The sequence below is a fragment of the Nannobrachium achirus genome, assembly GCF_963921795.1.
Source record: "Nannobrachium achirus genome assembly, chromosome: 15".
In the NCBI taxonomy this organism is placed as follows: Eukaryota; Metazoa; Chordata; class Actinopteri; order Myctophiformes; family Myctophidae; genus Nannobrachium; species Nannobrachium achirus.
In genome coordinates, this window is record NC_137822.1 from 2631673 (window position 1) to 2703761 (window position 72089).

The window sequence follows — 72089 nt, forward strand, 5'->3', positions numbered from 1 at the left end:
ACAAGCGTGGCACTCGGTGGCCCGCTGTGAGCTTGTATATCTGCTATTTTTCAATGGCTAAAGTATAAAATAATTACAGGTCTTAATGGGTCAAAACAGGGGTCTTCAACGTTTTCAGGTCAAGGACCCCTTAGTTGAGAGGAGACGAGAGATGAAGCAGGGACCCCCCACAACCTCTTCATAGATTCAATATAGTTTCATTGTTTGAAAGCACAATCATCAGTGTATTTTGGATTCATGTCAATTTGAGTTTTCAGTTATTTAACCACTTGAACCGTCAAAACTTCACCTTTCACTCTGTGATTAGTCTGCACTTCTTCCCCTATACACCAAACCTCTTTGCCAAAAATAGCCGATCCACAAGCTCACAACGCTAGAAGAGGGTCAAGTGAGAATTGAGGACTGACGGACTGATGGACAGACGGACTGACGGACAGCTGGTCGAGGTTTTGATAGTAACTGCGACCTGACAGTCGCAAATAAAAAAGGAAGGAAATAAAGTTTCTATCACTCAAAGATTCGGAGGACGCCCTGTAGTAACTCTGGGGACCCCCTAGGGGTCCCGGACCCCCTGTTGAAGACCCCTGGGTTAAAAGAAAAATACGGGCCTTTTGCAATAAGAGCTCCACAGTGGTGGAACACCTCACACCTCGTATCAATACCACAACATAGAGGGAAACAGACTGTCATTGAACTGTCATTGAACACAAACACCTATGCTTTAACCAGTGAAAAATAGCAGATCTGCTATTTAGCAGATCTGCAGATCTGCTATTTTTGACAAAGTCATGAAAATGTGTGCAAATCTTTGAATATTATGTATTTTCAAAGCGAACGTTTGTAACTCAAATTTTGCTTCTGGGTGGTCCCTGGAAATAAATATTTTGAGATGGGGGGTCCGTGGCCAAATAAATATCATTTAGGGGGTCCTTAACAAGAAAAGGTTTGAGAACCACTGACATATAGTCTCTCAAGAACAGACTAACTGAGCTCCATTTAAGTGAAAAGGACCTTTTCTTTGACGATGGCTGGCCAGATTGCTGACATAGAAACGCAGCTGTGAGCTTGTATATCTGCTATTTTTCAATAGTTAAAGCATAAAATAATGATACACAATAATGTGTACCCGTTCTAAATGGGTTAAAAGCCTCACATTGCAACTCAAGTTTCTTCTTTTGTTTTTAATATGTTGAATTTAGTTTTGCAACACATACCATCAGGCATGTGCACACATAGACACCAAAGGGGGCTTGAGCCCCTGCCCTTTTATCTTTCTGTAAAAAAGTACCCTCTCCACATCATGAATGCAGTTTTTAGTATGGTGAAATAAATGCAAATGCCCCTCTTTCCATGCCATACCTGAAGGCAGCATTCAAGTGAATTGCCTTGTCCAAACAATCTTTAAATAATTGCCCTGTCTTTGTAGAAATCCATGCTCTATGCCAGTATGGACTCTAGTATTGACTCCTGTATATATGCTTAGTTCAGTGTGGTATCAATCACCCAAAATAGCCCACCTCCAAGCCTGGAGGTCTGCTATTTTCGATATTTCCACCAAAAGGCCCTTTTAGAAATGGCAGCCCCTGCCTCTATAACATTCTCTGCACGTCCCTGCTCTACCATTGACAGACCTGTAGCGCTGCCTGTGCTGGCCCTTTAAGGGTAGTCCATACAAGAGGCGGCCATTTTGTCAGCCATACTGTTTGGCCAGAAGTTTTGAATGTTTGTTGTGGACCTGGAAGCATGAGGTGTTTGATTCCAGTGGCAGCCTTGAATACATTGACTGGGTATGTTTTGGTATTTTGTTGTATTTGAGTCATGTTGCTATATTTTGTGTAATGTAATGAATCTGTATTGAGGGGTAACCAGATGTAAGCTAGTATGTGATCTAATGTAGGAGGACAACTAACCAACCTAACCTAACCTACAGCCTTTCACTGTTTCTCCCACCTTGCCATAGTATGTTTGAGACTGGCTTTTGTCAGATTGTGTTTGTTGTGCTGAGGGCATGGATGTATGGAGGCCATCCATTCATATTGCATGGTTTGGATGTTGTTTGCTGTGGTTACTTTAATGACTTGAATTACTTTCTTTGCTTTTGGTTTTGCATTATATTTGAATTTGATTTGTTTATTTGCTGTTTATGTTTAGTTTAGAGCAGATGTGCAGCATTGTTTTCTCACTCAACAGTAAACAAACCAACACAAAGTTTAAGTGTATGGAGGGTATCTGCACATTTCTACAGTGACAGTTTAAGGACCCCGGTTAAATATGATTATTTTGGGGGTCACAGCCTGAAAAGGTTGAGAACCACTGGTTTAGAGAGGACCCAGTAGGCCCTGAAGCCTTCACTCCCACTTTTAGCATCACGAGTTCCCACAGCTATAATAAACCCTCTTCCCTTCTGTATTTTAACATTCTTTTTCTACATAAACTTGACATGTTTGTTACATCAGCCTCTGGTTCTGTTCATTCTGAACCCATACCTAATAGACCAGGGGCCGGCAACCTTTTTGACATGAAGTGCCATGTTTGTATCTTCTTGATAGTCAGTGTATCATATTATCAACATTTAGTTTAATTATGATAGTCAGTGTGTCATATTATCAACATTTAGTTCAATTATGATAGTCATTGTGTCATATTATCAACATTTAGTTTAATTATGATAGTCAGTGTGTCATATTATCAACATTTAGTTTAATTATGATAGTCAGTGTGTCATATTATCAACATTTAGTTCAATTATGATAGTCATTGTGTCATAGTATCAACATTTAGTTTAATTATGATAGTCATTGTGTCATATTATCAACATTTAGTTTAATTATGATAGTCATTGTGTCATATTATCAACATTTAGTGTAATTATTATAGTCAGTGTGTCATATTATCAACATTTAGTTTAATTATGATAGTCATTGTGTCATGTCAACACTTAGTTTAATTATTTATGACACCAAAATGTCACATTTACAATTGATTTTGACAGGCTATAAATAACAACCTTTATTGTTGTTGTTCTTTAGAAATATATTCTTTTACATTAGGATGTAGGCCTAATGATCATTAGAAACAATAAGCAATAGCCCACTTCTCTCCCAGACTTTCTCCCCAGTCAAAGTTATCAGTTTGAATGAATGCAGAATTCTATGCAGGTTGTAAATTGCATATAGATAGGAGTGTACTCTCTCATACTTCTGCCAGTGTGCCAGTGATCACCTTCCCCTGTGCCAATGTTGGCACTGTACCTAAGGTTGCCTACCCCTGTAATAGACTACAGTATATGCACAGCAGCCATTTTGGAGAGAAGTTGGCAGGGCTGGATTAACACCTCAGAGGGCCCCTGGGCACTGAAGCACTAAGGGGCCCCGGTCCGCACGCAAAATGTTTTGTAGGCATACGTAGGCATGTAGGTCCAATATAACATCTGCAGCAGTAGTTGGCACTGCATGGCCCGGCGGAGTTTTAATCAGTTGATTTGACTTTCATGAAATATTGTACATTGTACTTAAATCAGCACTTTTCAGCAGCATTCTTACAGCATTTGTGTCAGGGGTGGCGGATATCATGTATTTCATTCTGATTAAACATTTTTTTAACCATCTTGGAGGGCCCTTGATGTCCAGGGGCCCCTGGGCACGTGCCCAAAGAGCCCATATGGTAGATCCGGGCCTGGAAGTTGGGTATCTTCTCACTTCCTTCACATGTGTTACCAATGATACTAAAGCAGGCTCCAAACAGAATCAGTATTACCAATGATACTAATGAAGGCTCCAAACAGAGTCAGGGTGCTGATGTTGTTGCATGTTTGCTCACTGGAAACACTCTGCTACACCAGTGGGTCTCAAAGTGTGGTCCAGGGACCCTCATGGTTCCTTGGGGGCTCCGAATGACCCCTTAAAAAGGTGTGTAACCCTGAGAGTGTACAAATGGAACCAATTGGACCCGCAATGGTCCATTTGGTTCCATTTGTACATTTAGTTATTATGGGGGTCCTTGAAATAAAAGGTTTGAGAACCACTGTGCTACATGAAATGGAACAGAGCCTTCATGGAGATCATTGGTAACACCTTTGAAGGAAGTGAGAAGAGACCCAGCTTTTCTCCTATATGTCTGCTGGGCATAGAGCCTATTGGGGAACTCTACCTCAGTGGCATCAGTTCAGAAAAAGCTAAGGTATGGCAACATGACCGGTGTCTTGCACGCGCGTTAAGGCACGCGTGCAAGACACCAGTCATGATGCCATACCTTAGCAACAGGCATGATACATTTATTTTAAGGAGTACATTATATGTTTCCCCCGTTTCTGCTCTTGGGCTGAATATGGAAGCCTGGAATGGTTTTTCAAATGCAGTTAAACTTGGCATGTTAGTAAACGTGCCACAATTAACAATAATGAATTGCGCCTGGGAATATACCATTCTGTCAAGATGGGGAGAATATAATTATAATACCTTGTTAAAGTGACCATTTTGTTAAACGTTGCATTTGTAGTTATTTTATTGTAATTTAACAACATAATAACCAGCGCAGATAGACAAAGAGACATTCATGGATTTATATTTAAAACTGACTTTTATTTTACCCCCTGGACCCAGGGTATGGCAACTGCATACCCCTGCCATACCCAATTGACGCCCCTGCTCTACCTTGTTCAGTTACATTGTCCAGCATAAACAGTGTATGGTTAAAGTTGCACTCCACACGACCAAAGTGCGGTTTAATTCTCAGAAAAACGAATCTCTGATCAATAAAACTACATGGTGATCATTTTCCCCACCACCTCTAAAAATGTTCCTAAATGAACTTTATGGGATCTCAAACTTTGCCATATCTGTACCCTCATTTACAAAGCCAGGATCTATTAACCCATTTAGAACGGGTACACATTATTGTGTATCATTATTTTATGCTTTAACTATTGAAAAATAGCAGATATACAAGCTCACAGCGCGGCACCGAGTGCCGCAAGCTTGTAGATCTGCTATTTTTTTTTAAATCATGAAAATTAAAATTTGTACCCGATTCTATAAGTGTCTTTTGAATCCTTCTAAGGTTTTTTGGAAAAACCCTATGTTTCTATGTCAGCAATCTGGCCAGCCATCGTCAAAGAAAATGTCCTTTTCACTTAACTGGAGCTCAGTTAGCCTGTTCTTGAGAGACGACTATGTCAGTGGTTCTCAAACCTTATCATGTGAAGGATCCCCCAAAATGATATTTATTTGGCCACGGACCCCCATCTCAAAATATCTAGTTCCAGGGACCACCCAGAAGCAAAACGTGAACGTTGCAAACGTTCACTTTAAAAATACAAATATTCAAAGATTTGCACACATTTTCGCAACGTTTTCAAAAATAGCAGATCTACACGCAGATCTTGTATATATGCTATTTTTCAATAGCTAAAGCATTCAATAATTCTTCTAGGCCTAATATACCACTATGCCACGCCTCCAGGAACAACCCCTCGTGAATTATGGAATCACATTTCTTTTTTGAATAAGGAATGAATTACAATGTAAATACTGTTACCTAGTTTTGATATAATTTGACGAAGTAGGCAGTGGTAGAATAAATGTAATTGTGTTCTGTGCAAACTTTTTGAAAAATGACTGCACGTGTTGAAAATCTGCCACATTATGTTTTTACATTGATCTACAAGCTCACACCTCTTTCGAGTTCTGCAGCCATGACGAACAGACGTGTCTCTCTCCGCTCTGCACGCAAACGACTCCTCAGGCGACTTCACCTAACGCCGGCTTCACGATCGGTAACAAAGGACAGGATATTTTTTTCTTTTCTGATGTTACTGCTGGTGCTGCTTACGTGGATCACGGATTCGTCCCAAAGTCTATCACGGGACGTACATACAATGGACAAGGAGCTGTATGTACGTAATCAACGGGAGTCACACAGCGATTTCTATATGCATGATGGCTTAGAGAATAAACATCTCAGCCTCGGAGATGCAACCGTCTATGGCTTGATCTCTACAAGAAACAAACCCCCGAATTTCAGTGAAAACAGGCGCTCCTTGTTTGTTTTTCTTCTGTTACTTTGTGGTGATGTGGAACGTAACCCAGGCCCGGTGCTGACGAGGCAAGCAGCTGCTCGCCTTGCACGAGAACAAGAGTTGGACGCCGCCGTGTACAACTCGCCGCCGCGAGCCACGGACCTACGGATCTTCGAGGGTCACTCGGCCGCCGCACACGACATCTCCGCGGAAACAGCTCGGCGTGAGGACAGCCGTGTCGCCGAGCCCGAGACACTGGCCATCGACCGTGACGCCCTTGACTCACGGACCCCCGGCGAACACTCGGCGATCACACCCGCGACCGAGTCTCTGGACCCAGGCTGCAACATTACCGCGGAAACAGGTCGACGCGAGGTAAACAGCAGCAACACGACACCAGACCTGGGCGTGCAGACCACCCAGCAGCCCACCACGGCGGCACCCTGCACCGAGGCTTCGGATCAGAGGGTCTACAGGGATCGTAACCATTCATGGCTGGCTACATTTTTAGGATGGAAACCATTCTGTGCCACTTTCCCCATCCCCCGCACCGAGGAATTATCCTGGATATCTCACTGTCTAGGGTCTCAGACAACAAAGGAACTTGACCTCCCCCCCACCCCCAGCGCCCCCCGGCCCCCCCCACCCCCACTACAGACGGACACTCCAGCTGTGGACGTGAACAAAGGGGAACCCTCCTCCCCCAGCCCTGACAATGGTTATTTGGACACCTCCAACATGAAAAGTACTTTTGTGAAAAGAGGACTGAAAATGATTCATCTCAACGTCAACAGTTTGAAACCCAAACTGGAACAAATCCAAGCTATGTTTCTTGATGGTAAGGTCCAAATTTTAACCTTCTCAGAAACTAAACTCGATGACTCATTCTCAGATGCTAGCATTGAAATAGCCAATTACACTGTCATTCGGAATGATAGGAACAGGAAGGGAGGTGGTGTTTGCATGTATATTCACAATGATTTAAATTTTATCCCTCGCCCAGACCTACACCACAGCTCTCTTGAAACTGTATGGGTCGAGATAATTTTTGAACATGCTAAAAATATACTAATATGCGCTGTCTATAGACCCCCTGACCAGAATGACTTCTTTGAGCTGTTTGAAGAGAGCTTAGCAAAGGTGGACGGTATTGAGTACTACAGTTTGGGCGACTGGAATGTCGATGTTTTGCGTAAAGAAACACCCCTGTTCAAGTCCTTTAATGGGTTATGTAATCAATATGGCCTCACTCAGCTTGTTACCGTACCCACTAGGGTGACGGAGCACTCCCAAACCCTCATAGATCTCATTGTAACCACAGACAAATCCAAAGTCACCGCTAGCGGGGCTATTGTATGCGGTCTTAGTGATCATTACATGATCTACTGTACGCGTAAAATACACAAACCCAAGGCTAGTGGCCACAAAACAGTTGTAGCTAGAAGCCTCAAAAACTACTCCAGTGAGGCTTTAAATCACACTCTAGCGAATACAGACTTTTCCACTGAACTGCAGTGTACAAATGTCGAAGGAGCATGGTGTGGTTTTAAAACCAAATTGACCGATGCTCTAGACAACGTGGCCCCCTTGCAAACCACCAGGGTTAAAGCCCGCCAAGAGCCATGGTATAACTCAGATATTACCGAATCAGCTAAACTCAGAGACAAAAAGTACGATGAAAAACGTAAGTGCTGCAAAAAGCTTAGAAAAAAATTCAACCATGACCTCCAAATCCAAATCAAATATCTCACTGCTCAGTGCAAGAAGCTCAGAAACCAGACAATCGCCCTAATTAGATCCGCCAAAAAAGACTACATTGACGTCAAAATTGACGAATACAAAAACAAACCACGAGACCTATGGAAGTTGCTTAACAACCAATTAGGCTTAAAACCTAAAACCATATGCCACAGCATAAACATCAAAACGGACGCCGCTCTCATTTCTGACAAATGTGAAGTGGCTACCCATCTTAACAAAACCTTTACCACCATGGCCCATTCACTGGTTGAAAGACTGGTCGCCCCATCTGGGAGGTATGGTGTAAAATTTGTTAAGAAATTCTACAATAAACTGGGCGTCAGAAAAGACAGTTTTAAACTTGCCACAGTGACAACTGATGAAGTGTTTAAAAAACTGAGCGCCCTACCTCAACACAAGGCCACTGGCCTTGATAAAATTCCAGCTAGATTTCTCAGAGATTCAGCCGCCACCATTGCACCGATCATTACCCACATAATTAACCTTTCCATCGAACAGGGTCATGTCCCACAGGACTTCAAACTAGCAAAAGTAACCCCCCTGCATAAAAAAGGTAGCAAACTAGACCCTGGAAACTACCGTCCCGTTTCCATTCTTAGCTCCATATCCAAAGTCATGGAGAAAATAGTCTACGAACAGATAGCAAGATATCTCGATGAGAATAATCTGATTTACGAGTTCCAATCTGGATTCAGAAAATCTCATTCCACTGACACATGCCTTCTGTATTTGACTGACCAAATCAAACGCGAAGCGGATGACGGCAAATATAGCGGCATGGTCATGATGGACCTCCAGAAGGCATTTGACACCGTAAATCATTCTATTCTGATTGAGAAACTAAAAGCCATCGGTCTTGACAGCGCAGCAGTGAGTTGGATGCAATCTTACCTGGTGGGGAGGGAACAGGTGGTGGAGATTAACGGTACCCTGTCCCCCCCCTCCCAGTAAGCTGTGGTGTTCCTCAAGGTAGCATACTGGGACCTCTGTTGTTCCTAATATATGTGAACGACATGGCATCTGCTTGTGACTGCAACCTGTTCCTGTTCGCGGATGACTCGGCTCTCCTAGTCTCGGGCAAGGACCACTTGCAGGTTGAAAAGACACTTAACTCTGAACTAAGTAAGATCTGCACATGGCTTAATGACAACAAATTATCAATTCATCTGGGAAAAACTGAGTCCATCCTCTTTGGATCAAATCATAACCTCAAAAAAGTCGATAACTTCACAATCAAAGTGGGTGACAAGGTCATAACACGAAAAAACGAAATCTCTTACTTAGGATGTATCCTTGAAGCTAATCTTTCCAGTGAAAAGATGACTTCTAAAGTAATAAATAAAATCAACCAACGGACTCGTTTCCTACAGAGGATCGCCCCAATGGTCAATTTCAACACACTGAAGACCATAGCTGGTGCAATAATCCAGCCCCTCTTTGACTACGGAGTCCACGTATGGTATCGTGACGCCCCACAAGCCCTAAAAACTAAACTCCAAACAGCCCAAAATAAACTAATTAGGGTCCTACTTCACCTTCCCTATCAGACTCACCTCACCGCTACTCACCAGTTAAGAGTGGGGTGGCTCAGAGTAGATGACAGAGTACAGCAACTTGCAATGGGCCTGGTGTACAAGATACACTACACCACTATGATACCCAAGTACCTGTCAAAATACTTTATAAACATTAAGGATGTCCATAATTACAACACCAGAGGCAGCGCCACAGATCACTTTCAACCCAGAGTCAAAACCAACAAAGGGTCAAACTCCTTTTTCTGCTATACCACCAAAATGTGGAAAGCCTTACCGAAGGTCATAAAGGAGTGTGGATCACTAGCATCCTTTAAAATTGCCCTGAAGAATCACTTACAGGCAGCAGCCATTCGCAACTGGTAAAAAACTTTGCGATTCGCTAATCGCGGGATTTCACATCGCGATTTCGGTTTGAAAACGATTAACCATGGAGCACTAATTCTTTTCTGCTTTTAAAGCGTGCGGTGTGCATCTGCCTGGTGGAAGGAGGAAGTTCAGTGATCACTGACTGTAACTAGGTAACGGTGATTGACAGCGACATGCAGCGCATTATGCAGACAGGGGCCGGGCAGCCCGGGCAGAGAGGAGAGGAGAGGACGAGGCAGAGCGCAGAGACTGCGAGCCTCTCTCTCCTTTTGCTGTCTTTTCCTGTGTTTTATTTCATTCATTATTGTTAAATGCTGTGTTGAGGTTTGTGTGACAGACCTTTATGGGGCATTTGGTTAAATACGGAACAAACCGCGTTCCGTATTGGTTCAATACGGAACGCATCTTTTAATTGTCCAATACGGAACGATTCCGTATTATACGGTACGGGTGGCAACCCTAGTCGGGTCCGCGGTGGAAGGCTGTCCACCGCGGTGTAGTCTTTTTGAGCGTTAACGTTGTAGTTTTATGACTCAAAAAGACTACACCGCACTACACCGCGGTGGAAGGCTGGACCCGACTCTGATACGGGCTTGAGTCAACTTGTCGACTTTTTTGTTAATGCCCTAAAACACACACAGACATGCATAGATTTGTATGACCTGCTTATGCTCCAGCAGAGCGGGCCTTGTAATTTATATCAGGCCGCACTTGTTGATGGTGACGTCACCAAGAACCGCAATGCTGGTCCCATTGAATGACGTCACTCTGCGTTCAGGGGTTTAACCCATTGGATGGGTGTAAGCGCAGACAGACAGACAGACAGACAGACACACAGACGGACATAGATTTGGCTAATTGTGGGCTAGCCTGAAAGGCGAGACCAGTATGTTATCTTCATTATTTATTTATTTGTGTATCTATCAAGTTCTCCCCGACAGTACAAAGGCAGGGCCCTTAGCCAATGAGGTAGGGCTGTCCTCGACGCAGGATTTATCAAGTCGATTCGAGTCGCGGGGGTTAATCCGACGCGTCGACGAATCGTTTATGTAAAAAAAAAAGAAAAAAAAAGTGGTGCTTTAAGCTTTTAAACCACGTCAACGTAATACAATAAAACAGCAATATGTTTTAAGCCTTTAAAGTGAATTAGTTCCATGAACTACCGTGCATATTGAGACATGATAGCGGTGGACACTGGACATTAATGACGATAAGATTGCGTCCAGCCGTGCGTAATTTACCGTGCGTAATTGTGGAGCAGAGTAGAACAACGGAGGAGAGAATAATGCATCTCTTTGACAGCATGTCGTGTATTATTTCCACAAGTTGTATTTTCTCAGAGCACCGCTGCTGTATCAAAAGAGCTATGTTGCCAACCACCACACACCCACGGCAGTGAAAGTGAAAGCGCATCGCGCTGGCTCTGCTGCTTCTTTGGCCAGCTCTCAAGTAGAATAACAACTCGTCGACGCATTTCCTTTCCAAGCGGTTAACTTCAAAATAAGAGCTCCCTGTTATATGATCAAGGCAACTTTCAAGTCACGTGAACTGATTTTATTTTTAAGTCTAGTAGTAGGAAGTATGGACTCAATAAGAATTACATGACAGTCACAGTCCAGCGCTCTCATACCGCACCACAGTATACTGGTGTGATAAAAAAAATTATATATTTTTGACGGCTCGACTCAAACAATTGGCGTCGATTCCGGGGGCTTAAAACGACGCGTCGATTCGTCGATTTTTAGAGGACAGGCCTACAATGAGGTGCAATTGGAAATTGGTGGGAAAACATCTGGGAGTGGTGGTAGCTGGAGTATTGGTTGAGCTTCACATGACAGCACGCTGCAGAATATAGTCACGTCAGCAACCACACTTGCAAAGGGCAGATCTTTGTGCCCATACATGGTGTTACATGCGTGCCCACACTGTTTCATAGGAACAGTATTTTTGAGCGGTGCAAACCGCTCCTATAAGTGGCTGTGCGTGTGTCCGTAGCCTTTTTCCTCAGCGTTTTGCCATAGTAAAATGTGTGTGCGTAGCATCATGTTTGTCTAGTGATGTCATATGTCGTAGGCTATGTCTTAAGCCTTTTTCCTCAGCGTTTTGCCATAGCAAAATGTGTGTGTGTCCGTAGCTGTGCGTGTGTCCGTAGCCTTTTTCCTCAGCGTTTTGCCATAGCAAAATGTGTGTGCGTAGCATCATGTTTGTCTAGTGATGTCATATGATATGTCGTATGTCTGTAGCCTTTTTCCTCAGCGTTTTGCCATAGCAAAACGTGTGTGTGTAGCATAGCCTGTACATCCTAGACTCAAATCCTAGTCTGAAGATGTTATGCAAGCACGACCACCGCTCACTTCACATTGGGTGTGATTTTTTTAGTTTATAGTTAGATAGTGTGGTTGCTATGGGCAACACACTATTGCAGGGGTCAGCAACCTTTTTGAAATGAAGTGCCATGTTTTTATTTTGTAGATAGGCAGTGTGCCACGTCATTGTCAACATAGATTTTAATGACACCCCATCAAATATTCAGACATATTTTGATTGTCAGGACATTGTTATAATGATCATTAGACTCAATTAGCAATAACCCACCTATCTCCCCGACTCCCTCCGCATGTCAAAGTTCAGAATTTGAATCAATGTAGAATTATATGCAAGATGTAATTTGTTGCAAATTAGGTGACTTCATTTAATTGACCGTTTAAAACGATATTTGATTTTAGATTCCTCCTGCCAGCAACGTGAAAACTGTTTTTGAGCGGTGGTAAACCGCTCCATAGAGTGGCTGTGCATGTGTATGTAGCCTTTTTCCTCAGCGTTTTGCCATAGCAAAATGTGTGTACGTAGCATCATGTTTGTCTAGTGATGTCATGTGTCGTATGTCTGTAGCCTTTTTCCTCAGCGTTTTGCCATAGCAAAACGTGTGTGTGTAGCATAGCCTGTACATCCTAGACTCAAATCCTAGTCTTAAGACGTTATGCAAGCACGACCACCGCTCACTTCACGTTGGGTGTGATTTGTTTGTAAACATTTTGAGTAATGTTAACCAGGTTGTAAGGCTGTACAGAAAAGTTAAGCTGTTGGTCAGGCAACCACACTTGCAATTTCCCAGAATTGCAACTTTCTAACCAGAAATACTGTTCCTACGAAACAGTGTGGGCTCACATGTAACACCATGTATGGGCACAAAGATCTACCCTTTGGCTGCACCTCATTGGCTAAGGGCCCTGCCTTTGTACTGTCGAGGAGAACTTGACTGATAGATAAATAATGAAGATAACATGTGTTTATTAGTGTGGGCAACACACTATTGTTCCCTGCGTTTTTACTCATCATCCCTTGTAACCCTTCAGCCAATAAGACATCACAATTTTCCCATATATACCTTGTTATCGTGGGCATAGACGGCCCCTCTCATGGCCCTTATATATTGTATGCCTCAATATTATGACATCACCCTTTAATTCAGGGGTGGGCAACTTTGATGATGGCGAGGGCCACTATATTTCCACCTTCACTCCAGAGGGCCACATTGCTACGTTCTACTTTGTCATTTCTACAAGCTCAAAACGCATCGCGCTGCGATGCGTTTTGAGCTTGTAGATCGGCTATTTTTGCTTCTTTTGAATTGGAATCCTGAATATTTTTTTTTATTTTTGAACAGTAATCCTGAAATCTAACCTTTTGTTTTCATTTCAAACGTTTTTAGTTATATACTCATGTTATCTTTATGAACCTAAATACAAATACATTGGACATAAAAAAATATATACATTTTAATACTACATACTAGTCATTAAGCTACTAAGATCTTCTTTCTTTTTTGTCTTTACAGAACATGAAGTTGACAAGAAGAAGTCATCTGTGCGGTGGAGATAACCAGGAAGTGGTGTTAGGATGACGACCGGAGCGTCGTTGTGCTGTTACAGGGTCCACATACACAAGGGTTCAATACAGCACTGCTCAACTGCCACTCAACTGTCACCCGGCAGTGATAGACACTAACCAATGGGACAGACCTAAATGCCGGTATAAGAACTGGCACTTTGTTGAGCCCTCCCATCAGCCGCTCAATAGTCAAAGTTCAAAGGTACGGCAGGAATTGCATCTGTACAAAGCAGAGATCCACTCTTTACAAATCCTACTGAGTGGCCGCAGCCAGAGCAAGGAGGATGTGCCACTACAGAGCGAATAAGATTTATCCACTACACCCGAGGATGCCCTTAGAGATGGAGATCTGGAGATCTCTCTCCAACCGAGGATGCCCTTAGAGATGGAGATCTGGAGATCTCTCTCCAACCGTGGATTGGTCTGCGTGGGAGGAGTGGAGGATTCCTCTGTGCCGTCGGTCTGGTCTTCGGTGGTTTCGTGCCCGTTGACCTTGGTGCCCGCCGGGGGTTTCTTCTGAACACGGCTCTTGGTAGGACCCCCATTTAGGGCTGTCACAATTATGACGTCTGAATTGACGTTTCTCGCAAGGCTCTCGACCAGCCTCTCCCCGCGGCCGCCTCCGTAGTGGACAACGACGGGACCCGGCGTCGCCTCCTCGCGCTTATAGAATATAATTGTGTCCTCTCTATTCTTCTTATAACTCTATGCATAGGATTGCCGCTTGTTGGCCTTTTTGATCTTGCAGAATTGCATGACGCCGTCTGGAAGAATACATTGTACATACATACATACAGTGTACTTAGAAGACCTCAAGAATCATCCGGCCCTATGAATTCAACCCGTCATGCAATTTTAACAAATGGAAGACGGGTCTTTTTTAAAAGTACATTATATTTAACGGTTAGCCCTCAGCTACCAGCCATTGCGCAACTGTGCAAGAGGCAGTTTAGTCATTTTAGGCTTCCATTGCTTTTGCGTTTGCTCAACTGTGCAAATGCATTCTAAATTTGTGTAGCTGAGGGAATTTAAGTGTTAGCCCTCACCTACCAGCCTGTGCAAGAGGCATTTTAGTCATTTTAGGCCTCCATTACATTGGCGTCATATAAAAATATCAATATATCAATATCAAATAATGCTTTACTGGCATAATATTACTCTTTGGTATGGGTGTTACATTGTGCAGTGAAGAAGCTTGTGTGGCTCTTCTGGGACAAACAACAGCCGCTAGAGGCCCATGGGCTCTGTTTCTCTACATTTGATGTTTAGCTGTAACCACAATCCTTGTGTTTGCAGTTGAAGTTCCCTGCATAGATGGCAGGTGCAGGTACGAGTGGGAGTGGCGAGTTCACATTGTCATGTCTTCAACAGATCGGCTTCCACCACCTCCTTCTAACACCTCCTTCTAACACCTCTTTCTAATCCCAACTCCTTCTAACCACACTTTCTAACACCACCTTCTAACACCACCTTCTAACACCACCTCTTTCCATGAGGTCTTAGTGGTGGTGGTGGAAGATGGTCTGTAGAAGACACATGACAATGTGACCTGCCACTCCCACTGGTACCTGCACTTGCCATCTAGGCAGGGGACTTCAACTGCTAACACAAGGATTGGGGTCACAGCTAAACATCAAATGTAGAGAAACAGAGACCATGGGCATCTAGCGGCTGTTGTTTGACCCAAAAGAGCCCCCAAGCTTCTTCACAGCACAATGTAACACCCATAAAAATCCAGACCTGGCCTATGCCGTGTCAGCAAAGGAAATAATTTGTGTAGCTGAGGTAATTTAACTGTTAGCCCTCACCTACCAGCCAAGTGGCATTTTAGTCATTTTAGGCCTCCATTACTTAGTGAACAATGTTTTGCGGTTGTGCAACTGCGCAATTGCGTTCAAAATTTGTCTAGCTGAAGCTGAGGAAAGCAGTGCGTTGTGCAGCTTTTATTTGATATGAAAAGCAGTGCAAATGTGTTGCTTTCTAAATTAGTTGTTTGTTGGTGTTGATTGGGGGTGGGGGGTATCCAGGAGATTTCTCTTTCAGGAATCAATTTGCATGACGGGTTCATTCATAAGTAAGTCTTGTCTGGAGTATGCAGTAAGATCCTGTCATCTTTCAAACCTGTAATCAAATCCAATTTGACTCCTGCAGTGTCATTTGGCACAGCAGACATTGGACTGGCTTTGTTAAACCTCAAATCGCAAATAATATCAAACAATGCTTTACTGGCATATATTCATCTCTGGTCATTGATCCCTACTGCTTTGCATCGTACGCCATAAGATGACTAGAACTCGAAGTCGAAGAAGAACCATCTGTGGAAGCCGTCAGCGAAAACGTTTGACCCCTGAATGACCTACTGGAATGACAATGGCCATAGATATCCGACAGAGACAGTATGGATCAGCTGTTCTCGGCAAACCAAACCTCAAGCTTGAGGAAGTCTGGACTCAAACTATGGAAGTGCACATGGAAACCATCACGGTTGCCCTCCCAAATCTCTCACATCACCCGCAACCCCCTTTCTGTACACAGAACTACCAGAAAGATGCAAGAGGAAATTTCACATCAGCATCTGCGACTTCAATGCCCAGAGAACATCATGGGCTTATGAGAACAACAACCAAGATGGAGGTGAAGTTAGACCCCTACTGCTTTGCCTCTTAAGCCATGAGATGACTAGAACTCAAAGTCGAAGAAGAACCATCTTCATTCCATCTTTCAAACCCGTAATCAAATCCAATTTGACTCCTGCAATGCATTTGGCACAACAGACCTTGGACTGGCTTTATGTTAAGCTTAAATCCCACATGTCAAAAAGGTTGACACTGTAATCAACAACTCTCTCTGAACCATAACTGGCCGCCTGAAGCCTACTCCTGTGTCCTACCTGCCAGTCCTTGCAGGAATTGCCACCTCAGACGAGAGGACAATACAGCACTGCTCAACTGTCACTCAACTGTCACCCGGCAGTGATAGACACTAACCAATGGGACAGACCTAAATGCCGGTATAAGAACTGGCTCTCGACCAGCCTCTCCCCGCGGCCGCCTCCGTAGTGGACAACGACGGGACCCGGCGTCGCCTCCTCGCGCTTATAGAATATAATTGTGTCCTCTCTATTCTTCTTATAACTCTATGCATAGGATTGCCGCTTGTTGGCCTTTTTGATCTTGCAGAATTGCATGACGCCGTCTGGAAGAATACATTGTACATACATACAGTGTACTTAGAAGACCTCAAGAATCATCCGGCCCTATGAATTCAACCCGTCATGCAATTTTAACAAATGGAAGACGGGTCTTTTTTAAAAGTACATTATATTTAACGGTTAGCCCTCAGCTACCAGCCATTGCGCAACTGTGCAAGAGGCAGTTTAGTCATTTTAGGCTTCCATTGCTTTTGCGTTTGCTCAACTGTGCAAATGCATTCTAAATTTGTGTAGCTGAGGGAATTTAAGTGTTAGCCCTCACCTACCAGCCTGTGCAAGAGGCATTTTAGTCATTTTAGGCCTCCATTACATTGGCATCATATAAAAATATCAATATATCAATATCAAATAATGCTTTACTCGCATAATATTACTCTTTGGTATGGGTGTTACATTGTGCAGTGAAGAAGCTTGTGTGGCTCTTCTGGGACAAACAACAGCCGCTAGAGGCCCATGGGCTCTGTTTCTCTACATTTGATGTTTAGCTGTAACCACAATCCTTGTGTTTGCAGTTGAAGTTCCCTGCATAGATGGCAGGTGCAGGTACGAGTGGGAGTGGCGAGTTCACATTGTCATGTCTTCAACAGATCGGCTTCCACCACCTCCTTCTAACACCTCCTTCTAACACCTCTTTCTAATCCCAACTCCTTCTAACCACTCTTTCTAACACCACCTTCTAACACCACCTTCTAACACCACCTCTTTCCATGAGGTCTTAGTGGTGGTGGTGGAAGATGGTCTGTAGAAGACACATGACAATGTGACCTGCCACTCCCACTGGTACCTGCACTTGCCATCTAGGCAGGGACTTCAACTGCTAACACAAGGATTGGGGTCACAGCTAAACATCAAATGTAGAGAAACAGAGACCATGGGCATCTAGCGGCTGTTGTTTGACCCAAAAGAGCCCCCAAGCTTCTTCACAGCACAATGTAACACCCATACCAATCCAGACCTGGCCTATGCCGTGTCAGCAAAGGAAATAATTTGTGTAGCTGAGGTAATTTAACTGTTAGCCCTCACCTACCAGCCATTGCGCAACTGTGTAAGTGGCATTTTAGTCATTTTAGGCCTCCATTACTTAGTGAACAATGTTTTGCGGTTGTGCAACTGCGCAATTGCGTTCAAAATTTGTCTAGCTGAAGCTGAGGAAAGCAGTGCGTTGTGCAGCTTTTATTTGATATGAAAAGCAGTGCAAATGTGTTGCTTTCTAAATTAGTTGTTTGTTGGTGTTGATTGGGGGTGGGGGGTATCCATGAGATTTCTCTTTCAGGAATCAATTTGCATGACGGGTTCATTCATAAGTAAGTCTTGTCTGGAGTAATGCAGTAAGATCCTGTCATCTTTCAAACCTGTAATCAAATCCAATTTGACTCCTGCAGTGTCATTTGGCACAGCAGACATTGGACTGGCTTTGTTAAACCTCAAATCGCAAATAATATCAAACAATGCTTTACTGGCATATATTCATCTCTGGTCATTGATCCCTACTGCTTTGCATCGTACGCCATAAGATGACTAGAACTCGAAGTCGAAGAAGAACCATCTGTGGAAGCCGTCAGCGAAAACGTTTGACCCCTGAATGACCTACTGGAATGACAATGGCCATAGATATCCGACAGAGACAGTATGGATCAGCTGTTCTCGGCAAACCAAACCTCAAGCTTGAGGAAGTCTGGACTCAAACTATGGAAGTGCACATGGAAACCATCACGGTTGCCCTCCCAAATCTCTCACATCACCCGCAACCCCCTTTCTGTACACAGAACTACCAGAAAGATGCAAGAGGAAATTTCACATCAGCATCTGCGACTTCAATGCCCAGAGAACATCATGGGCTTATGAGAACAACAACCAAGATGGAGGTGAAGTTAGACCCCTACTGCTTTGCCTCTTAAGCCATGAGATGACTAGAACTCAAAGTCGAAGAAGAACCATCTTCATTCCATCTTTCAAACCCGTAATCAAATCCAATTTGACTCCTGCAATGCATTTGGCACAACAGACCTTGGACTGGCTTTATGTTAAGCTTAAATCCCACATGTCAAAAAGGTTGACACTGTAATCAACAACTCTCTCTGAACCATAACTGGCCGCCTGAAGCCTACTCCTGTGTCCTACCTGCCAGTCCTTGCAGGAATTGCCACCTCAGACGAGAGGACAATACAGCACTGCTCAACTGTCACTCAACTGTCACCCGGCAGTGATAGACACTAACCAATGGGACAGACCTAAATGCCGGTATAAGAACTGGCTCTCGACCAGCCTCTCCCCGCGGCTGCCTCCGTAGTGGACAACGACGGGACCCGGCGTCGCCTCCTCGCGCTTATAGAATATAATTGTGTCCTCTCTATTCTTCTTATAACTCTATGCATAGGATTGCCGCTTGTTGGCCTTTTTGATCTTGCAGAATTGCATGACGCCGTCTGGAAGAATACATTGTACATACATACAGTGTACTTAGAAGACCTCAAGAATCATCCGGCCCTATGAATTCAACCCGTCATGCAATTTTAACAAATGGAAGACGGGTCTTTTTTAAAAGTACATTATATTTAACGGTTAGCCCTCAGCTACCAGCCATTGCGCAACTGTGCAAGAGGCAGTTTAGTCATTTTAGGCTTCCATTGCTTTTGCGTTTGCTCAACTGTGCAAATGCATTCTAAATTTGTGTAGCTGAGGGAATTTAAGTGTTAGCCCTCACCTACCAGCCTGTGCAAGAGGCATTTTAGTCATTTTAGGCCTCCATTACATTGGCATCATATAAAAATATCAATATATCAATATCAAATAATGCTTTACTGGCATAATATTACTCTTTGGTATGGGTGTTACATTGTGCAGTGAAGAAGCTTGTGTGGCTCTTCTGGGACAAACGACAGCCGCTAGAGGCCCATGGGCTCTGTTTCTCTACATTTGATGTTTAGCTGTAACCACAATCCTTGTGTTTGCAGTTGAAGTTCCCTGCATAGATGGCAGGTGCAGGTACGAGTGGGAGTGGCGAGTTCACATTGTCATGTCTTCAACAGATCGGCTTCCACCACCTCCTTCTAACACCTCCTTCTAACACCTCTTTCTAATCCCAACTCCTTCTAACCACTCTTTCTAACACCACCTTCTAACACCACCTTCTAACACCACCTCTTTCCATGAGGTCTTAGTGGTGGTGGTGGAAGATGGTCTGTAGAAGACACATGACAATGTGACCTGCCACTCCCACTGGTACCTGCACTTGCCATCTAGGCAGGGACTTCAACTGCTAACACAAGGATTGGGGTCACAGCTAAACATCAAATGTAGAGAAACAGAGACCATGGGCATCTAGCGGCTGTTGTTTGACCCAAAAGAGCCCCCAAGCTTCTTCACAGCACAATGTAACACCCATACCAATCCAGACCTGGCCTATGCCGTGTCAGCAAAGGAAATAATTTGTGTAGCTGAGGTAATTTAACTGTTAGCCCTCACCTACCAGCCATTTCGCAACTGTGTAAGTGGCATTTTAGGCATTTTAGGCCTCCATTACTTAGTGAACAATGTTTTGCGGTTGTGCAACTGCGCAATTGCGTTCAAAATTTGTCTAGCTGAAGCTGAGGAAAGCAGTGCGTTGTGCAGCTTTTATTTGATATGAAAAGCAGTGCAAATGTGTTGCTTTCTAAATTAGTTGTTTGTTGGTGTTGATTGGGGGTGGGGGGTATCCATGAGATTTCTCTTTCAGGAATCAATTTGCATGACGGGTTCATTCATAAGTAAGTCTTGTCTGGAGTAATGCAGTAAGATCCTGTCATCTTTCAAACCTGTAATCAAATCCAATTTGACTCCTGCAGTGTCATTTGGCACAGCAGACATTGGACTGGCATTGTTAAACCTCAAATCGCAAATAATATCAAACAATGCTTTACTGGCATATATTCATCTCTGGTCATTGATCCCTACTGCTTTGCATCGTAAGCCATAAGATGACTAGAACTCGAAGTCGAAGAAGAACCATCTGTGGAAGCCGTCAGCGAAAACGTTTGACCCCTGAATGACCTACTGGAATGACAATGGCCATAGATATCCGACAGAGACGGTATGGATCAGCTGTTCTCGGCAAACCAAACCTCAAGCTTGAGGAAGTCTGGACTCAAACTATGGAAGTGCACATGGAAACCATCACGGTTGCCCTCCCAAATCTCTCACATCACCCGCAACCCCCTTTCTGTACACAGAACTACCAGAAAGATGCAAGAGGAAATTTCACATCAGCATCTGCGACTTCAATGCCCAGAGAACATCATGGGCTTATGAGAACAACAACCAAGATGGAGGTGAAGTTAGACCCCTACTGCTTTGCCTCTTAAGCCATGAGATGACTAGAACTCAAAGTCGAAGAAGAACCATCTTCATTCCATCTTTCAAACCCGTAATCAAATCCAATTTGACTCCTGCAATGCATTTGGCACAACAGACCTTGGACTGGCTTTATGTTAAGCTTAAATCCCACATGTCAAAAAGGTTGACACTGTAATCAACAACTCTCTCTGAACCATAACTGGCCACCTGAAGCCTACTCCTGTGTCCTACCTGCCAGTCCTTGCAGGAATTGCCACCTCAGACGAGAGGACAATACAGCACTGCTCAACTGTCACTCAACTGTCACCCGGCAGTGATGGACACTAACCAATGGGACAGACCTAAATGCCAGTATAAGAACTGGCTCTCGACCAGCCTCTCCCCGCGGCCGCCTCCGTAGTGGACAACGACGGGACCCGGCGTCGCCTCCTCGCGCTTATAGAATATAATTGTGTCCTCTCTATTCTTCTTATAACTCTATGCATAGGATTGCCGCTTGTTGGCCTTTTTGATCTTGCAGAATTGCATGACGCCGTCTGGAAGAATACATTGTACATACATACATACAGTGTACTTAGAAGACCTCAAGAATCATCCGGCCCTATGAATTCAACCCGTCATGCAATTTTAACAAATGGAAGACGGGTCTTTTTTAAAAGTACATTATATTTAACGGTTAGCCCTCAGCTACCAGCCATTGCGCAACTGTGCAAGAGGCAGTTTAGTAATTTTAGGCTTCCATTGCTTTTGCGTTTGCTCAACTGTGCAAATGCATTCTAAATTCGTGTAGCTGAGGGAATTTAAGTGTTAGCCCTCACCTACCAGCCTGTGCTAGAGGCATTTTAGTCATTTTAGGCCTCCATTACATTGGCATCATCTAAAAATATCAATATATCAATATCAAATAATGCTTTACTGGCATAATATTACTCTTTGGTATGGGTGTTACATTGTGCAGTGAAGAAGCTTGTGTGGCTCTTCTGGGACAAACAACAGCCGCTAGAGGCCCATGGGCTCTGTTTCTCTACATTTGATGTTTAGCTGTAACCACAATCCTTGTGTTTGCAGTTGAAGTTCCCTGCATAGATGGCAGGTGCAGGTACGAGTGGGAGTGGCGAGTTCACATTGTCATGTCTTCAACAGATCGGCTTCCACCACCTCCTTCTAACACCTCCTTCTAACACCTCTTTCTAATCCCAACTCCTTCTAACCACTCTTTCTAACACCACCTTCTAACACCACCTCTTTCCATGAGGTCTTAGTGGTGGTGGTGGAAGATGGTCTGTAGAAGACACATGACAATGTGACCTGCCACTCCCACTGGTACCTGCACTTGCCATCTAGGCAGGGACTTCAACTGCTAACACAAGGATTGGGGTCACAGCTAAACATCAAATGTAGAGAAACAGAGACCATGGGCATCTAGCGGCTGTTGTTTGACCCAAAAGAGCCCCCAAGCTTCTTCACAGCACAATGTAACACCCATACCAATCCAGACCTGGCCTATGCCGTGTCAGCAAAGGAAATAATTTGTGTAGCTGAGGTAATTTAACTGTTAGCCCTCACCTACCAGCCATTGCGCAACTGTGTAAGTGGCATTTTAGTCATTTTAGGCCTCCATTACTTAGTGAACAATGTTTTGCGGTTGTGCAACTGCGCAATTGCGTTCAAAATTTGTCTAGCTGAAGCTGAGGAAAGCAGTGCGTTGTGCAGCTTTTATTTGATATGAAAAGCAGTGCAAATGTGTTGCTTTCTAAATTAGTTGTTTGTTGGTGTTGATTGGGGGTGGGGGGTATCCATGAGATTTCTCTTTCAGGAATCAATTTGCATGACGGGTTCATTCATAAGTAAGTCTTGTCTGGAGTAATGCAGTAAGATCCTGTCATCTTTCAAACCTGTAATCAAATCCAATTTGACTCCTGCAGTGTCATTTGGCACAGCAGACATTGGACTGGCTTTGTTAAACCTCAAATCGCAAATAATATCAAACAATGCTTTACTGGCATATATTCATCTCTGGTCATTGATCCCTACTGCTTTGCATCGTACGCCATAAGATGACTAGAACTCGAAGTCGAAGAAGAACCATCTGTGGAAGCCGTCAGCGAAAACGTTTGACCCCTGAATGACCTACTGGAATGACAATGGCCATAGATATCCGACAGAGACGGTATGGATCAGCTGTTCTCGGCAAACCAAACCTCAAGCTTGAGGAAGTCTGGACTCAAACTATGGAAGTGCACATGGAAACCATCACGGTTGCCCTCCCAAATCTCTCACATCACCCGCAACCCCCTTTCTGTACACAGAACTACCAGAAAGATGCAAGAGGAAATTTCACATCAGCATCTGCGACTTCAATGCCCAGAGAACATCATGGGCTTATGAGAACAACAACCAAGATGGAGGTGAAGTTAGACCCCTACTGCTTTGCCTCTTAAGCCATGAGATGACTAGAACTCAAAGTCGAAGAAGAACCATCTTCATTCCATCTTTCAAACCCGTAATCAAATCCAATTTGACTCCTGCAATGCATTTGGCACAACAGACCTTGGACTGGCTTTATGTTAAGCTTAAATCCCACATGTCAAAAAGGTTGACACTGTAATCAACAACTCTCTCTGAACCATAACTGGCCACCTGAAGCCTACTCCTGTGTCCTACCTGCCAGTCCTTGCAGGAATTGCCACCTCAGACGAGAGGACAATACAGCACTGCTCAACTGTCACTCAACTGTCACCCGGCAGTGATGGACACTAACCAATGGGACAGACCTAAATGCCGGTATAAGAACTGGCTCTCGACCAGCCTCTCCCCGCGGCCGCCTCCGTAGTGGACAACGACGGGACCCGGCGTCGCCTCCTCGCGCTTATAGAATATAATTGTGTCCTCTCTATTCTTCTTATAACTCTATGCATAGGATTGCCGCTTGTTGGCCTTTTTGATCTTGCAGAATTGCATGACGCCGTCTTGAAGAATACATTGTACATACATACATACAGTGTACTTAGAAGACCTCAAGAATCATCCGGCCCTATGAATTCAACCCGTCATGCAATTTTAACAAATGGAAGACGGGTCTTTTTTAAAAGTACATTATATTTAACGGTTAGCCCTCAGCTACCAGCTATTGCGCAACTGTGCAAGAGGCAGTTTAGTCATTTTAGGCTTCCATTGCTTTTGCGTTTGCTCAACTGTGCAAATGCATTCTAAATTTGTGTAGCTGAGGGAATTTAAGTGTTAGCCCTCACCTACCAGCCTGTGCTAGAGGCATTTTAGTCATTTTAGGCCTCCATTACATTGGCATCATCTAAAAATATCAATATATCAATATCAAATAATGCTTTACTGGCATAATATTACTCTTTGGTATGGGTGTTACATTGTGCAGTGAAGAAGCTTGTGTGGCTCTTCTGGGACAAACAACAGCCGCTAGAGGCCCATGGGCTCTGTTTCTCTACATTTGATGTTTAGCTGTAACCACAATCCTTGTGTTTGCAGTTGAAGTTCCCTGCATAGATGGCAGGTGCAGGTACGAGTGGGAGTGGCGAGTTCACATTGTCATGTCTTCAACAGATCGGCTTCCACCACCTCCTTCTAACACCTCCTTCTAACACCTCTTTCTAATCCCAACTCCTTCTAACCACTCTTTCTAACACCACCTTCTAACACCACCTCTTTCCATGAGGTCTTAGTGGTGGTGGTGGAAGATGGTCTGTAGAAGACACATGACAATGTGACCTGCCACTCCCACTGGTACCTGCACTTGCCATCTAGGCAGGGACTTCAACTGCTAACACAAGGATTGGGGTCACAGCTAAACATCAAATGTAGAGAAACAGAGACCATGGGCATCTAGCGGCTGTTGTTTGACCCAAAAGAGCCCCCAAGCTTCTTCACAGCACAATGTAACACCCATACCAATCCAGACCTGGCCTATGCCGTGTCAGCAAAGGAAATAATTTGTGTAGCTGAGGTAATTTAACTGTTAGCCCTCACCTACCAGCCATTGCGCAACTGTGTAAGTGGCATTTTAGTCATTTTAGGCCTCCATTACTTAGTGAACAATGTTTTGCGGTTGTGCAACTGCGCAATTGCGTTCAAAATTTGTCTAGCTGAAGCTGAGGAAAGCAGTGCGTTGTGCAGCTTTTATTTGATATGAAAAGCAGTGCAAATGTGTTGCTTTCTAAATTAGTTGTTTGTTGGTGTTGATTGGGGGTGGGGGGTATCCATGAGATTTCTCTTTCAGGAATCAATTTGCATGACGGGTTCATTCATAAGTAAGTCTTGTCTGGAGTAATGCAGTAAGATCCTGTCATCTTTCAAACCTGTAATCAAATCCAATTTGACTCCTGCAGTGTCATTTGGCACAGCAGACATTGGACTGGCTTTGTTAAACCTCAAATCGCAAATAATATCAAACAATGCTTTACTGGCATATATTCATCTCTGGTCATTGATCCCTACTGCTTTGCATCGTAAGCCATAAGATGACTAGAACTCGAAGTCGAAGAAGAACCATCTGTGGAAGCCGTCAGCGAAAACGTTTGACCCCTGAATGACCTACTGGAATGACAATGGCCATAGATATCCGACAGAGACGGTATGGATCAGCTGTTCTCGGCAAACCAAACCTCAAGCTTGAGGAAGTCTGGACTCAAACTATGGAAGTGCACATGGAAACCATCACGGTTGCCCTCCCAAATCTCTCACATCACCCGCAACCCCCTTTCTGTACACAGAACTACCAGAAAGATGCAAGAGGAAATTTCACATCAGCATCTGCGACTTCAATGCCCAGAGAACATCATGGGCTTATGAGAACAACAACCAAGATGGAGGTGAAGTTAGACCCCTACTGCTTTGCCTCTTAAGCCATGAGATGACTAGAACTCAAAGTCGAAGAAGAACCATCTTCATTCCATCTTTCAAACCCGTAATCAAATCCAATTTGACTCCTGCAATGCATTTGGCACAACAGACCTTGGACTGGCTTTATGTTAAGCTTAAATCCCACATGTCAAAAAGGTTGACACTGTAATCAACAACTCTCTCTGAACCATAACTGGCCACCTGAAGCCTACTCCTGTGTCCTACCTGCCAGTCCTTGCAGGAATTGCCACCTCAGACGAGAGGACAATACAGCACTGCTCAACTGTCACTCAACTGTCACCCGGCAGTGATGGACACTAACCAATGGGACAGACCTAAATGCCGGTATAAGAACTGGCTCTCGACCAGCCTCTCCCCGCGGCCGCCTCCGTAGTGGACAACGACGGGACCCGGCGTCGCCTCCTCGCGCTTATAGAATATAATTGTGTCCTCTCTATTCTTCTTATAACTCTATGCATAGGATTGCCGCTTGTTGGCCTTTTTGATCTTGCAGAATTGCATGACGCCGTCTTGAAGAATACATTGTACATACATACATACAGTGTACTTAGAAGACCTCAAGAATCATCCGGCCCTATGAATTCAACCCGTCATGCAATTTTAACAAATGGAAGACGGGTCTTTTTTAAAAGTACATTATATTTAACGGTTAGCCCTCAGCTACCAGCTATTGCGCAACTGTGCAAGAGGCAGTTTAGTCATTTTAGGCTTCCATTGCTTTTGCGTTTGCTCAACTGTGCAAATGCATTCTAAATTTGTGTAGCTGAGGGAATTTAAGTGTTAGCCCTCACCTACCAGCCTGTGCTAGAGGCATTTTAGTCATTTTAGGCCTCCATTACATTGGCATCATCTAAAAATATCAATATATCAATATCAAATAATGCTTTACTGGCATAATATTACTCTTTGGTATGGGTGTTACATTGTGCAGTGAAGAAGCTTGTGTGGCTCTTCTGGGACAAACAACAGCCGCTAGAGGCCCATGGGCTCTGTTTCTCTACATTTGATGTTTAGCTGTAACCACAATCCTTGTGTTTGCAGTTGAAGTTCCCTGCATAGATGGCAGGTGCAGGTACGAGTGGGAGTGGCGAGTTCACATTGTCATGTCTTCAACAGATCGGCTTCCACCACCTCCTTCTAACACCTCCTTCTAACACCTCTTTCTAATCCCAACTCCTTCTAACCACTCTTTCTAACACCACCTTCTAACACCACCTCTTTCCATGAGGTCTTAGTGGTGGTGGTGGAAGATGGTCTGTAGAAGACACATGACAATGTGACCTGCCACTCCCACTGGTACCTGCACTTGCCATCTAGGCAGGGACTTCAACTGCTAACACAAGGATTGGGGTCACAGCTAAACATCAAATGTAGAGAAACAGAGACCATGGGCATCTAGCGGCTGTTGTTTGACCCAAAAGAGCCCCCAAGCTTCTTCACAGCACAATGTAACACCCATACCAATCCAGACCTGGCCTATGCCGTGTCAGCAAAGGAAATAATTTGTGTAGCTGAGGTAATTTAACTGTTAGCCCTCACCTACCAGCCATTGCGCAACTGTGTAAGTGGCATTTTAGTCATTTTAGGCCTCCATTACTTAGTGAACAATGTTTTGCGGTTGTGCAACTGCGCAATTGCGTTCAAAATTTGTCTAGCTGAAGCTGAGGAAAGCAGTGCGTTGTGCAGCTTTTATTTGATATGAAAAGCAGTGCAAATGTGTTGCTTTCTAAATTAGTTGTTTGTTGGTGTTGATTGGGGGTGGGGGGTATCCATGAGATTTCTCTTTCAGGAATCAATTTGCATGACGGGTTCATTCATAAGTAAGTCTTGTCTGGAGTAATGCAGTAAGATCCTGTCATCTTTCAAACCTGTAATCAAATCCAATTTGACTCCTGCAGTGTCATTTGGCACAGCAGACATTGGACTGGCTTTGTTAAACCTCAAATCGCAAATAATATCAAACAATGCTTTACTGGCATATATTCATCTCTGGTCATTGATCCCTACTGCTTTGCATCGTAAGCCATAAGATGACTAGAACTCGAAGTCGAAGAAGAACCATCTGTGGAAGCCGTCAGCGAAAACGTTTGACCCCTGAATGACCTACTGGAATGACAATGGCCATAGATATCCGACAGAGACGGTATGGATCAGCTGTTCTCGGCAAACCAAACCTCAAGCTTGAGGAAGTCTGGACTCAAACTATGGAAGTGCACATGGAAACCATCACGGTTGCCCTCCCAAATCTCTCACATCACCCGCAACCCCCTTTCTGTACACAGAACTACCAGAAAGATGCAAGAGGAAATTTCACATCAGCATCTGCGACTTCAATGCCCAGAGAACATCATGGGCTTATGAGAACAACAACCAAGATGGAGGTGAAGTTAGACCCCTACTGCTTTGCCTCTTAAGCCATGAGATGACTAGAACTCAAAGTCGAAGAAGAACCATCTTCATTCCATCTTTCAAACCCGTAATCAAATCCAATTTGACTCCTGCAATGCATTTGGCACAACAGACCTTGGACTGGCTTTATGTTAAGCTTAAATCCCACATGTCAAAAAGGTTGACACTGTAATCAACAACTCTCTCTGAACCATAACTGGCCACCTGAAGCCTACTCCTGTGTCCTACCTGCCAGTCCTTGCAGGAATTGCCACCTCAGACGAGAGGACAATACAGCACTGCTCAACTGTCACTCAACTGTCACCCGGCAGTGATGGACACTAACCAATGGGACAGACCTAAATGCCGGTATAAGAACTGGCTCTCGACCAGCCTCTCCCCGCGGCCGCCTCCGTAGTGGACAACGACGGGACCCGGCGTCGCCTCCTCGCGCTTATAGAATATAATTGTGTCCTCTCTATTCTTCTTATAACTCTATGCATAGGATTGCCGCTTGTTGGCCTTTTTGATCTTGCAGAATTGCATGACGCCGTCTTGAAGAATACATTGTACATACATACATACAGTGTACTTAGAAGACCTCAAGAATCATCCGGCCCTATGAATTCAACCCGTCATGCAATTTTAACAAATGGAAGACGGGTCTTTTTTAAAAGTACATTATATTTAACGGTTAGCCCTCAGCTACCAGCTATTGCGCAACTGTGCAAGAGGCAGTTTAGTCATTTTAGGCTTCCATTGCTTTTGCGTTTGCTCAACTGTGCAAATGCATTCTAAATTTGTGTAGCTGAGGGAATTTAAGTGTTAGCCCTCACCTACCAGCCTGTGCTAGAGGCATTTTAGTCATTTTAGGCCTCCATTACATTGGCATCATCTAAAAATATCAATATATCAATATCAAATAATGCTTTACTGGCATAATATTACTCTTTGGTATGGGTGTTACATTGTGCAGTGAAGAAGCTTGTGTGGCTCTTCTGGGACAAACAACAGCCGCTAGAGGCCCATGGGCTCTGTTTCTCTACATTTGATGTTTAGCTGTAACCACAATCCTTGTGTTTGCAGTTGAAGTTCCCTGCATAGATGGCAGGTGCAGGTACGAGTGGGAGTGGCGAGTTCACATTGTCATGTCTTCAACAGATCGGCTTCCACCACCTCCTTCTAACACCTCCTTCTAACACCTCTTTCTAATCCCAACTCCTTCTAACCACTCTTTCTAACACCACCTTCTAACACCACCTCTTTCCATGAGGTCTTAGTGGTGGTGGTGGAAGATGGTCTGTAGAAGACACATGACAATGTGACCTGCCACTCCCACTGGTACCTGCACTTGCCATCTAGGCAGGGACTTCAACTGCTAACACAAGGATTGGGGTCACAGCTAAACATCAAATGTAGAGAAACAGAGACCATGGGCATCTAGCGGCTGTTGTTTGACCCAAAAGAGCCCCCAAGCTTCTTCACAGCACAATGTAACACCCATACCAATCCAGACCTGGCCTATGCCGTGTCAGCAAAGGAAATAATTTGTGTAGCTGAGGTAATTTAACTGTTAGCCCTCACCTACCAGCCATTGCGCAACTGTGTAAGTGGCATTTTAGTCATTTTAGGCCTCCATTACTTAGTGAACAATGTTTTGCGGTTGTGCAACTGCGCAATTGCGTTCAAAATTTGTCTAGCTGAAGCTGAGGAAAGCAGTGCGTTGTGCAGCTTTTATTTGATATGAAAAGCAGTGCAAATGTGTTGCTTTCTAAATTAGTTGTTTGTTGGTGTTGATTGGGGGTGGGGGGTATCCATGAGATTTCTCTTTCAGGAATCAATTTGCATGACGGGTTCATTCATAAGTAAGTCTTGTCTGGAGTAATGCAGTAAGATCCTGTCATCTTTCAAACCTGTAATCAAATCCAATTTGACTCCTGCAGTGTCATTTGGCACAGCAGACATTGGACTGGCTTTGTTAAACCTCAAATCGCAAATAATATCAAACAATGCTTTACTGGCATATATTCATCTCTGGTCATTGATCCCTACTGCTTTGCATCGTAAGCCATAAGATGACTAGAACTCGAAGTCGAAGAAGAACCATCTGTGGAAGCCGTCAGCGAAAACGTTTGACCCCTGAATGACCTACTGGAATGACAATGGCCATAGATATCCGACAGAGACGGTATGGATCAGCTGTTCTCGGCAAACCAAACCTCAAGCTTGAGGAAGTCTGGACTCAAACTATGGAAGTGCACATGGAAACCATCACGGTTGCCCTCCCAAATCTCTCACATCACCCGCAACCCCCTTTCTGTACACAGAACTACCAGAAAGATGCAAGAGGAAATTTCACATCAGCATCTGCGACTTCAATGCCCAGAGAACATCATGGGCTTATGAGAACAACAACCAAGATGGAGGTGAAGTTAGACCCCTACTGCTTTGCCTCTTAAGCCATGAGATGACTAGAACTCAAAGTCGAAGAAGAACCATCTTCATTCCATCTTTCAAACCCGTAATCAAATCCAATTTGACTCCTGCAATGCATTTGGCACAAGAGACCTTGGACTGGCTTTATGTTAAGCTTAAATCCCACATGTCAAAAAGGTTGACACTGTAATCAACAACTCTCTCTGAACCATAACTGGCCGCCTGAAGCCTACTCCTGTGTCCTACCTGCCAGTCCTTGCAGGAATTGCCACCTCAGACGAGAGGACAATACAGCACTGCTCAACTGTCACTCAACTGTCACCCGGCAGTGATAGACACTAACCAATGGGACAGACCTAAATGCCGGTATAAGAACTGGCACTTTGTTGAGCCCTCCCATCAGCAGCTCAATAGTCAAAGTTCAAAGGTACGGCAGGAATTGCATCTGTACAAAGCAGAGATCCACTCTTTACAAATCCTACTGAGTGGCCGCAGCCAGAGCAAGGAGGATGTGCCACTACAGAGCGAATAAGATTTATCCACTACACCCGAGGATGCCCTTAGAGATGGAGATCTGGAGATCTCTCTCCAACCGAGGATGCCCTTAGAGATGGAGATCTGGAGATCTCTCTCCAACCGAGGATGCCCTTAGAGATGGAGATCTGGAGATCTCTCTCCAACCGTGGATTGGTCTGCGTGGGAGGAGTGGAGGATTCCTCTGTGCCGCCGGTCTGGTCTTCGGTGGTTTCGTGCCCGTTGACCTTGGTGCCCGCCGGGGGTTTCTTCTGAACACGGCTCTTGGTAGGACCCCCATTTAGGGCTGTCACAATTATGACGTCTGAATTGACGTTTCTCGCAAGGCTCTCGACCAGCCTCTCCCCGCGGCCGCCTCCGTAGTGGACAATGACGGGACCCGGCGTCGCCTCCTCGCGCTTATAGAATATAATTGTGTCCTCTCTATTCTTCTTATAACTCTATGCATAGGATTGCCGCTTGTTGGCCTTTTTGATCTTGCAGAATTACATGACGCCGTCTGGAAGAATACATTGTACATACATACATACATACAGTGTACTTAGAAGACCTCAAGAATCATCCGGCCCTATGAATTCAACCCGTCATGCAATTTTAACAAATGGAAGACGGGTCTTTTTTAAAAGTACATTATATTTAACGGTTAGCCCTCAGCTACCAGCCATTGCGCAACTGTGCAAGAGGCAGTTTAGTCATTTTAGGCTTCCATTGCTTTTGCGTTTGCTCAACTGTGCAAATGCATTCTAAATTTGTGTAGCTGAGGGAATTTAAGTGTTAGCCCTCACCTACCAGCCTGTGCAAGAGGCATTTTAGTCATTTTAGGCCTCCATTACATTGGCATCATATAAAAATATCAATATATCAATATCAAATAATGCTTTACTGGCATAATATTACTCTTTGGTATGGGTGTTACATTGTGCAGTGAAGAAGCTTGTGTGGCTCTTCTGGGACAAACAACAGATGCTAGAGGCCCATGGGCTCTGTTTCTCTACATTTGATGTTTAGCTGTAACCACAATCCTTGTGTTTGCAGTTGAAGTTCCCTGCATAGATGGCAGGTGCAGGTACGAGTGGGAGTGGCGAGTTCACATTGTCATGTCTTCAACAGATCGGCTTCCACCACCTCCTTCTAACACCTCCTTCTAACACCTCTTTCTAATCCCAACTCCTTCTAACCACTCTTTCTAACACCACCTTCTAACACCACCTTCTAACACCACCTCTTTCCATGAGGTCTTAGTGGTGGTGGTGGAAGATGGTCTGTAGAAGACACATGACAATGTGACCTGCCACTCCCACTGGTACCTGCACTTGCCATCTAGGCAGGGGACTTCAACTGCTAACACAAGGATTGGGGTCACAGCTAAACATCAAATGTAGAGAAACAGAGACCATGGGCATCTAGCGGCTGTTGTTTGACCCAAAAGAGCCCCCAAGCTTCTTCACAGCACAATGTAACACCCATACCAATCCAGACCTGGCCTATGCCGTGTCAGCAAAGGAAATAATTTGTGTAGCTGAGGTAATTTAACTGTTAGCCCTCACCTACCAGCCATTGCGCAACTGTGTAAGTGGCATTTTAGTCATTTTAGGCCTCCATTACTTAGTGAACAATGTTTTGCGGTTGTGCAACTGCGCAATTGCGTTCAAAATTTGTCTAGCTGAAGCTGAGGAAAGCAGTGCGTTGTGCAGCTTTTATTTGATATGAAAAGCAGTGCAAATGTGTTGCTTTCTAAATTAGTTGTTTGTTGGTGTTGATTGGGGGTGGGGGGTATCCATGAGATTTCTCTTTCAGGAATCAATTTGCATGACGGGTTCATTCATAAGTAAGTCTTGTCTGGAGTATGCAGTAAGATCCTGTCATCTTTCAAACCTGTAATCAAATCCAATTTGACTCCTGCAGTGTCATTTGGCACAGCAGACATTGGACTGGCTTTGTTAAACCTCAAATCGCAAATAATATCAAACAATGCTTTACTGGCATATATTCATCTCTGGTCATTGATCCCTACTGCTTTGCATCGTAAGCCATAAGATTACTAGAACTCGAATTCGAAGAAGAACCATCTGTGGAAGCCGTCAGCGAAAACGTTTGACCCCTGAATGACCTACTGGAATGACAATGGCCATAGATATCCGACAGAGACGGTATGGATCAGCTGTTCTCGGCAAACCAAACCTCAAGCTTGAGGAAGTCTGGACTCAAACTATGGAAGTGCACATGGAAACCATCACGGTTGCCCTCCCAAATCTCTCACATCACCCGCAACCCCCTTTCTGTACACAGAACTACCAGAAAGATGCAAGAGGAAATTTCACATCAGCATCTGCGACTTCAATGCCCAGAGAACATCATGGGCTTATGAGAACAACAACCAAGATGGAGGGGAAGTTAGACCCCTACTGCTTTGCCTCTTAAGCCATGAGATGACTAGAACTCAAAGTCGAAGAAGAACCATCTTCATTCCATCTTTCAAACCCGTAATCAAATCCAATTTGACTCCTGCAATGCATTTGGCACAACAGACCTTGGACTGGCTTTATGTTAAGCTTATGTTAAGCTTAAATCTTGGTTTTTCTTTGGTTTTCAGAAAGGCTTTTTAACATACAAAAGCTTTTAAATGACTGCCCTGGTTCCGACTGCTCTGGCTTTTTAGTATTTTAAACATTTTAATTACGAGTGAGACGTTGACACAGAGAGAGCCGCTCTGTCGAGTCGCTCGTATAGTGAGTTTATACTGAAAAAGTTCACATCAAACCTCTGGATACTAATCCATCAGCATCAAGGATTATTGACTCACTTTTTCGGACTGTCTGCTAGTCGGCACTGGCTAGCCGTCTTAGCCTATGATGCCTGTGTGCGAGGTGTGTAAACCTACCTTTGCAAAGGTGAGTGAGGACATCTCTCGCTTGAGGAATGAACTGTCCCAGAAAAGTAGGATGGTAATGGATTTCTCTGCACTCGCTACAGTCCAAGCGAAAAGGCTTGCGGTCCTGGGGGCTTCTGAGCTAGAAGCAATGAGCAGGATTCCGTCCGACAACGACACCACCATCTCGTGGTCCTCCTCCATGGAAAATGGATGTCGGGAGGTTGTTCCTGACCAGCCCAGGGATCTGGGAACCAGACCCAAGGCCTACGCCAGTTCCACTCCCCGGCGCGAGCCGGTGAATCACTGGACTGTGGTTGGAGGTAGAAAAGCAGCTACATCATCATCTCTATCGGATCGTCCGCAGCAGCAAGGAATCCCGCTGAAAAACAGTTTCAGCATCCTGGATGTACGGGAGTTTCCTCCTCTGCCATACCGACCGAAAACAGCAGGGAAAATGCTGTCTGCAAAACACCTCCAGCTCCGGGCCGCTGTGGAGCGCAACTCCAAGCCCAGAAGCGGCGAGCCTTCGTCTTCGACCCCGCGGCGCCGTGGTGAGCGGCCGGTGCTGTCTCCCCCGCAGAGCCTGGGGAAGCTGCCGACGGCAGTAGCCGGGCCTGGACCAGGCTCCAACGGGCGCACTCCCCCACATCTCCACGGCGAGCGGCTGTTGGAAGATAATCCCGTGGCCAGCGTTCCTGTCCGGCATGGGGTGAGAACCAGATCAACCCCCCGTTCCACACAGAACAGTAGTATCCCATCAGAAGCGCCCCCCGCGCTACCTGCTCAGAAGGCCCCATCCACAGCATTAATAGGGGACTCGATAGTGAGAAATGTCCACTTTGTTGACGCAATAGTCCACTGTCTTCCCGGAATAACCACGGCTCGTCTCGTCGATAAAATCCCCGACATTTTGGCCTCTCTCCCATCGTCCGTTACGAAAATAATTATTCATTCAGGAGCAAATGATCAACAGTCTGAAACATCAAGAGCGAGTTTTAAACGGCTCTTTGAGCTCCTTAGTAGCTGTGGGAAGACCATCTTCATCTCCGGACCTCTGCCCACCATGCCGCACGGTAATGTCCGTTTTAGCCGATTAATGTCACTGCATTATTGGCTGCAGTCAGCATGCCACAGTTACAACTTTAGTTACATTTCTAATTTCTTTTTGTTCTGGAGCCGTTCCTCTTTTTATCAGCCAGATGGCCTGCACCCACATAAACGTGGATGTGAAATGCTTTCACTCAACTTGAGTCGCACAGTTGCAGCTCATTCGCAATCATTATCTGATTGACTGTATACTACTCGACCTGACCAGTCTGTTCATGTTGACAATGTATTTACTTCCGGTCTCTCTCAAAATATTACCGGTTCACAGCAACCGACCTGTCTCGCTCAAAACAAAGCTCGCGCCCCCTTGTGGCCAGGTTCACTTATTCATTGTACCACTCTCCATACTACAATTTATCCCCACATTTCGGTATTTAATTCATATTTATCACGCCTGCCTCACGCCTGCCTAGGCGATCATGTTTCACACACTGTTGATATTACCAGTAGGCATACCCCATGCTTTAGGAGGTTGCCACGTCATGTCTCAAGACCCCGAGGGGTCACAGTGAAAAACCTTACATATATAAATATTGTTCCTAAAATCATCCCAGTTGCAGTCATCAAAAATGTAAATTTTGATCTGAAAACTGTAAATGAGCTGCAAGCTTGTGATGGCTTAAAATTCATGCATTTAAATATAAATAGTTTGGCTACAAAACTTGATTTTATAAATATTCAGATTAAGGGGGGCTCCCCAGATGTGTTTGTCCTTTCAGAGACATGGCTGACTGATCTCACATTGGACTCAGAGATTGCCATAAATGGCTACAATTTGTTTAGAATTGACAGGATATCAAGAGCTGGTGGGATTGTAATTTTTGTCAGAGAACACTTAGCTGCACATATACTGGAAATGTCGTCTGTCCCAAATCGTTTTGAATACATTGTTTTGGATATTTGTCTGGGTAGTGATATCCACTGCACAGTTATTGGCGCTTATCGCCCCCCCTCAGCACCAGTTCTGGCCTTGGAGGAATTTGGGACGCTACTGTCCAAATATGTATCCACAGAGGTTCTGGTTCTATCTGATATGAATTTGGACTGGTTAACAAGCAGGTCTGCACGGTTAAAGCAGATTTGTTTGGACCTAAACCTATCCCAGATCATACAGCATATCACGAGACCAAATAAAAATAACCCCTCAAATTCTACTTTGATTGATCTCATCCTAACGAACAAGCCTTTCAAATACCCATATAGTGGGGTGTTTGCTCAAGGCGTTAGCGACCACTGCCCTATAGCCTGTGTTAGAGTGGCTAAAGTGATGAAAACAAATGGGCGGGAAATTAAAAAACGTAACTTTAAAGTTTTTAATGAACAGGGGTTCTCACATGATTTACTACATTCTGAGTTGGGCATGGTAAACGCTATTCAAGATTCTGACCGAGCTATTAACACATTTAATTCTATTTTTAATTCCGTTACAGAGAAACATGCCCCTTATAAGAATTTTAGAGTTAAAAATCGCTCAAGTCCATGGTTCTCAGTGGACCTGAAAGAAGCCCTTCGTCTGAGAGATGTGGCATGGGCTACAGCTCGAAGCTCAGGTGAACCGGTAGACTGGTCCTCATTTAGGATCTTACGTAATAAAGGCATTCTTATGGTCAGAAAGGCAAAATCTGATTACTATTTGTCTAGCTTTGCTAAGACACAGGGTAATGCAGCTAGTTTTTGGAAGGTGGTAAAGTCCCTAAAAGCTAGTCCTGCCTCCTCTCTCCCGTCCCAGGTAAATGATGTAAATGGGGTTGTCTTTAATAAATCGGCTATATGTGACATTTTTAATCAGCATTTTATATTGTCTGGTCAGCTATTTGACAGACAGTCTGTAAATATAGCGCCTGCTGAAGCGATTATTAATAGCAACCCAGTCAATGTTACCACACCAGGATTCTCTTTTAAATCAGTTACACAGACAGAGGTTCTAAAGGCACTGTCACAAATCAACACGAAAAAATCAAAGGGTGCAGATGATCTCAACCCGTTTTTATTACATCTCAGTGCAAGTATAATTGCGTCACCACTTGCCCACATTTTTAATTTAACACTTTCCACTGGTAAAATACCTGCAATATGGAAAAATGCGCAGGTAATACCACTGCATAAAGGTGGAAATCAGGCTGAGTTAAATAACTACCGACCAATTTCGAAATTATGCTGTCTAGCCAAGATATTAGAATCCCTAGTCAGTACCCAGATCCGTGCATACCTGAACACAAATAACCTACTACAACCTCAACAATCAGGTTTTAGACCAGGCTATAGTACTGTGACAGCTACAACGTTGGTCACTAACAACATATTAGAAGGCCTAGATAATTATCAACACTGTGCAGCCATCTTTATTGACTTATCTAAAGCTTTTGATACTGTCGACCATTATATTTTATTACAGAAGTTATCCACTGTTGGCTTTGATGACCTCTCTATTAAATGGTTTGATAATTATCTCTCAGGGAGAACACAAGCTGTTGTGGCAGATGGTTTTACATCCAGTTCTCTTTTAATTCATAAAGGTGTCCCTCAGGGGTCAATATTAGGTCCCCTTTTATTCACACTATATTTAAATAATATTGTGCTTCCCTCCCTGCACTGTGACGCCCACTTCTATGCGGACGACACCATTTTATATAGTATTGGCTCCACCCTTGAAGTGGCCACTGCAAATCTGCAGACTGCCTTTAATAGGTTTCAACAGGCTCTAATTGATCTTAAACTGGTTTTAAATTCAGAGAAAACTAAATGTATGACATTCACCAGGTCTCCGATTACAGATACCCCTACTGGGATCTGCACACTTAATGGAGAACAAATCGAGCTGGTTACATCTTATAAATATCTAGGAATCTGGTTAGATGACAAATTCTCATTTAAAGTCCATGTGGAGCACCTAACCAAAAAGCTAAGAGGACAGATTGGGTTTCTCTACAGAAACAGATCTTGTTTTTCTCTCTCTAGTAGAAAGGCGATTGTTCATTCTGTAATAATGTCTGTGTTTGATTATGGAGATGTGCTCTACATGCATGCTTCACGCTCCACGCTGAAGCCACTTGATGCGGTATACCACAGTGCCCTGCGGTTTATCACTGGCGATAGTTATCTGACCCATCACTGTGAGTTGTATGAAAAAGTGGGATGGCCATCTCTTGAAGTTCGCAGAGAGCAACATTGTATGTTATTTATTTATAAGGCCTTGTGTGGTAAACTACCTCTGTATCTATCCTCACTTTTAGATCTAAAAGTCACAGGACATTCAACACGCGCTCAGGCGCACATTAGATATACCTGTCCACGTATGAACAGTGAGCAAGGAAAGACTGCCTTTATGCACTATGCTCCACACAAATGGGAAAAGCTTCAGGAATCGCTCAAACTATCTCAATTGGTTTCACTAGAGGCATTTAAAGTGATGCTTGAGGGCACTTTACATAGGGAGTGTACCTGTTTTATGTAAAAACTGTTTATGTGTATCTCTGATGTTGTATGTTGTTGTATTTTGATTCTATTGTGTGTTGCTCTGTTCATTGCTGTATTGTTTTTATGTTGTAATCAGGGTGTCCTTGAAAAAGAGAGCGTGCTCTCAATGGGCTCCCCTGAATAAATAAAGGAAACAAACAAACAAACAAATCCCACATGTCAAAAAGGTTGACACTGTAATCAACAACTCTCTCTGAACCATAACTGGCCGCCTGAAGCCTACTCCTGTGTCCTACCTGCCAGTCCTTGCAGGAATTGCCACCTCAGACGAGAGGACGCTACCCTCACGCTGGCAAGGAAAGCCCAGATACACAACTGGCATATCCTGCACAACACTAAAGTGGATACAAAGCCTCCAAACAGACAAGTCCTGCCACCTTTACAACAAGGCTGCACAAGAGCTGCTTCGCTCCATCCTGGAGGACTTGTCCACATCATCACCACTACATCTGGGATCCGGGAGCAGGCGTTGAAGGAGAGTACCTACCACACCGGCAATGGACTGCCTGCGCACTGGAGTCGGCTGCTTCAAATCAGCTGTGAAGAAGTGGCGCTTGGCAGACAGTGCAGCATGCAAGTGTGGCGAGCCTGAGCAGTCTGCAAAGCACATAATTAACACCTGCCCCTTGTACAGACCACCTTCTGAGGCCGGCCTCTTCCAAGTGGGACCAGAGACAAGGGCGTGGCTACACAATACTGAGTTGGACATTTGAGGATGATACACGAAAGAAGAAGAGAAGCTTAAATCGCAAATAATATCAAACAACGCTTTACTGGCATATATTACTCTTTGGTATGGGTGTTAGATTGTGCAGTGAAGAAGCTTGGGGGCTCTTTTGGTTCAAACAACAGCCTCTAGAGGCCCATCTGTTTCTCTACATTTGATGTTTAGCTGTAACCCCAATCCTTGTGTTAACGGCTGAAGTTCCCTGCATAGATGGCAGGTGCAGGTACCAGAGGGAGTGGGGAGTTCACATTGGCATGTGTCTTCTCCAGATCAGCTTCCACCACCTCTTTCTAACACCTCTTTCTAACCCCAAATCTTCTAACACCTCCTTCGAACACCTCTTTCTAACACCACCTCCTTCTAACCACTCTTTCTAACACCACCTTCTAACACCACCTCCTAACACCACCTCTTTCCATGAGGTCTTAGTGGTTGTGGTGGAAGCTGATCTGTAGAAAACGCATGACAATGTGAACTCGCCACTCTCACTGGTACCTGCACCTGCCATCTATGCAGGGCACTTCAACTGCTAACACAAGGATTGGGGTTACAGCTAAACATCAAATGTAGAGATACAGAGCCCATGGGCTTCTAGCGGCTGTTGTTTGACACAAAAGAGCCCCCAAGCTTCTTCACTGCACAATGTAACACCCACACCAACCCAGACCTGGCATATGCCGTCAGCAAAGGGAATATGTTGGCATCTCAGATAATTAATCTGACTGTGCATCAAGAAGACTGATGCCTTCTCACTTATTGAATATCCTGAGCTGGCCAAATTGACCTGACAAGTGCAAATTGAATTGAATTGAAGATGACCTGGCTTTATGTTAACCTCAAATCACAAATAATATTAAACAATAATTTACTAGCATGTATTCCTCTTTGGCCATAGATCCCTACTGCTTTGAATCGTAAGCCATGCCATGACTAAAACTCAAAGTCGAAGAAGACCCACCTGTGGAAGCTGTCAGCGAATACGTTTGACCCCCTGACTGACCTACTGGCTTTATGTTAATCTCAAATCGCAAATAATATCAAACAATGCTTTACTGGCATATATTCCTCTTTGGCCATGGATCCCTACTGCTTTGACCCCTGAATGACCTACAGGAATGAACATGTCCATAGATATCCGACAGAGACGGTATGGATCTCAAACCTCAAGGTTGAGGAAGTCTGGAAGAATACATTGCACATACAGTGGACTTAGAAGACCTCAAGAGTCATCCGGCCTTATGAATTCAACCCCCCATGCAATTTGAACAAATTATTCATTTATTTTCTTTCTTTTTTTGCATTTTGCGTGAAGAAGGGCCGGTTGGGAATAGCTGGCATCTCTCCCCCACACATCAGAAGAATGCATATTGCTCAAGATGAAGGAACACAGGAGAGGGGTATTATACACCCCTTGCATTACCAGGTAGCCCCCCCACGCAGGCTCAGTTTTATGCAGACAGTCCTGCCCTCCAGACAATCAAAGAAGAAGCAAGGGCCAACATCTGGGAAGATGACTGGCAAGTCAACGACACACAAGCTCCTGAATGGTTGGACAGGGGAATCACACCAATGGAAAGCCTCGCTATAGTGGCCACAACCTTGGCTGGACAGTCTGGAAGTCACTTAATAGACTGTGTGTGAACAAGGGAGGTGCAACGCATGAAAGTCTGGAACTACACAACATGACACGTGCAGCTGTGGATCAGTGCACACAAGGTCCACCTACTGGGAAATGCAGTCCAGAATACCTGGCAGAACCTACTACAGACTTGAAGAAGAACACAAAAGGAGAGATGGGGTAGAGTCACACCGATGAAACCTGATGCAAAGCAGCTTGTCAGATTTGTACAGGACAAGCCAACGACAGCACACTGGAAGGACTTGTTTATAAGCTATGCCTCATCTGTGTGACAGACACTTAAGTTGATTGTTTTCATGATGAAGGTTGTTTGTGCGTCATTCTGTAAAGATCATTAGACATGAGATGCTCAACTCCACCTCTGGGGACATATCCAGAGATGCATGGTTGGCAGCAGCTTGGAAGCAGGAGTGGGAGCCAGCCGGGCCCTCCCGCATCCATCGCTACATCAGGGACCTAGGAGGTGGCGCCATAGGAGGAGACGACCTACCACGCCGGAAATGAACCACACTGAACTGCCTACGAACTGGGGTTGGTCGCTTTAAAACATCAATGAAGTGGGGGCCTGGCGGAGAGTGCGGCATGCGAGTGCGGTGACCCTGAGCAAACTGCCGACCATATAATCACCACATGCCCCTTATACAGACCACCCTTGGAAGCAAGCCTCATCAACCTAGGACCTGAGATGCGGGCATGGCTATGCAACACAGAGTTGGACCTATGACGTTACGCAAAAGAAGATTGAATAGATAATGCTTATTTTGTTTTCTCTACATTTGCTGATGTTTGGCTGAACTTGTCATTGTCATGTGTCTTCTACAGATCACCTTCCACAACCACCTTCTAACCCCTCTTTCTAAAACCACCTCCTAACACCTCTTTCTAACACCACCTCCTTCTAACACCTCTTTCTAACACCACCCCCTCCTAACACCTCTTTCTAACACCACCTTCTAACACCACCTCCTAACACCTCCTAACTCCTCTTTCCATGAGGTCTTAGAAGGAGGTGGATGAAGATGGTCTGTAGAAGACACATGACAATGTGAACTCGCCACTCCCACTGGTACCTGCACCTGCCATCTATGCAGGAGACTTCAACTGCCAACACAAGGATTTGTGTTTCAGCCAAACATCAGCAAATGTAGAGACACAGAGCCAATGGGCTTCTAGAGGCTGTTTGACCCAAAAGAGCTCCCAAGCTTCTTCACTGCACGATGTAACACCCATACCAACCAAGACGGAAATACGTCATTACCTCCGAAAATCCATCTGACTGTGCACCAAGAGGACTGATCCTGCAGGAACCAGAGAGTTGGTGGCCAAATAGACCTGACAAGTTCAAATTGAAGATGACCACAAGCTGAGACAATAGGCCTACATACATGTCACACATGCAGCTGAAGACGGATGTTATGAGCAAGCTCATCAACCATTACTCCAGTTGATGCCTTTTGAGAGCTGTGGCCTGGATTCTATGTCTTGGGTCTACTTCTACAATGTTGCAGAATCATGGAGATGTTCAGACAGATCCCAGCTTTCAAAAGACAACTCTGATGGAGAAAAGACGTGACCAGTCAGCCCTGAAAAAATGCTCTTACACTTTGTTTGACTCAAGTTCGAAAAGAGGAAGTCATGCGTAGAGTCATCCATTGACGGAGCTTGGTCTAATAATACAAGATGGAGTATTGAGAGTTGGAGACCGTCTCCATGCATATGCCATGCCAACATAGAAAGCATCCAGCTATCATTCCGAAAGACTTGCACATCACAATGCTGATTCTGCAAGACATCCATGAGAAAATCAGACTTTAGGTAAGGAACTAACTATAATGCTCTCACAACTGTGTCAGAGATATATGTCCCCCTCAGCAAACTCTGTAGTGAGGAGGTTCCGGCAACCAGGATGTATTACCTGGAGAATAATCAAAGGCAAGGCACTAGGATTGAATATGGCAAACATACCTCAAGACACATTATTACCTGCATGTCACCGTTCACAAACATGGAGGTGGACTATTTTGGACCGTTAGATGTGAAGCAGCGTCACGGTACTGTGAAAGGGTGCAGAGTTCTTTTGACATGCCTCTCGGCCAGAGCAGGACATCTGGAAGTAGTGCACACATTGCACACTGATTCTTGCCTGAACGCTAGCCGTCACTTTCTGTGCAGACAAGGTAAGTATCCATCATGCTTTCTGATAATCAAACTAATCAATACCGAGTGTGAGCTGTGAGAAACCCTTCATCAGTGGAACCAGCAGAAGATCCGGGACACACTCATGATGCAAAAAGCAATACAGTGGCTGTTCAATCCTCCTGCCAGCTCTTCTGTGTTCAATCCACCTGCCAGGTATCACTTTGGAGGGATCTGGGAGAGACAGATTTGTTCTGAGAGGAAAATAATAGTATGTTCTGAAGGAGCAAAGCATCGACAATGAACGTTTATGAACATTGTTTTGCGTAGTGGAATCAATATTAAATGGCAGACCACTTACCAAGTCATCAGATCATCCAACAGATCTTGAGCCATTGACTTGTAACTATTGCTAATGAAGGAACAGACTGTCATGCCGCTTGGAATGTTCACAAAGGATGCACGCTAAAGTTGGAAGCAAGTGAAGTGTCTTGCTGACTTGTTTTGGAAGAGACAGAGTAGTCACACAGATGACCTGATGCAAAGGGGCGTGTCTGATGTGTGCAGGATAATACAAAGACAAACCACACTGGAAAGATCCTTTGACAAGATGTGCCTCATCTGTGAGACAGCCACTTAAGTTAATTGTTTTTATTGTTTGTCTCATGCACCTTCCTTGAAATCTCATGTACATGAATGTTTGGATGGATATGTGTAAATATGTATCTTATTGTAACCATGTTGTATACATATCTGTTTCATGTTGTCTCGCAAGAGTTTGTCTTGTCTTGTCACCCCTCCCCATGTGTTCTGTCCTGTGTCCCCTCTCCCCCGTGTGTCCCCCACTCTCGGCCTGAACCTTGTCGTGGTGAGTGGGCTTTAAACCAAGACAGGCCATTTTAACGACAACATACAGTATGAGATGGTGTTGCTGTACCTTGGACCACTGATCTGCTGTAACACAAGGAATATCAGAATAACCATAGCACTAATGACCTTTAATATATTGTGATCTAATTCTCTTCAATTGTGGGCCCGCTGAAAGCGAGACCAGTATGTTCTCCCAAATATTTATATAGTAAGGTTATTCTCCTCAAAACTGGCCGACAGTACAAGGTTTAGCCAATGAGGTAGCAGCATTCTTGGTGACATCACCACCAACAAGTGCGACCTGAGATAAATAACACCCACATGAAATCTTTTGTAGTTTTTGAAATATTTAACTTTAAGCATCCAATGCATTTCCAATCGGAAATAAGTCGGAAATCTATCAGTCAAGTTCTCCTCAAAATGACGTAATATGTCAATCAAGTTCTCCTCAAAATGATGTAAGACACTGCCTTTGTACCGGCAGGGCCCTTAGCCAATGAGGTGCAGCCAAAGGGTAGATCTTTGTGCCCATACATGGTGTTACATGCGAGCCCACACTGTTTCGTAGGAACAGTATTTGTGGGCTCACCTGTAAGGCGAGCACACTTTAGATATTGTCATTATTTATTTATCTAGTAGGTCAGTCAGACAGTTCTCCTCAATATTTTGGCACCTTTCTACTCCTGTATACTTCGACAGAAAATGAAAATAAAAACATCAATGTGTTCAGCTTACAGTGGCGACGTGTGCTATTACTTTGTACAGCAATCGGCCAAATGGTGGCGCTGTAGGAAGCCTTCGAAAGTGCGAAGGTATAGATCATGCTCTGTTTTAAGTACAGCCATGAAACCTGTATACACGTATGCGTCTCCTCATGCCGAACAACTGTTACGCTCTGACTTTTAACCTCTGACCTTTAGATCCCCCTGAATTTTGAATTATATGAAAAAACGTAAAAATCTATCTCCTCCTGGGATTTTTGCGTTAGGCGCACAAAGCTTTTTTCACATGAACTTTGGACCAATACGGTCAAACTGTCTGGTCGGATTTCTTTTAAAGCGAAAGATTATTTTTTAATAATTCAATAAATATTGCGGTTTTATGCAAATTATTCTTCTGCCTCTAAATCATACATGCAATCTTATTCCAATCGGCCAAAGGGGGGCGCTATACGAAGCATTTGAAAATTCAAACTTCAAACGGGCATAAGTCATGACTCGTTTCGTTTGAAGACATGCAACTTGCTTACACGCGTGCTTTGACTCAAGCGGAAGACATCTGTGTCTTTGTTGAGTAAGCTCCGCCCTTAGATTTTCCGCCATTTTGAGCAGTTTGTAAAACGCTTAAACCCGCTTTTATTCTGGAATTTTCGCGTCACGTCCACAAAACTTTTTTTACATGAACTTTGGACCAATATCTAAAGATCTGTCAGATCGGATTTTTTTTTTAAATTGAAACATGCTTTTTTAATAATTCAATAAATATTGCAGTTTTATGCAAATTATTCTTCTGCCTCTAAATCATACATGCAAAATAACATGTTCATGGCATTTGGCAAAGATGTAGAGTGTTAGTCCAAATATCACTAAAACCAATCTTACTCCAATTGGCCAAAGGGGGGCGCTATATCATTTTGAGCAGTTTGTGAAACGCTTAAACCCGTTAGGATTTTTTTTAACAATTTGCATGAAACATTCTACACACAATCTAAGGACCTTTATTGTGTGTGTGCCTATGAAGTGCACACACACAAAAAATAAATAAATAAATGAATATAGCTGCAAGCAGCGATAGTGGCCAAAGCCAAAAACACCTCAAATCATGAACACAGACTGCAATGTGCGTGAAATCTTGCAAGCACATTCCCAATAGGTCAAGGAACAGATACCACCCTTCTCACATTGGCCTGTTATAGCGCCACCAGCGGGTCAACTTTTGCACAACACATTTTTGGAACAAAATGGACCAATCTTTGACGTCAGTAACGTCAAAGAGAGCACCGCCTGCGATCTTGACATTTTGTACTTTTATAGCCATTGTTTTCTGGCTTGAAGCGAGCCCACAATTGTTTCGAAGGAACAATATTTTCTACATATGATATTACTTTCACCCAAAAAAATAAATATTACATAAATATTTATGACTATAATGTAATAATAACACTGTCTCTCAGTTATGTAACTAATAAATAGGATTAAACCTGACTTGACCTGACCTGACTGGAAAAAAAGACGGCTAAATCAGTGAATAATTTGGCCTACAGTAAGGCACCCGTGCGAATTGAGCGGTGCAAAAATATTTAGGGAGTATGATATATTGTGGACAGAAGTGTTCAGTGTTACGAGGAGCTGACTTTAGGCAAAAATATAATTTTCTTAAAAAATGTTTTAGGCCACATTAGTTTAATGAGGTGACGGATATTTGAAAATGGCAGGCAAGTGTAGAGTAAGGTGCAGTAGAGAACATTAGCCACTAGATGTCACACTTTTACAACACCTAACGCCCTAACTGCTGCTCTGCATTTTCTGCAACAGTAAATACAATGAAGGATACACCTGCTACAAGAAGTAGGTTATTACCCTGTCACAGCATGGATCCAGGTGCTCATATTTTGTCTGCATTGTTAGGCAGACATAATTGATTTTCACACTACAGGCCAAAAATTGTGTTAACCTGTAGGAGATGTAATGCACCTTTTAGGCTGTGTGTGTGTGTGTGTGTGTGTGTGTGTGTGTGTGTGTGTGTGTGTGTGTGTGTGTGTGTGTGTGTGTGTGTGTGTGTGTGTGTGTGTGTGTGTGTGTGTGTGTGTGTGATAGGCCTATATACATTTATGTCAGCATTTGAGAGTAGTAATGAAATATAGTTGGATAGAAAAGTAGAAAAAACGCCTTTGCCTCAGGCAGCACAGTGGTAAAGTGCCTGACCCACCATATAGGAACACAATTGGCCCGTGTTCAGGGAAGGGAAGCCAGGCGGGGAGGATATGATATTTGTCTTCACATAATCCTACTGCATGGGGAGGCACCTGTCAGCAGGGTGTCCCGGTGGGGGCTCCTCACTGGCATGCAGGTGAGTACATAGGATACAACAGCAGGCAGTGACAAGACACTGTGTGTGGGGGGGAATTAATCGTCATAAACGACTCATTTGTGGGTAGAAAGGGAAAGGGGGAGCCTTGACAACACAGTGTGTCTTCTGCTTTGTCCGAGTTGCTCTCTTCTATACTTCAAAGGAGAAAATGTGCTTGCCTTCCTTTTTTCTCCTTTGAAGAGTAGACAGATAAAATCAGGTAAGCTATTACATGCCTGTCTACAGATATTGCTGAATACATCTAGACACACACTAGGCCTACTACAGAAATACAGCAACGCACGCACACACACACACACGCACGCACACAACCAAGCTGCACACAAAAGAGTCACACAGGCCAGGCTGCATATCTCTCCAGAGACTGACTACACAGTTTCCTCTGGGACAATGCTGACTGTCTGCACTGCATGGGGCCTGATTCTCACACCCACCACGTTCACCAGACTATGGGAGCACAGAGACAGGAGACGTCTCACATCCACTACGTTCACTATAGGGAGAACTAGGGCATTCACCAAATATTCGAATATCAAAGTCACTATTCGACGTTGTTCACCGAAGTCGAATATTCGCTTATTTTCATTTTCTCTTAAAAAAATATATAGTTTATAAAGCTTGGCTAGATAGGAAGTCATAAGAATGAGTCGTCAGTGGATGAATTTGCTAATGCTCTATACCAGGGGTTCTCAAACCTTTTTAGGCCATGATGACCCCCAAAATAAACATATTTGAACTGGGGACCCCCACCCTGACAAGCACTTGGAATTGTAGGTATTACATTTAATGTGACTCGGTTCCGCAGATAAATAATGTGAAAATAGCAGATCTACATGCTCACGTGAGCATGTAGATCGTCTATTTTCACAATGTTCTCTTGCTTACTTAATATTTGACAGTTTGGCCAGTCCTGTCGAATATTTGACCATTCGAATACTTTGAGGTTGAATAATTCGAATTCTAAAAATCACTATTCGTGAATGCCCTAGGGAGAACAGAGACAAGACAATTATCTCATCCAAATTCACTATGGGGAGCAGGGACGCGCAGATACATTTATTTGGTAGAAATATCGAAAATAGCCCACAAGTTGGCTATTTTCGGTGCGTTATACCACACTGAACTAAGCAAAATCAAGTCAATACAAAAGATGTGGTGTAACAGCATGGATTTCTACACAGAAAGGGCAATTATTTCAACATAAGATGCTGCACTCAAGTTCAGGAGAGTTTGGACAAGGCCATTTTCTTGAATGCTACCTTCAGTTATGGCATGGAAAGGGGCCATTTGCATTTCTTTCACCATAGTAAAAACTGCATTCATGGTCTGGAGAGGGCACTTTTTACAGACGGATAAAAGGGCAAGCTCAAGCCCCCTTTGATGTCTGTGTGTACGCGCCTGATAGGGAGTACAGAGACAGGACAATTGTCACATCCAAATTCGCTATAGGGAGTAGAGACACATCCACCATTTTCACTTATATCTAGAGTACACTACGGGGACAGGAGACTTCTCACATCCACGCTCACTATAGCAGTAGTTCTCAACCTTTTCAGGCCGCAACCCCCAAACATTTTGTATAACAAGGTTCTATTGTGAAAATAGCAGATCTACATGTAGATCGGTTATTTTCACAATTTCTGCTTCTAATATTTGACAATTTGGCCAATGTTTAGTTGTCATTTTAGAGGTATTAAAAAGTCCTTAAATTGTCACTTTAGAAATGTGCAGATACCCTCTATACACTTGAACTTTATGTTGGTTTGTTTACTGTTGAGAGAGAAAACAGTGTTGTTGCACAATAAGTTAATCTGGGGACCCCCCAAAATAATTTTGGGACCCCCCTGGGGGTTCCGACCCACAGGTTGAGAACCACTGCACTATAGGAGTAGAGAGACAGCAGATAGCCAGAGGGAGTCTACTCTGCTGGGGCTGTCTAAACAGAGCTGACAGGGCTGGCATAGAGTCAGTGGGAGACCAATCAGAGCTAACACTATACAGTGCTGGAGTCAGTAGGGGAGATGTTGTACACAGTTGGGCATTCACCAAATATTTGAATATTCGAATATCAAAGTCACTATTCGACGTTGTTCACCAAAGTCGAATATTCGCTTATTTTTACTTATTTATGTTTTTCTCTTTAAAAAATATATAGTTTATAAAGCTTGGCTAGATAGGAAGTCATAAGAATGAGTTGTCAATGCCCCTGGTGTATACATTTGTTAATGCTCTATACCAGGGGTTCTCAAACCTTTTTAGGCCGTGACCCCCCAAATAAACATATTTGAACTGGGGACCCCCACCCTGACAAGCACTTTGAATTGTAGGTATTACATTTAATGTGACTCGGTTCCGCAGATAAATATTGTGAAAATAGCCGATCTACATGCTCACAACGCCTCGCGTTGCGAGGCGTTGTGAGCATGTAGATCGGCTATTTTCACAATGTTCGCCTCTTGCTTACTTAATATTTGACAGTTTGGCCAGTCCTGTCGAATATTCGACTATTCGAATACTTTGAGGTCGAATAATTCGAATACTAAAAATCACTATTCGTGAATGCCCTGGTACACAGTTATTTCTTCACATTTATTTTAGGGTTTTTCTTCCAATGATGTATGAACCTCGAACCAGGCAACATGACTCAGCTCAGCTCAACATCATCACACAAATTAGAAAGTGGGTGGAATTATTTGTCATATACAAGCCCCGTCATTGCAGTTTCAAGAAAGGTGGAAAGAAACATAAAATCAGGCCAATATCTGGAATATTTGACCTGCTTGTTCTAATACAATCTACTCATATCAGGAGTATCTGGGAAATCAGTGTTCCTTGTAGTTTTATTTACATCTCTTCTTCCCTTTCCTGAAATGTAGAAAATACTCACTGCTTTACACCTGCAAGCCTGAGTGATGACAAGAAGTTGAACTTAAAGGTCAGATATCAACAGTGTAAAATAAAAATATACATAAGTCAAGTGTAGTGATATATACCGACCGTTGTTCCCTATTGAGCTTGGCACATTTCCTGGGGCAAGCTGCCCAGATCACACATGTCACACGTGTCTTCTTATATTTTCACTCTCAAAAAGTGCCTGCAATGTAGTGCATTTGAAACTACATTGCAGTGCACATCATGGGGTGATCACTATACTTGCCTCCTGTGAATTAAAATTTTCTGTTTATTTCGTTGCTGAGTGAGGTCCGCAGACAAAAGTGAGTGAGATGAAAAAACCTGGGTGAAATGTGTCCAATGTGAAGTTGGACTCCATCTTGAACAACTCCTTCCACCCCCTCCATCTTGAGATCTTCAGTTACTGGAGTAAGAGAGGAAATTACCGTTTTGTCTACCCAGGACGGAGATGCGAGAGACTAGGAAAGTCTTTTGTACCGGCTTCTCTCAAGCTGTACAACGAGACACACAACGGTCGATTGACAAGGACTACCTTCCTAACGTAGGACGACGGTAGCCTTTTTTTTTCTTTACTGGAACTATATCTGCACTGACTTTGACCTCTAAGGACCTTCCAGGGAGGGTGTTTTTTGTGTGTCTTGCCGCATCACCCTTTCTTGTTTATTTTTCTTTTTCTTTTGCTAGTTGTTTTTATCGCTCTGACCTTTGGACACTGCACTATTAGGTTGTGTTAGTAGTTGTTTTTTTTGTATTTCTGCTTGTGTTTGACATGATGTAGAGATACTTGTTGCACTAACTAGCATTGACTGTTATGGTCACTTTGATTTGGGCACTGTATTATATTGATATTCGTGCTTTAAGACACTTTATGTACATATATTATTCGTTCCCTTTCCTGTTGTACCTTGCTCTTACTGTACTTACTGTACTCTGTACTCTGTTCTTGTTTTTTCTTTTTATCTTTTTCATACTTCTCTGTAACTTTGTAAATAACCTTATACTGCTGTGCTGCCTCTGGGCAACACATTTCCCCCCTTGGGATAATAAAGGTATCTATCTATCTATCTATCTATCTATATATCTATCTATCAATCTCAACAGGAAACAACGGTACATGGTGTGCATGGTGTGCCTGCCTGGTTGTCTAAATACAAAATCACTCTTATTGGACAAAAGAAAAAGACACATATACTGTACATCATTATACTTAAGCATACTGGGTGCGACACTCAAGTATGACTCAGGCTTTAGGCTTCTTTGATTTGGACTGAATCACCCTTGTAAAAAAAAAGAGAGGAGAAAAAAAGGCGCTGCAGACCCTATCAGTGCTTTTGTTAATAGAATTCACACATGAATTCACTGACACGGCATCCTTCACTGAACACTCACACTGCCAATGGATGTACTTGTTCTTTTTGCACTCCAACGTGACAGACTTTCAAAGGTTACTCCCGGGAGACGTTCACGATATATATTTTTACCCCAGTTTGCCTACTATTTCTCCTACTCGTGTCCTATAATGACACCATGTCTTTCCCAGGGGCGCCTGCTTTCTACACAACAATGTCCAAACATTTATTTGACGCTATCCTGGTTTTACAGGCTGATGACTGACTGTAGGGTAACAGGAAAACTCGACCTAAAACAAACTCGACCCAAACTCGTTTCCCAACGGGTCTGTGGCCTTCAGCTAGATGCAGAATAGACCGAAATTAAATCTTTGCTTCTGGGGGTCCCTGGAACAAAATATTTTGCAATAGGGGTCCATCCGTGGAACAAACATATTTTGAGATGGCGGTCCGCGGCCAAAAATATAATTTGGGGGTCCTTAACCACTGATAGGCACATTCTACAAAATTCTAGATTTTTTTTTCTGAAAAATACTTAATGTTGCCATCAGTGTTTCTCAAACTTTGTCATGTTAAGGACCCCCAGAATGATATGTATTTGGCCACAGACCCCCATCTCAAAATATTAGCAAAGATTTGATTTTGTTCTATTCTGCATCTAGCTTAAAGGGGAAGACCACCCATTTTCAATATTGAAATATGTCATTAATATAACTTAAAGGAGTTGTGTGGAAATAGAAAAAAGTTCCCCCTCTTCTGTGTTGCCTAGAACTGGAGGATTGATTTTGGGGTTTGTATTGTAAAGTACAATGTGTGATGTCATCAAGTTGTAATTTACAATACAAACCCCAAAATCAATCCTCCAGTTCTAGGCAACACAGAAGAGGGGGAACTTTGTTCCTATTTCCACACAACTCCTCTAAGGTATATTAATGACATAGTTCAATATTGAAAATGGGTGGTCTTCCCCTTTAAGGCCACAGACCCGTTGGGAAACAAGTTTGGGTTGAGTTTGTTTTAGGTCGGGTTTTCCTGTATTCTGACCATAGACAGTCATTACAAACTACTGGGTGCCACTGTGTGTTGTTTGCTATCTCAGGGTGTAGCTCATGTCCTGTCTTATACATGTGTGTGTTGTGAGATAGAGAGGTTGAGAGGGAAGTTCTGTCTCAACTCAGGAAAGACCCTGATACTATATGTTATTTAGATACCATGTTGTTTAGACAGATGCCAGGTTCATTGTTTCACTGGTATCCTAGTTTCTTTACTGCACTACTACAGATCATCTGACTTCCCACACCCACACTTAATGATATGAACAATAAGGCCATCACACGCTTAGCAATAATGAATGAAAATCATCATGATGGTGAGATACTTGTTGCACTAACTAGCATTGACTGTTATGGTCACTTTGGTTTGGGCACTGTATTATATTGATAGTTGTGCTTAGGATATTATTCGTTCCCTTTCTTGATGTATCTTGCTCTTTACTGTAGCCTACTCTGTTCTTGTTTTTCTCTTATCTTTTTCATACTTCTCTCTAACTTTGTAAATAACCTTATACTGCTGTGCTGCCTCTGGGCAACTGATTTTCCCCCTTGGGATAATAAAGGTATCTATCTATCTATCTATCTATCTATCTATCCTCTGTATCGCTACTTCGACCTCGTGCCATTGGGGCGAAGATACAGTAACTTGAAGTGGCACAAAGTTCGGTTTAGCAGGAGTTTTGTCCACTCAGCCATCGCTGTACTAAACAATCTGCCTCTCCCCTGCCGCTAGGATGGCTTTCTGTGCATAGTGGGGACCTGATGATCTGTCTTTGTGATATGTTTGTGTTGTGTTACAGTGTTGTTTTTTGTTTGAACAGACTTGTGAAGACAAATTTCCCTTCGGGGACAATAAAGATTATCATTACATACAGTGTGCTCTTTATGTGAATACCTTGTTTATCGTGAGTCGCTCTGGATGAGAGTGATCTGCTAAATGCTACCCGGCACACCAGGGTCTAAAATGTCTCATATGGAACTCTCGGGAGACCACCACCATCTACTTACTGCAGATACCACTTAGATTAAGAGCTTAATTTAACTCGGAGAGTGTACTAAATGTAAAGACCTGTAAGGATCCATTTGGTTACATTTCTACACTCTTTGGAGTTACAAATGGATAAAATATTTTACTGTTTAACCACCTTAATATGTATTAGCCTTACAAGGAAGTACACAAATAACCACATGATCCTTGGGCAAAACTTCAGCGAAAACAGCAGATCTTCTGCTTGATCACGTTGCGACACGCTGTGAGCTTGCAGATCGGTGAAGCTATTTTGTGTATAGAGCGCTTTTTTGTAACCAGAGGCCTGCTGGCTAGCACGGAGCCCTGGGGGACTTCAGTCAACTAAGTATAGGGTTTATTAAATGAATAACAAAATGTATGTTATAAATCACAACAGCCCAGCACATAAAACAGACACACCCGATCTTTCACAACAGTGGAGAATATCTACCCCCGAAGACATGCTGGGTGTGGATGTCTTTTAGATAATGAGGGGGAAATTGTATTTATTTATTTATCTATAGAGCACAAAATCTGGAAAGCGGCCACTTTAAAGCTACACTATGTCGTCACTGTCGGGCAGAAACATCGTATCTCCAAGTTTCAAATTTGTACATTTTTTCGCAAAGTAAAGCACTGCTTCATCACACAAGGCCGTCGCATAAAAGTAGTGAAAACAGCCGATCTACAAGCACACAACGCCTCACGGTGCGAGGCATTGTGTGCTTGTAGATCGGCTGTTTTCACTAGTTTGAATCATTTTAAAAATGATAAATACAAAACAAACGGTTTTGGACATGGTTTTGGACAAGGTTTCCACCCGACAACGACGATATAAACATGTTATGGCCTGCTGCATAATGCCATCCAAAATACAGTAGAACGACACAAACACGAAACAATGATGGCAAGTTGTTTTGGACATATTTCAGATAATGGGCCACTCATCTAACTCTAATCCAACCCAGCGCACCCTGGAGGGTGTAATTTAGGTACTTTGGTGTGACTTTCTCATGCCTGTCGTTGCGGAGAAGCATCAGGGGTGTCCATCCCAGGCCCGAGGGCGAGGATGTGCCTGGGAAATCCGGCGGGGCAGAGAGGGGGGTTGAGATCGGCGTCGGCGGATTTTGCAGAGAGGAACAAGCAACCCCGCAGGTCTGTGGAAACAAGCGCAAAAGAAGCGACTATTAGGCCACATGAGCACTTTAAACCTACACATACACTGGCTATTTGGAAATACTGTAGGTGATCTACAAGCTCACAATGTTTTGGCGACGCAACGCGCTGTGGGCTAGCTTGTAGATCTGCTTTTATAAGGAAATCTTGAAAAAAAAGTGACAAATGTGGAATATTCTTGAAACATTATAACAACACAAATCTGGTACAGTGGAGTGCATCTCTCCATTCCGACATGTCTCCATTCCGACACTAACCCTATCTCTTACCCTAATTAACCCTAACCTAAACCTCTATGGAAGTGTTGCCACTCCGACAATAAGAAGTCAATGTCGGAGTGGCGACATGTCGGAAAGGAGAGTGCCCCCCGGTACGAGTGTCCCTGGCACAAAATATTTTCAGATGGGGGGGTTGGGGGCTGGGTCTGTTCACAAACATTAATTTGTGTTTCCTTCTGTCCTTGACCTATAAGTGTCTGAGAAACACTTGTTTAAACAACAAGCCCGAATAAAGGAAGCCCAAAGGGTATGTATCATATGCCACTCATGAGTGGCAAAACATAAAGCAGCATGAAGCGTTGGAGTTTGGAAGCACTCGTTGGGAAGCTCCTCCTGACTCCTCCTCACTCCTACTGACTCCTACTAACTCCTACTGACTCCTACTGACTCCTAACTCCTACTGACTCCTACTGACTACTAACTCCTACTGACTCCTACTGACTCCTACTAACTCCTACTGACTCCTACTGACTCCTACTTTACTGTAACTCCTACTGACTCTGTTTTTGCCACAGTATAGGCGTTCCCGCATAACTTCCAGGTACGATGATGTCACGCGCATACCTTCTATAAGGAAGAAAGACCCAAAAAGCAACTTCACTTCAGAAACAAGCCCAAAAATCGCTGCCAATATTTACGAGCAAATTCACCGATATTCCATGTTGGGCCTCATGCGATGTTGGCGGTGCTCCAAGGTGTCAGTGCAGCTCAGCTTGGTGGACACATACCTGGCGCCCTGGTCTCCATTACATCATTGACAGGGGTGTAATGCTACTTTTTGGAGTGTGGGAGCGCATCTAAACTGCTTTCCTTTCCCTCTTCACCAAATACCCCTCATACATGTCAAACTACCTCTCCAAAGTGAGTGAACACCCACAGCCACTATATAGAAGAAGCGACCATGATCTGGTACCACCCAAATATAGAACAAACATGGGTAAAGTTGTTATTCTACTGCTTTGCCAAGACATGTGGAATGCACTGAAACCATCCATTAAAGGATTTGTAAAGTATCAGGAGACCAAAACGGGAGCTAAGTATAATTCTCCCATCTCTTGTGTCTCTTATTAGTTGAACACATAGGACCACATGGTCCCCAGGACTATTTGTGTTATCCTTTTAGCTTTACACGCCTTTTCTTCTTCTGAATTTAGAGTAGCCAATTATTTTCTCCCCAAATTATCCACCTCACAGGCTCACTCATTTTGCTGTGTTGTCACTGCTGTTGTATCCTACTGACTCACCTGAGGAGCCCCCACCAGAACAAAGTAGGTAGGGCCTTCGTCCTACTCCTCCCGTAAGAATACAACATGCAGTGACAAATATCACCCTCCCCACCCGGCTTCCCTCCCCCCAACATGGGCTAATAGTATTCGCATCCGTGGTGGTGGGCAGGGACTTTATCACTGCGCCACCCAAGTTTCCACCCGAGCGCTGTTTACATTTCTGACTAATAAAGTATTCAATCTATCGATCAAAGGGACACATTGTCAATTTCCAATTGGGGGAGTGTTAAGCTTCATTCCCACTGGACACGATAAAGATAATGATAACGATATGTCGGCGTTCACATCAATTATGACGGCTTTATCTTAATGGTGTGGATGCTGCCATCCACTTCAATTGAAAACTATATTTTTTTATCGTTATCGCGCCCAGTGGGAAAGGTCCTTTAGTCTCCTGAATGCGCTCCCCCTCCACTACACTCAGTGGCGTGTTCTACCATGACGCGCTATATACGTAGTGACATTTTTCGTGGCCAAGCGTAGCCATTCAAAAATCGCCTGAGAAAGCGTATCTGATACGCATCTGATACACCAGGAGGAGAGGCTGGGGCAGCAAGAATGTGGACTTCAGCCTAGCCCGAGGTGAAGATGTGTTTCTTTCTTGTCTTTCTTGACATATATGGCATCTGGCAAAGGAATGTGCGTGTGCTGTGCATGTGAGAGGGAGGGAATCATTATACTGTAGATGCCATCCAATCTTTTTAAATCTAGAACACTGGTCATTGACGGTGACCACTCCCTGGTTGGTGCAGGTCCCAGCAGTGATCTGACCTCCAGACAAGTCAGCCAGGGAACACCGTTGGGCAGAGCTCCTTGCTCTGCTGTGTTGTCAAGGTCAGTGTTGTTGACCTCAGCTCTGGGGAAAGAAACTTCTCCTCTGGGATGGAGACCAAGCAGCTGTCATCATCGTTGGCCGCACCATCTGCTGCCACTCTTATTGCTTTTAAAACACAGCTAAAGATCTTTCTGTTTGCTGCTGCCTTTGATGGAGTTACTCCCCCCCCCCCCCTTTTCTTTCTCTAATGCGCTGTAACTGTATCTGTTATTTTTATTCTTTTGTTTTGTGCATCCTAATCGTATAATTGAGTTTCCTTTGCTTGATGTTCTGCATAACGTCACTGTCGGGCAGAAACCTCATACTTTATCTCCAAGTATCAAATCTGTAAGTTTTTGAGCGGTGGTCACAACGCTCCTATACGTGGCGGTGTGTGTGTGTATGTATGTCTGTCTGTATGCGTGTCTGTAGCCTGCAGAACCTTTTATGACCACACATGTTAAGGGAGGGGCGCTGTTGTTCAGGATAGGCCAGGCACACTCACACACAAACGTTCAGGCCAGGCCAGGTGCACACACACACACACACACACACACACACACACACACACACACACACACACACACACACGGGGGAAGGGTGTGCCCCCCCCCCAAAAAAAAAAAAAAAAAAAAAACACACACAGGGGGCACACGCACGCACACACTCACTCACTCAGGCACACACTCCACAACCACCGCTCGGTTCACACGGGTGTGATTTTTTCGTAAAGTAAAGCCCTGCATCATCACTGTTGCGCAAGACTAAAGTGAAAATAGCAGATCTACAAGCACAAGCACAATGCCTCGCACAGCTGTAGATCGGCTATTTTCACTATTTTAAATCAATTTGAAATGATAAATACATCAACGAACGCTTTTGGAGTTACAATCTTTCCACCCGAGAACAACGATTAAAGCACATTGAATCGCCTCGTTGTTGAAATGTGCAACGGCGTACAAATGAAACGGCCTTGCCTTGTACCGTCACCGAGGCTGAGAGTTCACCTGTCAAACTCGTCCAGTCGTGGGTCACATCACCACTGGGCTCATGTTCTCTGGGAGGTGGAGAAGACTTGGAAGTGTTGCCAGAGGAATGACTGATGGCTCTTCACAGTCTGGCCACCATTAGCCCCTGGAGGACCCCTGGAAGACAGACACTGATGGAAGCCGCCGGGGCCAAGATGATCATTTCCCTCACCAAAGTGGACAGCCATGGCTCAGCCATCGGTTCCCATGTGCAACTCTTGAGAGTGTACAAATGGAACCAAATGGACCCCGTAAAGGTCCATCTGGTCCCATTAAAGCTGGGTTGTACAATATGTGTCTGTGTTTTAATGTACAATGTCTGTGGCTCTATGAACCCTTACCTTTATGTTTGCATCATAGTATGGCGCTGCTGTGACAACCAATTGGATCTGTCTGTCTGTCTGTCTGTCTGTCTGTCTGTCTGTCTACAAGCTGCATCCTAGTGTGATGCTCAGGGTACATAAAGTATAAGCAGACTTGACAGAACTGTGTGTGTGTGTGTGTGTGTGTGTGTGTGTGTGTGTGTGTGTGTGTGTGTGTGTGTGTGTGTGTGTGTGTGTGTGTGTGTGTGTGTGTGTGTGTGTGTGTGTGTGTGTGTGTGTGTGTGCGTGCGTGCGTGCGTGCGTGCGTGCGTGCGTGTGCGTGTGTGTGTGTACTAGGTGTGGTCTATGTTTCCTGCTCTATTTGGGGTGGGGGGAAAACACTCAGAATGACTGTCTTTCTTCATACAAGGCATGATTCAGTCCATTCAGAAGAAGAAAAGCACTTTCCACAGTTTACAGTTTACAGTTTACAGTTTAGGCATTTAGCAGACGCTTTTAATCCAAAGCGACTTACAATAAGCAGATAACATCACAATAATAAACAAGATAATATGTCAGTACATCATCAACAATATAACAATGCAAATGGATATCTATCTAGAAAAAAAACACAATATAATCAAAGTTCTGAAAAAACCTAAAAAACAAAAACAAATGCTAACTAGCTTCATGTATTCATTGATTCTTTTTCTGTAGTGCTAAGGGTTTAGGTGGAGTCTGAAAAGGTGAGTCTTCAGTCCACGGCGAAAGCTAGCGAGTGAGTCCGTTGTTCTAAGTGCGACAGGGAGTTTATTCCACAACTTGGGGGCCAGGAGGGCAAACTGTCTCGGACGAGTGGATTTTCACAGTAACTCTAACTGCGTGTTCCTGCTTTTTCCTTTTGAATAACGATTGTATCTCGCCTTTGTTTGACGGAAATAGACAATATGCTTTGACATATTGGTACAGTATGAGGCAGTGGTTCTCAAAGTGGGGTCCAGGGACGGTCAGGGTTCCTAGAGGGGATTCTAAATGGACCCTTAAACATCTCATATTCTGTATCTCTGACAGTGTACAAATGGAACCAAACCCTTACCGGTCCATTTGGTTCCATTTGTACAAGGTTATGGCGGACCTTGAAATGAAACGAGTTAAGAACCAGCGGTGTATAAAATGAAACATAATCCCATGTTTCAATGTGTTCTGTGTTCCGCCATGATGTAAACAATGATAGATTACGGCATTAAGCGTGCTGCTGCTGTGAGGACACTACACCACTGTTGAACATGAATGTTTTCATATCATTAAACCTGAAACCACACCTTCCTTGACCCAACACAAAGACCCCCTGTATTTGACTAACTCTGCACTCTGTGTGTGTGTGTGTGTGTGTGTGTGTGTGTGTGTGTGTGTGTGTGTGTGTGTGTGTGTGTGTGTGTGTGTGTGTGTGTGTGTGTGTGTGTGTGTGTGTGTGTGTGTGTGCGTGCTTGTTGGGCCTAAATGTCCCCACAACTATTTGAGACATTGTGAGGACTTTTTTCCTGGTGCTCACGTAATAAATGGTTGTTTTACGTAAAAAAATACAAATGTTTGGGGTTTTATACTGATTTACACTTAGCTGTGTGCCAGTGTCGTGCATGCACCAGAAATAGCAGATAAAAAGCACAAAACAAAGAAAATGGCATCCATAAAGTCGCCGTCTTCAAATGTTGATGTCCACTAGCTAATGTGTTTCATAGAAATTAACTGATTGTTGTTAAATATAAACTAAACAGCCACGTTTTTCTATTTTAGAAATCAATGTAAAAGTTTGCCACAAATCATATAAATTGTGATCATAATCCTGGCCAAATGAAAACAGTCTTATTTTGTCCAAAGCACCGATCAGATTGACTATTGCTGTCACTCACAAACATCCTAAATGATAAAACCTTGTGATTGATCGCTGACCTTTTCAACTCATAGAAGACAACCACTTTGACCTTCACCACCGGGGAAAGCTCTGTGACCTCACCGATGGTGCAGTTTAATGACCTGAAAGCAACAATCATAGGCCTATATCCCACAGGGACATGCGCCCCTGATTCAGCCCGGGAAAAAGAGTTGGAGAGGCCCTCATTGCGCGCTATAGAGAGATCTCTCTCTGTAGCGCTGCTGCTACTCAAAGATTTGTGACAAAGTGACAAGCCAGTGGGCCAATTACATGAGTTATATTTTGTCGTTGTCGGGTGGAAACCTTGTATGTCCAAAACCGTTTGTTTTGTATTTATCGTTTTAAAAATGATTGGTGCGAGGCGTTGTGTGCTTGTAGATCGGCTGTTTTCACTACTTTTGTGCGACGGCCTTGTATGATGAATCAGGGCTTTGCTTTGTGAAAAAATGTACAAATTTGAAACTTGGAGATACAAGGTTTCTGCCCGACAGTGACGATTTACTTTGTTGGCCGCCCAGCCCCCAAAATGGAACGAGCTGACATTTTATTTTTATTTTTTTCCTAATGGCCAGCCTGGACCGGGCGGGAATGAACCGGCCGTTCGGGAGTTGTCCCGCTTTTCTCAATGGCCAGCACGTCCCTGCCTGAAAGCAACACTCACATATCCCACAATGCATCTGTAGTTGGGTGGTCAATCGGTTGGCTTTCGAACACAGCCCAGCGTCAAGCCATGGATCGAGTTCATTTAACTCCGACAGTGCTACAAAACTTACAAATTAGAGCTGGATTCTACCGTGCGTGTCGAGCAACGCCGGTGCTTTGGAGCGGAACATATAACTCACACAAGATCGCTCTCTCTTACTAAACAATTAAAATGTTTTCAGTTTGATATATTTGTGGCTTTCTACATCAACCATTTGTTTTGATTGAGGGGGTATTACTTCATACTGTGACTCTCATTCCGAGAAGACATGATATCTGCACAGAGAAACTAACAACGGCGTACAGCTATTGTTTCATCGGTTTGTTCCCCATATTCTCATTTCTGTCAAGTCGCTGTTGATTGACTGCGCGATATGCCTTCGTGCCCGTTTCCTTATTGCCTTTCATAAGGCTGATTACTTCTGACTCAGCAACATTATTGAGTTTCCTCGTACAGGAACTGCGCCTATTCCAGATCATACTTAATATCATAAATCAACACAATGCCAGAAAGTATGCATGTTATGTTTCAGTTTAGATAGGAAACATAGATTGATAGGAGAGGGGGGGTGAGTCTATATGCCATTGACAGGGAGGGGGTGGAGAAAGAGAGAGAGAGAGAGAGGGGGGGGGGGGGTGAGTCTATAGCCCCTTTTCCACTGCAAGGTGGAACCAGAACTTTCAGGAACCTGAACCTATTTTTTTTTTTTTGTTCTGGTTTTGTTTCCATTGCGTAGGGCCTGATGGTTCCAGACAAGGTTCCTAGAACCTTTTTGAGCGGTGGTCACACCGTCTCCTATACGTCGCCGTGTGTGTGTGTATGCGTGCGTGTCTGTATGTTGCCTGAGTCTGTATGTAGCCTGCAATACCTTTAATGACCACACATGTTAAGGGAGGGGCGCTGTTGTTCAGGCCAGGCACACTCACACACAAGCACAAGCACGCACGCACGCACGCACGCACGCACACACACACACACACACACACACACACACACACACACACACACACATGCAGCCTCCACCGCTCTGTTCACACGGGTGTGATTTTTTTAGGTCCTGCTCCTGAGGTAGAACTAAACTTGAGTTCTGGGAACCTATGAGCAGGGCCAGGAGGAGGGACCTTCCCGGTTAGTTCTGGTTATATGGAAACGTAAGCAGAACTTGGTCCCGGAGCTTCACCTGTTCTTGAAAGTTCTTGGTTCTGGAAAGTTCTGGTTCTAGTTCTGAGTTGGCCCTACAGCGGAAATGGGGCTATTGACAGAGATTTGGGAGAGAGAGAGAGGGTCTCTGCCATTGATAAAGAGAGAGAGACAGACCGAGAGAGAGAGAGAGAGCGTGCATGCCCATATAGAGACTAGAAAAGAAAATTTCTAAGAAATTTTAAGTGTGCCTGCAGCTCGCTAAGTCTGTGCAACCTTGTGTAGCGGTTGGTGTTAGCATTAGCGTTATTAACATTAGCATTTTTTTGCATAAACGTTAACATTATTGTTCTTCATATGACACCACCCACATGTCTGTACGACAAACGGTTCACGAGAAAACGGGTCACTTCCTGTTTGGTGAGGGGCACTTCCTGTTTGGCGAAATAGGCCCCAATTAAGTTTAAGGACTCTTAATCTTGTCATTTGACGCAACCCGCGTGTCTGTATGACAAACGGTTCACGAGATCAAGGGTCACTTCCTGTTTGGTGAGGGGCACTTCCTGTTTGGCGAAATAGGCCCCAATCAAGGTCATGGACGATTAATGAATTAAAGCTGCAAGCAAATTTGAGAAAAAAAAATTTTTGAGAAAAAAAAATTGAGAAAAAAAAAGTTTTTTGAGAAAAAAAAGTTTTTTGAGAAAAAAAAGTTTTTTGAGAAAAAAAACATTTTTTTGAGGAAAAAAAAAATTTGAGAAAAAAAATTTGAGAAAAAAAAAATTGAGAAAAAAAAAAATTGAGAAAAAAAAATTTGAGAAAAAAAAATTTTGAGAAAAAAAAATTTTTGAGAAAAAAAAATTTGAGAAAAAAAATTTTTTGAGAAAAAAAAATTTTTGAGAAAAAAAAATTTGAGAAAAAAAAAATTGAGAAAAAAAAATTTGAGAAAAAAAAAATTTGAGAAAAAAAAAATTTGAGAAAAAAAAATTTTTGAGAAAAAAAAATTTATGAGAAAAAAAAATTTGAGAAAAAAAAAAATTATGACACCAGCCGCGAGTCTGTACGACAAACGGTTCATGAGTTATAGAGGCACTTCCTGTTACAGAGGGGGCGGGGCTTAATCAATTACAGCTCATCCCTATTGGCCGGAAAAAGACCAAAGTTGTGTGTGCATTTTAAAGTTTAAATCACGTTGCTAGGCAAAAGTATGGCAGAGTTATGTGGCGCCAAAGTTTCTGGGTTTTTTTCGGAGTCCCCCATTCTAAGTCAATGGGGTTTTTGGGCGTCGTTTTTTGCGAATTACATCGCAATCGTATCGCGGATCGGAAAGAAAAGTAATAGCACACCATTCCCGGCCGAGCCGCACGTTTTGATGTGTATATTGCGGGGGTGGCGTAAATCGTGCGGCAGTTATTACGTGCCGAAATTTCCCCCATTCTAAGTGAATGGGGTTTTTTGGCGTCGTTTTTTGCGAATTACGTCGCAATGGTAACGCGGATCGGAAAGAAAAGTAATAGCACCCCATTCCCGGCCGAGCCGCACGTTTTGATGTATATATTGCGGGGGTGGTGTAAATCGTGCGGCAGTTATTACGCGCCGAAATTTGCCAGAACATGACTGACTTAAGTATGGCGGATTACAATAAGTGTTTTGCCATTGCATTGCATGGCAGGCACACTTAATAAAGTGGGGGGCTAGAGAAGAGGGGGCTGAGCAAGTTCTACAATACTTGTTTCATAAGAATGTAATTCAATCATTCCTGGGTGAGTTGTGTTGTGAAACATTCTCGGCAGAGTGTGGTCGGTGATGAGCAACTCAACACCCACAGAGCTGTTCCTAATTATGCTGAGTGGATTCACCAATGTAAACATGCTCCACACGTCCTCCCCAAGACACTCCATCTAGTCTAGTCTGTAAAACTGCAATCCAGGACTGTTTTTTTTAATGCAATCTGCGTGGTTAGAGATCATAATTTAGCAGACGCTCTTTATCCAGAGTGACTTGAATTGGTGTGACGGTAAGCAAGGTAAACACATACATAAAATGCAGAGAGACAGTGTAGTGCCTCAGGAGTCTAGGATCATAGGTAAATCAAGAACCTATAGCATCAGTGTAAGCAATGGGCTATAATATCAAAAACCTTATAATCTGTACATTGAAACTATAAGAAATTATGGGATGCATGTACCTGGCATCTGTCTAAAAGAAACATGCTATCTAAATGACAAAATTATTATCACCTTAGCATAAGACTGCCTGAGCCTTATCGGCAAGTAGGCTATAAGTAAGTAAGTAAGTAAGTAAGTAATTAAGTAAGTATGTATGTAAGTAGCTTGGTAAGTAAGTAGCTAAGTAAGTACGTAAGTAGCTTGGTAAGTAAGTAGCTAAGTAAGTAAGTAAGTAATATAGGCTAATATTAATAAACACATTTTGATCATGGTAAAAAATGTGGAATACAGCATGTTTAACAACAAATCTTGGGCAGAGCGGTATGAATTTGCTCTGTCATGCAGTGGGAGAGCACTTTGAATAAAATAAAATGTCAAATTGTGAGATCTAAGGATATGCATAGGGCTTACGAATGATGTCAAGAAAAGACCAAGGGTGTACCATTATGTTTCTTGCACTATCTGCACAGAGTGGACCTCATGACATAGACCTACTGCATACTGTACACAGAGATACTATCTTTAAACACATCATGTGAAATAAGGCTTTTTTGTATCCACCTCTTTCCCCGGGAATTTACTGGAGATTTTTTTGCACCACACTTCCGGTTAACAGCAGACATATAAGCTCACGCGCGTTGCAGACGCAACCGTTGTGAGCTTGTAGATCACACTCGGCTGCGGCGTCGGAAGCTTCTGCGCAATGCACGATGGGATGTTGGAAAGTTGTGGATAGTGTAGGGCAGGCCTACTATTTTAAATAGTTACTGGAGAAATGCTGCCATTTGTTTCAAAAAGCATTATACCAAACTACCCTTGCCAATAACTTTCTAACAGAAAATTAACATTCTTTCCCAAGCTGCAATGTGATATACATATTGTTGTGCCCTCTCCAACTGTGTGCTTTCCCCATTAAATAGTTGTATTGTGTGTTTGACACTTGCTTTGAGTAAAAGTATGTTTTCTCATGCCAATAAAGCTCCTTTGAATGGAATTGTGTACAGCTACAACCCTGCAACGCCTGATCACCTTGTGGACCAAAGTGTCCTTATAGAGAGATATGGCTGCATCACCTCAGCTATGAAAGTAAAATAGCCTCTCAAATTCCCCATGTAACCAGTGAAGAGTGGCTTGATAATGCATGTGACACTATGGCTTAGGCCTATACTGTATAGTATTTGGCTAAGAGCCACATGGCATTTTAGCAAAATTGCAAATCATAGGAAAGTTGTTTGGACTTAACAGGTGTTAAATATAAACTGATGCAACATAATTATAGCCTTTATGCTGCACAATGGCAAATTAATATTAGCATATAGCCTAAATTAAATGGTTGAATGAATGTCAGGGGCAGGATTGGAATAGGAAGAGTAGCCTCTGTTGCAAAATAAAGCTCAGGCTATAATTACATAATATAACAAATGTTAAACAAAACTTAATTTTCTGTCCATGTATATCTATTTGACACCTGCTCCCTACAGACTCACCACAGCTCATAATCCCCTAACATAACATAACCGTCATATCAAGAAAGTCATGGATCGACCTCAACCAGGTATTGAGCATTATAGACAATTTGCCACGTACCTCTACACAAACCAAACGTCCAGATTTCAAAAATAAAGTGCTTACCGAAATCTCACAATATGGTACGTTCAAGCAGAATTACCCGTATCTTCCGTATTGTTTAATAAAAAGCATTCTTTCCGATCCGGGCCATTTTCTCGGATTTTCCCTCAACTACGTGACCCCATCGGTTGGGAGGTGTACTGCACACTGATACGTTCAAACTTTTTTGGAAAATCGCGACTGATCGGATTAAAAATTCCTCTTATTAAACAATACGGAAGATACGGGTAATTCTGCTTGAGCGTACCATATTTTGACATCCTTGAACCTTCATTAAGTACTTTAATTTTGAAATATGCATGTTTTAGTAGATGTACTTGGCAAATTGGCTAAACTGCTCAATACCAGGCTGAGGTCGATCCATGACGGTCGTAAGATGCGTTTGTTTCACAGGGCTACCCCTCCTGTCACAACAGCAACAACATCCTCCTGCGACTGGAAAGAAACTTGGGTGTCGCTTTTCCACTTCGATATTGTTCCATAACTGCAAAGTGTCGTTTTGAATGGCTCTAGTAAGTAGTAACACACCAGGCACCACTTCTAGAAGACCCCACTGGCTTCTTCTCTCAGCTTGTTTTTGGGCGCTGTGCACGGCGTGACGCGCGTCCTGCCCGATCTGGCTGTCCCCTCCTCGCTGCTCCAAAGCATCAGCGCGCTCACATCTTGTCACTCGAGGTCTGTCACCCCAACGCACCCTACACAAGGTAAGAGCATGGAGCAACTCCACACAGTCCACAGCTAGCGTTTGAACGGAGGAAATAAATGGACTATTGCTTTTAGCAACTTGTTTGTCGGGGCAGACAAATGTTGTCTGTTTATTGACATAGACGTGTTAATTGGAGTAGACTTGGAAGTTATTAAGAATTCTCGTGAAATTCATTATTGTGTAGCCTAATTGCTTCACATTTGGCAGTTGTGTAAAGTAAAATTTACCCAAGTAATGTAGTTAAGTCCAATTTTCAGGTATCACAATGTGAGCTAGTAGCCTACATCTGCTCTTTTCCAAAGATTTGTATACATTGGAAAACTTGAAATGGGACATTCTGCATATTGAGTAGGCTACGTTTACTTTATTGGGTACTTTAATTTTGTACTTTTACTCAAGTACATTTACCGTTGTTCCCTATTGAGCTTGGCACATTTCCTGGGGCAAGCTGCCCAGATCACACATGTCACACTGGTCTTCTTATTTTTTCACTCTCAAAAGGCGCAATGTAGTGCATTTGAAACTACATTGCAGTGCACATCATGGGGTGATCATGACTGCTTGCCTCCAGTGAATTGTTTTATTTGAATTTTTGTTTATTTTCTGTTTATTTCGTTGCTGAGTGAGGTCAGCAGACAAAGTGACGTGAGTGAGGTGAAACAACCTGGGTTGAAATGTGCCAATCTCAACAGGAAACAACGGTACTTGTAACAGAGTATTTTACATTGCAGTGTTGATACTTTTACTTAACTAAACTTAAACATTTGAGTACTTTTTCCAACACTGAGAATAATTGTGTGATTAGGACTGGCTCCAACAAACAGCATCAACTATGGCTGCATTATCTTGATGTGTAACAGATCTAAATAATAATAATAATAATAATAATTTATTTTCTTTTTTACATACCCCAGAACAGTTAGCTAACTGACTACTATACTCAAATAAACAAAACATTTTATTTCATCATTTATTTTTCTTTCTTTTTGTTCTTTCTTTTCTACTTCATAAAAGAAATGAGGCAATAAATGAAGTTCTTCATTTGTTGACCAATTCAGTCTCTCTAATTCCTTGAAATTCAACCCCCAGCTAAACGCCTCTCGAGTCACCATTTATAAAAGTCAACATTTAAATTGATGCTAGATCATTTCTAACAATGCTTTCATAGTGCTTCATAAACTGAGGTTCTTGCGGCTTTGTTTAGTGTTTTTCTTATTTGCCTTCTTACCCCAACTTCAGCATTCAATCATAGTCGTCCTGTAAGACAGTACAAAACTGACGGTCATACTTGTGAAGTTGATCATACTTGTGGTGGACCAGCTAAGTGCAGTTTGGAGACCACTTCATTAAGCCAGAGGAACATCTGGGGCTGTGTGTGTGTGTGTGCTGCCTTCAACCCCTAAACAGCCTGTCTCTGTTTGCTGCTTGTAGCATTAGAGGATTGAGTTGAGTGAGTGCTCCACCCTGAACCCCCACCCCCTTACACCCCACCAGAGGCCTGTCCCAATGGGCTCTGTCAGGGCTCGCTGAAAAGGCAGTCAGTGTTGACAGAATGGTCCGCCTACATAGGTCCTCTAGACATGCGCGTACGCACACACACGCGCATGTACGCGTGCACATTAACAGTCTCATGTCAATCAATTGCTGGGGGTGAGGGGACAGCTGGGTCAATACACACACACACACACGTGTGTGCATTTTGTTTTCACCTGACCACGATTTTTATTGGAACTTGGAAGTAGGCCTATACAAATACAGGGCAGAAGATTAAATTAAAGAAGATTTTTTTCCTCCTCATGCAACGCAAAGTATTTATTAATAACGGCATGTTTACAGTCTTATGTTTGTTGATTTTGATTGCAAGGGGCCAGTCTGTCGACGTAAAGTAGCCACATGTTTTTCTTTTTTCCCCCACTCATGTAATGCAAAGTAAACACATCTCTGCAAAGTAAATACTTTGCATCGTATGAGTGACGTAAAATGTCGTACATGTTTTAGATTAGATTAGTTCGGCTGAATTCATGGTCCACAAAGATCAAGGTGTTTCACCCGTTTCAAATCATACCCTGGCGCTCGGGCGCTGCTGCGTGACCCGCGCGACCCCAGCTGCGCTTTGCCGCCGACCTCTGACACACTGATACAGCGTAGAAAAAGCGATGTGTAACTGCCTCCCGCATGAGACAAGCCTCTCCTTCTTTAGAAGTATCTGTTATGCTGACATGAGGAACCACATGGACCTTTTTGATAGTGTGGGTTTTGTTAGGGTTAGCGCAACGCTCTCAGGGAGAGGCCGGTGCACAATGGACAGTCTGTATGCAGGGTCAGAAACGCAGTCAGTGTGCGTGGAGAGGTGAGAGCTATACCATCATGGTTAGAACCACATGAACCCTACAGTAGCGGACATTATTCGGCAGAAAATAGCAGATGTACCAGCTCACGATGTGTCACGAGCTTGTATAGATCGGCTATTTTTGGAAAATATTTTGTGTTGTGTGAAAACAGGTACAGTACAGTTCAGATACAGGGGGAACACATCAGTCCGACATCTCATTACTCAAATTACGTGGCTACGTTAGGGTTAGCAATGGGGAGAGTCGGCGCGTCTGAGTAATGCTTGTTGGAACAACAACACGCGCCCTTCAGTCTGCTAAAATGTTTAAACCACTAGAAAGCGCTATATCTTGCTTGTGTAGCCCCCACAATTAGTACCAGCCATGAACCAGCGACAACAGCCCTGCTAATCGGGCTCAGCCCTATTAGCACGACTGGTTGTGCGTTGGTCTGGCAAGTGGGAGTCCCGGGCTCAATCCCCGCTTCCGTGCATCACTACTTGCATTGGGGTCTTTTTATACCCATGATAATTGGTGCATTTATATAGCTCCTTTATCCAAGGCGCTTTACAGAGATTGTGCATTACATTCACCCATTCACACACACACACATTCATAGTGATGGCAGAGGAAACCATGCAAGGCACCAACCTGCTCACCAGGAGCAACTAGGGGTTCAGAGTCTTGCTCAAGGACTCTTCGACACCAACTCTGGGGGAGCCCGCGATCGAACTGGGAACCCTTCAGGAACCCCCGTGTTCTAATGACGGTTTCTCGGCCCCTGAGCCACTGCCGCCCCAGGTGGCGGCCTTGATTCCTAAGGAGTTTAAGTGGTTAATGGATTGTTTGTCCGGTTTTGTTAGGTCTTTATATGCTTTTTTCCATGCACATCTCAATCAGCATCTGTCTGGATTCTGAACCCGGGATTTTTTAAGACTTTAGTTTTTTGGCTTTTTTATGCCTTTATTGGATAGGACAGTAGACTGACAGGAAATGGGGGGAGACGGGGAGTGACATGCGGCAAAGGTCGTCCAGATTGGGTATTGAACCGGCGACATCGCCAGGCATCCATGCCTTTGTGGCAATGCCTAAGTGGTATGCGCCTGGACCAGTAGGCCAGCGGACGCCCCCAACATTTCTACTTTTGAGCGTATTTGGGAAGGCGAGATATTTCTTTCCCTTTTGAAGTTCATGCAATACCTCTTGTAACCAGTAGTGGTCCTACCTGATCACAGGATGTCTAGATCCCTGCAGTTGCTTGATTAATTGAATACATAGATAGGACTACAGTGGAAACAAGCCCTCGTGGCTATTTGTATTATCCTTTTAGCATCCTTGTATTATTGTACCACTGACACTGTATCGCTTTTGCAAACTTTTAATGAAGAAAACTTTTAATCGGCTAGCGATTCCTTTTGCCCTGGACCGTTCTCGTCTTTGACAGTTTGTTCATGTGCCTGATTGTTTGTGGAAAGAAGCTTTTTTGCAGTCTGTTGCTGGTAGCTTTGAGACTGCGTAGTCGTTTTCCATGCGGCAACATCTTGATCAGACTGTGGCTGGGATGGTGTAGATCTTTGATGATTCCCTGGGCTTTTTTGACACAGCGTTCGTTGTACAGGGCTTGGATTGGGGGGGAGGTCGCATCCGCTTATGCGTTTGGCTGTCCGCACGACCCTCTGCAGGGCCTTGCGGTTTAGGTCAGTGCAGCCGCCGTACCAGACAGTGAAGCAGCCAGTCAGGATGCTCTCTGTGGTGCCTCTGTAGAAAGCTCTTAGGACTTTGGGGCCCATCCCAGCCTTCTTCAGCTTCCTGAGAAAGTAGAGGCGTTGTTGTGCTTTCTTGACAACCCGCTCTGTCTGCACTGCCCAGGTAAAGGTCCTCAGAGATGTGCACTACCAGGAATTTGAATTCTTTGACCCTCTCTACTCCAGCGCCTCCGATTTGGAGGGGTGAGTGGTCTCTAGGAGGCCTCCTGTAGTCAAAGATGTCTTGTTCACATTGAGAGATAGGTTGTTCTCTTGGCACCATGATTCCAGGTTCTCTCCTGTTTCAATTTCACATATCTGCCGAGAATTATGTCTCAGATTGTTGAACAAACGCTAATACTAGACTTGCCTCTGTGCTTTCATTCTAACTTTGCCTCATTATGCTAAATTCAGACATTCGCCAATATTGATCGATTGAAGTTTGCCTAGGTAAAGTACAGGACAGTACAGTTCAGATACGGAGAGCACACGTCAGTCCGATGTTTCGTTACTCCAATTACGTGCGGTTAGGGTTAGGGATAGGGATAGGGTTAATAATGGGGAGAGTAATACGTGTCGGAACAACAACTCGAACCCCAAGGTCTACTAAAAGTCCTTGTACTCAATTCATAAAAAAACATTAAATTACAGACAAACACAGTACTATGCAAAGAATAACATCATAAAACAGTCAGAAGACAGAAATTAAGAAGAAAACAATTGATATTTACAGTAAAAAGGTCAGGGGGAGGTAAGGATAGAGGCTTTGTCTTTTTACCAGTTTGGACGTCATCTGCTTTGATTGTACCTTGCGTTGCTGCCATCTATGCAGCAATAACGTCTTGGATGTTATTAGCTGTAGAGTAAACGGGGTTCGGTGAGAGTGTCAGGCCAACTCCCTACAGTTTGTTTGTTAAATGAGTCCCACTGGATCTCCAGAAAACTCAGTCGTATATTCAGATACACCCTTCTTCTCCACACGCATGTGTCTACTCTAAACTCTAAACAACCCTGTTCTAGAGCAGGGGTTCTCAACCTTTTCACCCCCCCCACCCTGACGAGCACTTGGAATTGTGAGAATTGGCATTACATTTAGTTTGACTCTATCTATTCCATTGTAAAAACATATTCACAATTTCTGCCTGTAATATTTGACAATTTGACCAATGTTTGACCAGAGGTAGACTAAAAAGGTCTTTAAAGTCCTTAAATTGTCACTTTAGAAATGTGCAGATACCCTCTATAAA